Source organism: Sciurus carolinensis, chromosome 14 (genome assembly GCF_902686445.1).
Source record: "Sciurus carolinensis chromosome 14, mSciCar1.2, whole genome shotgun sequence".
In the NCBI taxonomy this organism is placed as follows: domain Eukaryota; kingdom Metazoa; phylum Chordata; class Mammalia; order Rodentia; family Sciuridae; genus Sciurus; species Sciurus carolinensis.
Window position 1 is genome coordinate 82,367,498 of NC_062226.1, and position 72,089 is coordinate 82,439,586.

At 38.3% G+C, this 72,089-nt stretch overlaps 1 protein-coding gene and 2 pseudogenes across 1 annotated transcript; 2 read left to right on the forward strand and 1 right to left on the reverse strand.

Annotated features, from left to right (window-relative positions):
* Positions 1–6,798: 6,798 nt before the first annotated feature.
* Positions 6,799–7,295, forward strand: LOC124964162 (ubiquitin-conjugating enzyme E2 K-like; annotated as a pseudogene).
* A 14,161-nt stretch (positions 7,296–21,456) lies between these two features.
* On the reverse strand, positions 21,457–56,486 carry LOC124964163 (spermatogenesis-associated protein 31D1-like). Its single transcript, XM_047524032.1, is given in 4 exon segments — positions 21,457–25,975; positions 26,241–26,301; positions 28,995–29,138; positions 56,297–56,486. Coding segments are annotated over 4 exon segments (4,914 nt in total).
* A 3,860-nt stretch (positions 56,487–60,346) lies between these two features.
* Positions 60,347–60,844, forward strand: LOC124964164 (ubiquitin-conjugating enzyme E2 K-like; annotated as a pseudogene).
* The last annotated feature ends 11,245 nt before the right edge of the window (positions 60,845–72,089 follow it).

Here is a 72,089-nt window from a genome sequence, read left to right on the forward strand (position 1 = left end):
AAAACTAATACTCTAATAAAATAGTCTTAAGACATTGACACATTTCTAGAGACATGTGATCCACCCAAATTGACTCAGGAGGACATAGAAAATTTAAACATATCAACTTAAATTCTCATTCAATGAAGCTAGTATCGCCCTGATACCAAAATCAGAAATGAGGGAAAGAAATTTCAGACAAATATCCTTGATTAATATAGATGGGAAAATCCTCAATAAAATTCTGGCAAATCACATACAAAAACATTAAAAAGATACTGTAACATGATGAAGTGAGGTTCATCCCAGGGATCCAAGGTTGTTTCAATAAATGGAAATCAACAAACATAATTCATTACTTCAATAGACCACATTATTATCCCAATAGATATAGAAAAAGCATTTAACAAAACAGTTTTGAAAATGGGTGTAGTAGGAACATATCTAACATTGTAAGAGCTATGTACATTAAACTGAAGGCTATTATTTAAATGGAGAAAAATTGAAAGAATTTCTTTTCAAAACTGGAAGAAGACAAGGATGCTCTCTTTCACCACTTTTATTCAACCCAGTCCTTGAAACTCTAGCCAGAGAAATTAGACAAAAGAAAGAAATTAAAAGGACACAAATACAAAAGGAAGAGCTTAAACTATTCTTATTTTTCAATGACATGATTCTCTATTTAGAACACCACCACCCCAAAAAACAAAGAAACAAAAAAAAACACCTCCACCAGAAAACTTGTAGAACTCATAAACAAATTCAACAAGTAGCAGGATATAAAATTAACACCCATAACTCTATTGTGTTCCTGTACATCAATGATGAATCAGCTGAAAGGGAAATTAGAAAAGCTGTCCCATTCACAATAGCCTCATAAAAAATAAAATACTTGGAACTCAATCTAACAAAAGAGGTAAAAGACCTCTACAATGAAAACAATAGAACACTAAAGAAAGAAATTGAGGAAGACCCTAGAAGATGGAACGATCTCCCATGTTCTTGGTTAGGAAGGATTAATATTGTCAAGATGGCCATACTACCAAAAGTGCTACACAGATTTAATGTAATTCCTATTAAAATTCTAATGATGTGCTTCATAGAAATAGAAAAAGTAGCCATGAAATTTATTTGGAAAAATAAGAGGCCCAGAATAGCCAAAGTAATCTTTAGTGGGAAAAGCAAAGAAGGAGTACTAGATCTTAAATTATACTACAGAACTATAGTAACAAAAATGACATGGTACTGGTACCAAAACAGACATGAAGACCAGTGGTACAGAACAGAAGACAGAGACACACCCACATACATACAGTTATCTCATTCTAGACAAATGCACCATAAACATACAATGGAGGAAAGATAGCCTCTCCAACAAATGGTGCTGGAAAACTGGAGGTCCATATGTAGCAAAATGAAATTAAACTCCCCCCCTCTACCCTGCACAAAACTCAACTCAAAGTGGATCAAGGACTTAGGCATTACAGCAGAGACCCTGTGCCTACTAGCAGAAAAAGCAGGCCCAAATCTCTGTCATTTCAGCTTAGGAACTGACTTACTCAACAATACTCCTAAATCACAAGAAGTAAAATCAAGAATCAATAAATGGGATGTTATCAAATGAAAAACTTCAGAGCAAAGGAAACAATGGCCTTAAGAGACAGACTACAGAATAGGAAAAAATCATTCACCTGCACCTCAGGTAAAGCATTAATCTCCAGGATATATAAAGAACACAAAAAACTTAACACCATGAAACCAAATAACCCGATCAATAAATGGACAAAGGAACTGAATAGGCATTTTACAGAAAAAATACAAATGGTCAACAAATGTATGAAAAAAGTGTTCAACATCTCTAGCAGTTAGAGAATTGAATGGCGATTATCAAGAATACAAGTAATCATTAATGTCGGTAAGGATGTGGGGGGAAAGGTGCACTCATACATTGCTGGTGGGATAGCAAATTGGTGCAGCCACTCTGGAAAGTAGTATGGACATTCCTCAGAAAACTTGGAATGGAACCACCATTTAACCCACTTATCCCACTCCTCAGCATATACTCAAAGAACTTAAAATCTGCATACTTATAGTGATACAGCCATATCAATGTTTGTAGCAGCTCGATTCACAAAAGCTGAGCTATGGAACCATCCTAGGTACCCTTCAACAAATGAATGGATAAAGGAAATGGGGTATAGATACATAATGGAATATGACTCAGTCATGAAGAAAAATTATGGCATATGCAGGTAAATAGATGGGACTGGAGACTATCATGCTAAGTGAAATAAACCAATCCCAAAAAACCAAAGGAACCTACACACTGCTTTCCAGAGTGGCTGCAACAATTTGCACTCCCTCCAGGCATGTATGAGTGTACCTTTTTCCCCACATCCTCCCCAACACATATTGTTGATAGTTTTGATTTGCATTTCTCTTATTACTAGAGATGTTGAACATTTTTTCATATATCTATTGATTGCTTGCAGATTTTCTTCTGTGAAGTGTCTGCTCAATTTCTTAGACCACTTTTTGATTGGGTTATTTGTATTCTTGGTGTAGAGTTTTTGAGTTCTTTATAGATTCTGGAGATTAGTGCTCTATCTGAATTGTGTGTGGCAAAGATTTTCTCCCACCTTGTAGGCTGTCTCTTCACATGGTTGATTTTTCCTGGTGGCTGGGCCTGGCCTCAGCATAGTCAACAATATAATTTGGACAATACTATTTTCCATGATTTCCTCTTTTCCTCACTTCTTATTTCCTCCTAATACCTTTCCTCTACTTTACTGATCTCCCTTCAATTTTTGTGAGACAACACACCTCTGCTTTTTTTCCTTTTTCCTCCCTGAATTCCATATAGGAGATCATACAATCATTGATCTTCTGGGTTTGACTTATTTTGTTTAATATAATCATCTCATGTCTCATCTATCTTCCTAAAAATGACATAAATTCATTTTTCTTTGTGGCTGAGATAAACTCCATTGTATATGTATACCACATTTTCTTTATCTATTCATTGGTTGGTGGATGCCTAGACTTGTCCCATATTTTTACTATTGTGAATTGTGCTGCTATAAACATGGGTATGAATGTAATGATGTACTATTATGACTTAAATTCTTTAGGATAAATACCAGGGAGTAATATAGCTGGGTCACATGGTGGTTACATTCCTAGTTTTTGAGGAAACTCCATACTAATTTCCATAGTGGTTGTATTAATTTACAATCCCACCAAGAGTGTAAAACTCTTCCACTTTCTTCATATTTTTTCTAGCATTTATTATTGTTTGTACTCTTAATTGTTGCAGTTCTCATGGAGTAAGATGAAATCTCAGTGTAGTTTTGATTTGTAATTCCCTAATTGCTGATAATGTTGAATATTTTGTTCATAAATTTTTGGCAGTTTGTATTTCTTCTTGTGAGGAATGCACATTGGGTTCATTTCTCATTTATTATTTGGGTTATTTGCTTTTGCGGGGGGGTGAATTTTTTTAGTTCTTTGTGTATTCTGGGTATTAATTCTCTATCTGAGGAGTAGCTAGCAAAAAAATGTCTCTCATTCTCTACATTTTATCTTCACATTTTTAATTGTTTCCTTTGCTGTGAATAAATTTTTAAATTTGATGCCAGTGCATTTAGTAACTTTGGCCTTATTTTCTGAGTTTTAGGGATCCTATTGAGAAAGTCATTGCCTGTAAGTTGCATAGTTGATCCTAAGTTTTCTTCAAGGAGTTGTATAGTTTCTGGTCTAATTCTGAGGTCTTTCATCCATTTTGAGTTACTTTTTGTGCAGGGCAAGAGATAAAGATCTAATGTCATTCTTCTACATGTGGATAACCAGTTTTCCCAGCACCATTTGTTTAAGAGGTTGTCTTTCTTTCCATGAATGTTTTTGGCACCATTGTCAAGGATCAGATGACTACGGATTTGTAGATTTGTCTCTGTGTCTTCTATTCTGTCCCATTTGTTTGTGTATCTATTTGTATGCTAGTACCATGTAGTTTTTGTTAGTACACCTCTGCAGTATAATTTGAAGTCAGGCATTGTAATAGATTTAGCATTGCTTTTCCTGCCTTAGAGTTGCTTTGGCTATTCTGGGTCTTTTATTTTTCCACATGAATTTTAAGAGTATTTTGTTTTAAGTTCATACAAATGAAGAATGTCATTTGTATTTTGATGGGGATTGTATTGAACCTGGATATTTATTTTGGTTATATGACCATACTAATTCTGCCTATCCATTGATATGGAAGATCCTTCCATCTTCTGTGTCTTCTTCATTTTCTTTCTTTAATATTCTATAGTTCACATTAAAGAGATCTTTCACCTTCTTGGTTATATTTATTCCTGAGACTGTGTGTGTGTGTGTGTGTGTGTGTGTGTGTGTGTATTTGGATAGGACAGGTTTCATGATTTCTTTCTCAATAGATGCTTTTTTTTTTCCTTTTTGGTACGGGGATTGAACCTAGGGGCCCTTCCCCACTGAACCACATCCCCAGTTCTCTCTCTCTCTTTTTTTTTTTCCTTTGTATTTTCATTTTAAGGACAGGGTCTCACTGAGTCTCTTAGGGCATTTCTAAGTTGCTGAAGCTGGATTTGAACTCATGATCTTCCTGCCTCAGCCTCCCAAGCTACTGGCATTAGGTGTGTAACACTGCAACTGATTAACAGATGCATTATTGGTATATAGGAAAGTTATTAACTTTTGTATATTGATTTTGTATCCTGCTACTTGTGGAATTTACTTATTAGCTCTAAAGTTTTCTGGCGGAGTTTTATGGATCTTGTAAGTATAGGATTGTGTCTTTAAACAGTGATAATTTCAGTTCTTCCTTCCCTATTTTTAGCCCTTTTATTTCTTTCCGTTGCCTAATTGCTCTGATCAGAATTCCTAGCACTGTAATGAATAGGAGTGGTGAGATATCTTTAAGGAAATACTTTCAGTTTTTCCCCATTCACTATTAAGTTGGCTTCGAGTTTTCACATATGGCTTTATGATGTTGAGGTGAGTTCCTTCTATGCCTTATTTCTTTAGTGTTTTTGTCATAAATGGGTGATGAATTTTCTCAAAAATCCTCTCTGTATTGACATCTTACTTAGCTACTCTCAATAACTAGAGCTATTGAGATGACTTTTGCCTTAATTCTGTTTAGGTGATGAATGACTTTGATTGATTTGCATATGTTAAACCACCCTTGCAACTCTGGAACAAAACCAACTTTGTCATGATGTTCAATCTTTCTAATATGTTCTTGAATACTGTTTAAAATATGTGAATACATAATAGATCACATATAATATATAAAAATATATAATATGCAAAATATTTACTAATATCTTACTAAGGACTTTTGCATCTAGTTTCATCAGGGATATTGGTCTGTAGTTTTCTTTACTTGGTGTGTCCCTCTGTTTTGGTATAAGTGTGATACTGGCTTATTAGAATGAATTTGGAAATGTTTCTTCATTTCCTATTTCATGAAATAATTTGAGAAACATTGGCATTAGTTTTTCTTTAAAGGTCTGGTAGAATACAGTTAAGAATTCATCTGATCCTGGACTTTTCTTTGTTGGAAAGCTTTTTATTAATGCTTCTATCTCATTGGTAGTTGTTGGTTGGTGTAAGTTTTCTATGTCCTGTTGATTCACTTTGTCCAGCCATATATGTCTAGAAATGTATCAATTTCTTACAGGTTTTTCAATTTATGGCAGTAAAAGTTTTCAAAGTCATAATCTCTGAATTTCTGTAATGTGTATGGTGATTTCTCCTTTTTAATCTCTCATTTGATAAATTTGAGTCTTCTGTCTTTTTCTTTTGGTTAGTTTGGCTAAGGGATTATCAATATTGCTTATATTTTCACACAACAAACTGTTCATTTCATTGGACCTTTGTATTTTTTAAATTCTCAATTTCATTGATGTTTGATTACTTCCTTAAAGTGGTTTTAGAATTATAGTCAGCTTTATTGCAACTGTGACCAAAAGACCTGAAAAGAACAATTTTAGAACTTTAGGTAAAGTTTCCTTAGCATCCAAAAGTTCCAAAATCTTGGTCCATAGATGGTCAACTCCACTGTCTGGGCCCATGGTGAGGCAAAACATTATGGTGGAAGTTTGCTGCAGAGGAAAGCAGCTCAATACATGGCACCAGAAATCAGAGAGCGCCTCACTAACCAGGGACAATACATACACCCCAAAGGTATGACCCAGGGACCTATGTCCTCTAATTTTACCACCCAGTCAATCCATTCAAGTGGATTAAAGCACTGATTAGGTTAAGGCTCTCATAAGTCAAAACTTTCACCTCTAAAATTTCTTGCATTGTCTCCCACATAAGTTTTTGGGGAACTCCTTATAACAATTGATTGTTTCTACTTTTTCTAGGGCTGAGTAATGCATCATAAGGTTGAACATTTGGAATCTCTCTTGCTTATGTAGAAACTCAGTTGTGAATTCTCCTTTTATCACAGCCTTCATAGTGTCCCAGAGTTTCTTGTATTTTGTATGGCCATTTTCATTAGAATTTAAGAATTTTTAAATTTCTCCCCTGAATAATTCTTTCACCCACTCATCATTCAAGCCCTGACGCCGACAGGGCGGAGCCACGCGGCCAGAGCTTCTGTTGAGATGCGCGGGCTCGTGAAGGGCTCGTGGCGGTGGTGGCGGTTGGTGCTATAACGGACCCGACCCGGACCCGGGTCAACGTCCTGCTTGTGGAGGTGATTCCACACTCAGGAGAGACGGCGGCAGGGTAGCCTTCGTGTGCTTGATCTGACTCACGGAGGGAAGAGGCGGTGAAGAGGCATGAGAGATGGAGGTGGTCGTAGCTGTAATACAGGAGGTAGGAGGAAGATATCAACCAGAGATAAAAATACCAGAAGTACATCCATTCAATCCCCCTAAGGTCCGGTTTTTCACTAAAATATGACATCCTAATATTAGTTCTGTCACGGGCTTTTTTTTTTTTTTTTTTTTTTTTTTTTTTTTTTGATATCCTGAAGATCAATGGGCAGCAGCAATGACTCTACGCACGGTATTGCTGCATTGCAAGCATTATTTGCAGCTGCAGAACCGGTAGATCCACAAGATGCGGTAGTAGCAAATCAGTACAAAATCTGAAAATGTTCAGTTAAGTAGCTCGACTTTGGGCGCACATGTATGATGGAGCACCAGTTTCTAGTCCGGAATACACCAGAAAAATAGAAAGCATGTTTTTCCATGGACTTCCATAGAAATGCAATAATAGTGACCTTGTCTTCAAAATCACAGGATGTAGAGACTGCCACAGAAATGCTTCTGAGTAACTGAGGGGTAGAGAGCGCAATGCTGATAGTCAAACTTGCCTCCTCTTGAGGAGCACCAACATCTGCTATTTTCAGTGTTCTACATAGATTTCTTTCAAACTGGCAATCTTCCCTAATGTTGTTATCTAGGCCCCATTGGAGTCTGAAAAAGAAAATCCCTGCTCTGTAAATAAAGCTAATTGAACATCTGTGTAAATTTAAAAAGGGGAAATAACTTTACTTTTGTCTCATACTTAATAGTGTAAAGATTCTTTGAGTTAAGTTAAAACCGTGGAAAAAAACTACTTTAGTGTTCAGAAGTGTGACAAGACTAGCAAGAGTTTGCTTCAAGATTTTGTTGAATAATTGATATTTTGAGTGTGTCAGGGCCATTCAAATTGTTGGTGTTGCATCACAGCCACCTTAACTGTTCTCAACACGGATCCTCTTGGCTGCGAATTTGCTTGCATGCTTGTATTTGACTTCTTAGTATGGGTAGCTGAAAAGACCACCATTTGAAGCATCAGAAAATCCTTAAATGTGAGATTTATCCAGAATTGAAGATGGTGACTTATTCAGAGGCTTTATGTCCTGTTGACAGACTGGGCACTATATCTGTTTTCCTCCCTCTTACCACACACAGCTAATATTCTGATGGTAAATTTCTCTGTACTTGGTGGGGAAATGTGCTGAGAGTATGTTTTACTCCACTTTTATGTCATAGATTTGGAATGTTTTGTCACAGTCTTTCAAACTCTCATTTAAGTAAGAATGTAAAAATGGGGTTGTCAGTTTTCTCTTGCAAAACCAGTAAATACTTGATGTTGCAGTATTCCCAGATTTAAGGAAAGAACCTGAATTAGTTTTTCAGTGAATTAGGCACTTATTTTTATATTTTTAAAGAAATGAAAGTTTTCATTTTTTTTTTTTGTTGTTGTTGTTGAGAACTTAGAATGATACAATGAATTATTTCGGTAATTTTTAGCCTCATCTTTTGACTTCAAGGGTTCTTTGGTGTTGACTTCTAATTGAATTCCACTATGATGTAGTTAGGTGCAAGGAATTATAACATTTATTTTGTATTTGCTAAGAGTTGCTTTGCAGCTGAATATATGTTCTCCTTTGGAGGTTTCATGGACCATTGAGAGTATATTCAGCTGATGTGGGATGTAATATTCTAAAGATATATGTTAAGTCCATTTGAGTTATAATATTTTAGGTCCAAAGTGTGTATACTGAGTTAATGTCTGGATGACCTATCTATTGGTGAAAGTGGCATTTTGAAGTCACTCAGTATTATACTGGGATCTGAGTTTTCCATCTGAGTAGTGTCAGTTTTATGTAATTATTGGCACCCACATTTACAGCATAAATATTTGCTATCATTTTATCTTCTTACTGAATACTTCTGTTTATCAGTAAGACATGATCTTGCCTCTATTGATTAATTTTGTTTTGAGTTCTGTTATTTTAGATATGAGAATAGCTACTTCTGTTTGTTTTCGAGCTCCATTGACATGCTATATAAATTTTATTTTTTCACTTTCAGTCTGTGACTGTGTTTGCCTGTAAGGTGAGTCTCTTGTAAACAACATGTAGTTGGGTCTTGTTTTTCAATTCATCATGCCAGCCTGTCTTTTTATCACAGAGTTGAGATAATTTGCATAGATAACTTACATTGTAATAGAGATGTTTATCAAGTTCTATCATTTTGATTTATAATATGTAATTTGTTTCTGTTTCTCATTTACTTAGGTACTCTTCAAGTGAGATTTGTTCATTTTTTACTTCTTGTGTGGGCAGTATTTTTTTAAATAAGTTCTGTAGTTCCAGCTTTGTAGTCATGAATTCATTTAGCTTCTGCTTACCTTGGAAGTTTTTTATTTCTTCTTCAATTTTGAAGGATGATTTGTTGTATTTAACAATATTGGTTGATGTGGAGAGTGGTGAGTGAGATTGGGGGTCCCTGATTGCTTCATGCCTGTTGTGTGCCCACTGCCTGAGAATGTTTCTGTGCATGGGTAGAGGATGCTCAGTTGCTATGGTGATGCCCTGCCTAACCTTGATCTCTGGAACCAAGCTCCCAGGGATAGAGGAATTCTAAGCATGACAAGACAACCATGATGTTTCATCAGTGGTGCTACTTCTGAGCCTGCCCACTTAGTAACTCTAGACAATAAGCTTCCTGAGTGCTGCAGGAAGCTCCAAGCATTGCAACAGTGAAATAGCTACAGGAATGTTTTTAGACCTCTAACTTTCTAGTGCACAAAGAATAATGCCTCTATAGTCCTTAACTTCTCTTTAATTGTAAACAAATCCCTATTAAAGCTAGTGCGCTCCTAAAAGCTCTCAAATCCAGCTTCCACCCCCACAACGTCCTCCCTGCTACTCCTTCACTGTTGTACCAGATCCGCTTTGTCCTTCCCTATATTTAAAAATTCTGCTTCGATTTCACAGAACTATTGTGCTGGACAACAACCTGATTTGCTGTTGTTCGCAGACCCATCCTGATTTAGGGAAAAGTTTCTTTTTAGCATTATATTACCTCTTGTAGCACAATTGAGATTGTATTTAGCAAAGTCTTTTGTTTTGAATGATACGTATGATTACTTCCTTTATAAAAGGCTTTATATGATAATTTTTTCCACCCACTTTCTTCTAACACTCCTGTTGTCTCCTTTATATTTTTTGTTTGGTGATTTGGTTTCATTTGTTTTGGGGATCAAATATGGGACCCAGGACACGCTAGGCAAGTGCTCTATCACTGAGCAACACCCCAGCCCTACTCTAGATTTTTAAAAGAAGATGTCATTTATGCTGGTATTGTTTATGTGTTTGTGTTATCTTCCTGTGTTAGCCAGATGTTTAACATTTATAACCCCTAAAGCTCCATTCTCTAGATTGTAAAGAGCTGAAAATAAGCCATGTGTCATTTCCTTCCATTTCATGGCTGTTTCCCCACTGAGTCTGATGAATCTGCCTTGGTCCCATGACACCATTTCCTTTCTTTGCTGTTTGATGAGGGTTTTCCAGTAATAACTGCCCCTTTCTCTGCTTGTCTGCTGCATTCACAGATGCTCATTATCTCTGCCCAAAACAGAGATATGGTTCAAGCCTGCCTCCTCTCATCTACCTACGTTGACCACAGGAGAGCTTGCTGTTCAGGAGAATTCCTCCACAAGGCTTTCGGTATTGTTGTTTTTTGTTGTTTATAACAAATCTAGTTCTGACAGTCCCTGAGGTCCCAGGACTGACAAATGTAAAATCATCCTGTAATATCTGATTAAGATAACATTCACCAAAAAATTTCCAGATGCGCAGCAGTTATAAAAATGGTGCATAGAATATATTGTCCAGAAAGGCCATATAAAAAGAAAGGCTGAGAAATGTTTCCAAATTAAAGGAGACTAAGACACATGACAATTAAATGCAGTGTATAATTCTACACTGGATTTTTTAATGGAGATTTAAAATAAAAATAAAGCTAGATATTATTGGATATATTGGCCAACAAATGGAATATGAATAAAAGATTAGCTTTAAGTTTTATGTCAATGTTAAATTTACTAAAGGGGATAATTCTTAATATGTGAAGAAATAGTAACAAAAATGTACATGATACATGACCTATTCTCAAATACTCAGGAATTAATGTGTATTTTTTAGCATATGTATGTAATACACAAAAGAAGAGACTGCCAGTAGATCAAAATAATAACAATAGGTAATTCTGCATAAAGGGTACATTATTCAATTCAACGATTTTAATGTATTCACAGAGTTGTGCATCTCTCATGAGTCAATTTTAAAACAATTTTGTGATTTTCAAAATAAACCCTGTATACTTCAGTTATCATCTTCCAGCCCTAAGAGACTACTACTATATTTTCTATCTTTATTTTCCCTTTTCTGAATATTTCATAAGAATGGACTCTTATATGGTATTTGTAATTGATTTCTTTCATTTAACAGTTTGGCAGTTCATTCATTTTATAGGCTGTCTCAATATTTTATTCCTTTTATGGATAAGTTATATTCTACTGTATGTATATACAACCAATTATCCATTCATTGGTCAATATGTGGGTTGTTCTTATATTTTGAATATTATGGGTAACACTACTAGGAATGTTATCGTACAAATTTCTGTGTGGACTTGTTTTCATTTCTCTTATGTATATACCTAATAGTGGAATTTCTTGGTCATAAGGCAACTCTGTGTTTAGCATTTTGATGGGAAACAGCCACACAATTTTATATTTCCATAGGAGTGTATGAGTCTTTCAATTTCTCATATTCTCTTAAATGCTTATTTTCTGACTTTTTTATTCCAGCCATTTTAGTGTGTGAAGCAATATCTCAGTGGTTTTAAATTATAGTTTCCTGAAGATTAATGAGTTCAAATATTTTCACAATATCCTTTATTTTTAATGGCATTTAGGGAAGGATGGGAACAGAACTGTTTGACATAATATAGTTAACTAGAAACATAACTTATTTTAACAATGTGACAGGAAAAAAATTATTTTCTTCTAAATATTTATAAACATTTATATAAACAATCTCAAGTTTTATGTACACTGTTATGGTTTAGATATTAGGTGTCCCGAAAAGTTCCTGTGTTGAAGGAATATCCAGAAATAAAATGATTAGGTTATGATAGTCGTGACCTGATTGCAGCATTTTAGTTTGAATGGACTGACTGAGTGGTGCTGTGGGCAGGAAGGGCTTGACTGAAGGAAGTGGGTACTGGCTGTGTGCCCTTTGCTGCAGCTCCCGCTCTCTTTCTCTCTCTCTCCCTCCCCCCTCTCCCCTCCCTCCGTTCCTCCCTCCCTCCTTCCCTTGCTCTCTCTTTCTCCCTTCCTTGTTCTTCCTGCCTGCCTTGTATGGATAAATGGATCAGTGCTCCTCAGCTCCTCCACCATGCTCTTCTGCCTTGATGTTCTGCTTTGCCCTTCTGCCATGATCCTTAGGCCCAGATCCATGAACTCAGCTGAACATATACTAAACTTCTAGAATCATGGCCAAATAAACTTTTTCTTCCCTAAATTTTTCTTGCTGGGTATTTGCATCACAGATATGCAAATCTGAATAATGTACATATGGACAATTTATGCTTCTATTCTTTTTTCATAGTATATTTACTATGTGAATACAATATTATGCCCTGAGTTTTGTAAGGTTACTTCTTGTATGGAGTTGGGGAAGGAATTGATAGACTTCGCAATGTTGACTAAAAGGCAGAGCAAAACTGATTATCAAATGATGCTCACCGTTCTTAATCACCAGTGCTATACATCTGTGTTGTGTATGTGTTCCTGGTATGATAAATATCAGGGGAATATGCTTGACACAGGCGACATAGCATGTCATCTGAGAGATGGATATCAAGGTATTTAAATGGACTTTTGCCTTTTAATCATTATATAAAAGATGGGGGACCGAAGATGGCGGACTAGAGGGGGACTGCATCCCCAGTCGCTCCAGAACCCAGAAGTTAAGAAGGGGAGGCATTGAGAGACTCGGACCAAAATAGAGCCACGGGTGAGTCTGCACACTGGGTAAAGCTCGACCCGGGTGGCAGGCCCAGATAGAGGTGGCTTATCGGAGCCAGGCAGGGCAGCTAGAGTCTTCCACAGGCAGCCCTGCGCACTCCGGCGCTGGGCCCCTCCCACACAGCCAGCTTCTCCAGGTTCTCGGAGCAGACCCCTACTGAGAGCCTTTCTGATCAGAACAAGCTCCAATTCCCGGAGCCAGCGCAGCATACTTGGGCCCGCAAGCGGCTTCAGGGACGAGGACAGGGCAGCCAGCGACCTCCCCAAGCAGCCTGGACCCCTGCAGTGGGAGGTGCCTTTCAAGACTAGCTTCTCGGAACAGACCGCCCAGTGAGAGCTTCTCTACATAGAGACAGCCACAAGTCCCCGAGCCAATGGAGAGCTTTGATCCGAAAGCAGCCTCTGGGATCAGGGCAGGGCTGCCAGAGACTTCTTCAGGCGACTCTGCCCACTCCGGCTGCAGGCTCTTTCTACAGGGCGATTCAAGATTGCGGACTAGAGGGTGACTGCATCTCCAGTTGCTCCAGAACCCAGGACTCCAGAAGGGGAGGCATTGAGAGACTTAGACAAAAATAGAGTCACAGGGTGAGTCTCCCCCACTGGGCGAAACTTGGCCTGGGTGGCAGGGACAGATAGGGGTGGCTTATCATAGCAGGGTAGGGAAGCTAGAGTCTTCCCCAGGTAGCCTTCCACACTCCGGTGGTGGGCTCCCCCCACACAGCCAGCTGCATGGTGCAGGCCCCCAGTGAGAGCCTTTCCGCACAGAACCAGCTCCAAACCTAGGAACCAGTAGGGGCTAGGGGCAGCTTTCTTCGGAAGCACTGCATTATCAAGTTCCTCCAAGACTTCAGGCTACTGAAGGCTGGGAGTTGATACACTGGAAATCTACCGGGACACTATAAGCCAATAGAGAAAATCTGCAATATCTCAGATTCCCACTGACATCTGACCATTATGAGAAAACAAGGAAAGAAAATGTCCCAAAGAAACCTAGTTACTACATCAATAAAACCCAATGTCAGCACAGCAGAAGAAATGTCTGAAAGGGAGTTCAGAATGTACATAATGAAAACAATCAGAGAAGCAAATGAGGAGATGAAAGAGCAAATGCAGGCATTAAATGATTGCACCAATCAACAGTTAAAAGACCAAATACGGGAAGCAAGAGATCATTTCAATAAAGAGTTAGAGATACTGGAAAAAAAAACCAAACTGAAATACTTGAAATGAAGGAAACAATAAACCAAGTTAAAAACTCCATAGAAAGCATAACCAATAGGGTAGAACACCTGGAAGACAGAACCTCAGACATTGAAGACAAAATATTTAATCTTGAAAACAAAGTTGGCCAAACAGAGAAGATGGTAAGAAATCATGAACAGAATCTACAAGAATTATGGGATATCATGAAAAGGCCAAATTTAAGAATTATTGGGATTGAGGAAGGCTTAGACAAACAAACCAAAGGAATGAACAATCTATTCAATGAAATAATATCAGGAAATTTCCCAAATCTGAAGAATGAAATGGAAAACCAAGTACAAGAGGCCAATAGAACTCCAAATACACAAAATTACAACAGACCCACACCAAGGCACATTATTATGAAGATACCTAACATACAAAATAAAGACAGAATTTTAAAGGCCGCGAGAGAAAAGAATCAAATTACATTCAGAGGGAAACCAATAAGAATATCAGCAGATTTTTCAATCCAGACCCTAAAAGCTAGAAGGGCCTGGAACAACATTTACCAAGCCCTGAAAGACAGTGGATGCCAACCAAGAATCTTATACCCAGCAAAACTTACCTTCAAATTTGATGATGAAATAAGATCCTTCCATGATAAACAAAAGCTAAAGGAATTTACAAAAAGAAAGCCAGCATTACAGAACATTCTCAGCAAAATATTCCATGAGGAAGAGATGAAAAACAAGGATGCAAGTCAGCAACAGGAGGCGCTAGCATAAAGGAATAGCCAAATAAAGGAGAAACCAAATCATGTCAAAAAACAAATATGAGTCAAATGACTGGGAATACAAATCATATCCCAATAATAACCCTGAATATTAATGGCCTTAACTCATCAATTAAAAGACATAGACTGGCAGATTGGATTAAAAACAAAAATCCAACAATATGCTGCCTGCAAGAGACTCATCTCATAGAAAGAGATACCCATAGACTAAAGGTGAAAGGATGGGGAAAAACATACCATGCACACGGACACAGCAAAAAAGCTGGAGTTTCCATCCTCATTTCAGATAATGTGGACTTCAAGCCAAAACTAGTCAGAAGGGATAAAGAAGGACATTACATGCTGCTTAAGGGAAGCATAAATCAGCAAGACATAACAATCATAAATATCTATGCCCCGAACATTGGCTCATCCACGTACGTCAAACAAATCCTTCTCAATTCCAGAAATCAAATAGACCACAACACAATAATACTAGGCGATTTTAACACACCTCTCTCACCACTGGATAGATCGTCCAAACAAAAATTGAATAAAGAAACCATAGATCTCAATAACACAATCAACAATTTAGACTTAACAGACATATATAGAATATACCATCCAACAAAGAACGAATACACTTTCTTCTCAGCAGCACATGGATCCTTCTCTAAAATAGACCGTATTTTATGCCACAAAGCAACTGTTAGCAAATACAAGAAGACAGAGATACTACCTTGTACTCTATGAGATCATAATGGATTGAAATTAGAAATAAATGACAGAATAAAAAATAGAAATTTCTCCAATACCTGGAGATTAAATAATACACTATTATATGATGAATGGATAACAGAAGACATCAGGAGGGAAATAAAAAATTCTTAGAACTAAACGAGAACAAAGACACATCATATCAAAATCTCTGGGACGCTATGAAAGCAGTACTTAGAGGAAGATTTATTTCATGGGGCGCATTCAAAAAAAGAAGTAGAAATCAACAAATAAACAACCTAACACTACAGCTCAAAGCACTAGAAAAAGAAGAGCAGACCAATACCAAAAGAAGTAGAAGATAGGAAATAGTTAAAATCAGAGCCGAAATCAACGAAATTGAAACAAAAGAAACAATTGGAAAAATTAACAAAATAGACAGTTGGTTCTTTGAAAAAATAAATAAAATTGATAAACCCTTAGCTACACTAACAAAGAGAAAGAGGGAGAAAACTCAAATTACTAAAATTCGGGAGGAACAAGGAAATATCACAATGGACACAAGTGAAATACAAAACATAATTAGAAGCTATTTTGAAAATCTATATTCCAACAAAACAGAAAACCTCGAAGACATCAACAAATTTCTAGAGACATATGAATTACCTAAACTGAACGAGGAGGACGTACACAAATTAAATAAATCAATTTCAAGCAATGAAATAGAAGAGGTCATCAAAAGCCTACCAACAAAGAAAAGTTCGGGACCAGATGGGTTCTCAGATGAGTTCTACAAAACCTTTAAAGAAGAGCTCATTCCAATACTCCTCAAACTATTCCATGAAATAGAAGAGGGGGGAACCCTCCCAAACTCATTCTATGAAGCCAATATCACCATGATACCTAAACCAGACAGAGACACATCGAGGAAAGAAAATTTCAGACCAATATCCTTAATGAACATCGACACAAAAATTCTCAACAAAATTTTAGCAAATCGCATACAAATATATATTAAAAAGATAGTGCACCATGATCAAGTGGGTTTTATCCCAGGGATGCAAGGTTGGTTCAACATTCGGAAATCAATAAATGTCATTCACCATATCAACAGACTTAAAGTTAAGAATCACATGATTATTTCAATAGATGCAGAAAAAGCATTCGATAAAATACAGCACCCCTTCATGCTCAAAACACTAGAAAATATTGGGGTAGTGGGAACATTCCTTAACATTATAAAGGCCATCTACGCTAAACCCATGGCCAATATCATTCTAAAGGGTGAAAAACTGAAAGCGTTCCCCCTAAAAACTGGAACAAGGCAGGGATGCCCTCTTTCACCGCTTCTATTCAACATCGTCCTTGAGACTCTAGCCAGAGCAATTAGACAAACCAAAGAAATTAAAGGGATACGAATAGGAAAAGAAGAACTCAAATTATCCCTGTTTGCTGACGACATGATTATATATTTAGAGGAACCTGGAAATTCCACCAGAAAACTTTTAGAACTCATAAGTGAATTCAGTAAAGTAGCAGGTTACAAGATCAATGCTCATAAATCCAATGCATTTTTGTACATAAGTGATGAATCCTCAGAGAAGTTAGGAAAACTACCCCATTCACAATAGCATCAAAAAAAAAATAAAATATTTGGGAATCAATCTCACAAAAGAGGTGAAAGACCTCTACAATGAGAACTACAGAACACTAAAGAAAGAAATTAAAGAAAACCTTAGAAGGTGGAAAGATCTCCCATGTTCCTGGATAGGCAGAATTAATATTGTCAAAATGGCCATACTACCTAAAGTGCTATACAGATTCAATGCAATTCCAATTAAAATCCCAATGATGTACCTTGCAGAAATAGAGCAAGCAATTATGAAATTCATCTGGAAGAATAAAAAACCTAGAATAGCGAAAGCAATCCCAAGTAGCAAGAACGAAGCAGGGGGTATCGCAATACCAGATCTTCAACTCTACTACAAAGCAATAGTAAGAAAAACGGCATGGTATTGGTACCAAAATAGACAGGTAGATCAATGGTACAGAATAGAGGACATGGACACAAACCCAAATAAATACAATTTTCTCATACTAGACAAAGGGGCCAAAAATATGCAATGGAGAAAAGATAGCCTCTTCAACAAATGGTGCTGGGAAAACTGGAAAACCATATGCAACAGAATGAAATTAAACCCCTATCTCTCAACCTACACAAAACTCAACTCAAAATGGATCAAGGACCTCGGAATCAGACCAGAGACCCTGCATCTTATAGAAGAAACAGTAAGTCCAAATCTTCAACTTGTTGGCTTAGAATCAGACTTCCTTAACAGGACTCCCATAGCACAAGAAATAAAAGCAAGAATCAACAACTGGGATAGATTCAAACTAAAAAGCTTTCTCTCAGCAAAGGAAACTATCAGCAATGTGAAGAGAGAACCTACAGAGTCGGAGAGTATCTTTGCCACTCATACTTCAGATAGAGCGCTAATTTCCAGAATCTATAAAGAACTCAAAAAACTCTACACCAAGAATACAAATAATCCAATCAACAAATGGGCTAAGGAAATGAACAGACACTTCACAGAAGAAGATGTACAAGCAATCAACAGATATATGAAAAAATGTTCAACATCCCTAGTAATAAGGGAAATGCAAATCAAAACTACCCTAAGATTTCATCTCACCCCAATTAGAATGGTGATTATCAAGAACACAAGCAACAATAGGTGTTGGCGAGGATGTGGTGAAAAAGGAACACTCATACATTGCTGGTGGGGTTGCAAATTAGTGCAGCCACTCTGGAAAGCAGTATGGAGATTCCTCAGAAAGCTTGGAATGGAAACACCATTTGACCCAGCTATCCCACTCCTTGGCCTATACCCAAAGGACTTAAAATCAGCATACTACAGAGATACAGCCACATCAATGTTCATTGCTGCTCAATTCACCATAGCCAGATTGTGGAACCAACCTAGATGCCCATCAGTTGATGAATGGATAAAGAAACTGTGGCATATATATACAATGGAATATTACTCCGCAATGAAGAATGATAAAATTATGGCATTTGTAGGCAAATGGACGAAATTGGAGAATATCATGCTAAGTGAGATAAGCCAATCTCAAAAAACTAAAGGACAAATGATCTCGCTGGTAAGTGGATGAGGACATATATTGGGGGTTTGGAGGGGTTAGCATTAGGTTTAGGGTTAGGTTTAGGGTTAGGGATAAGGAGTGTGGTAAGAATGAAGGAAAGAAGGACTGTATAGAGGGAAAAGAGGGGTGGGAGGGGTGGGGGGGAAGGAAAAAAAATAATGAATCAAACAGCATTGCCCTATGTAAATGTATGATTACAAAAATGGTATGCCTTGACTCCATGTACAAATAGAGAAACAACATGTATCCCATTTGTATACAATAATTAAAAAAAAAAAAAAAAAAAAGATGGGTTACACCACCCATGCTGATAATCGTAAAATTTGAGGACAGGGTGCATGGGGAGTTTTGTTTCTCTATCTGTCCCTATATGTTTCATTTTTCTAACTATCCTTGTATGTTTAAACATTTTTGTAATAACATTTTTCAAAGAAATATGTTGAGTGCCTCATAAGGAGAAGGAAAGACCAAAAAGAATGGTTGGGAAGTTTGGGTCAATCTGTCAAAACTCAATCTGAGCTCTCAATAAAGACATTTCCAGAAGTGTAATTCCTTTGAGGCTGGGACCTTGGAAAGTAAACTTTGTATGTAAGAGGAAGAAGAAAAAAAGGAAGAATTGATAGTTTTTGAAATGTTTTCCATGCTAGGTTTCCATCTGAATGTCTTCAGTGCCTTTGTGATATATGAGTCCAGCACATCTGCTAAGTGGAGATGGCCTCATTTTGAGGAAAGTGCAGGAGGTTTGAAATAGATGTAAGTAGTATAGAAGAGTTGACTAAGGAATCAGTGGCCTAAGTTCTAAAAGGCTTGTTAACTGAAAGCAAGCATAGAATAATCATTTGGGGGAAAGAATGAGTGAATCATTTCCATTTCATGCTGGTGCATATCATGAATTTATGGTGGTTCCAGTAGATTTATAAGATTTGAATCTAATAGCAATCAGTCACGTATAGGAAGACATTTCTGGAAAAGGCAGAGTGGGGTGTTTACCAGAGAGTAAGGATTAAATGGGCTGTATTAGGCCCATTTGGAGCAGTGCTAAATGTAAGTTTCCTGAGAGATCTTGAGGCCTACCTCGAAGAGGAAGGAAATAAAATAGTTGATAGATGAGTAAGTGTAAATAATGAAGACTGGGAGTGGAAAGTTGACAAATTGAGGGCATATGCTGGCAGGATAAAGGGTGGAGTCAGGGTAGAAATTCAGGTTGTATTACTCCAGTGTCAAACGTGTTCCTGGTTTATGTTCTGATGCAGCTCTAAGTAAACTGGAATGGAAGTGAAGAGCCGTAAGATGGGTTGAAAGGAACTAAGAAGTCTAGTTATTGTCAGGTCTATCCACATGGATGTTGGAGACCTCTACTGATTCCTTAACCTCTGCAAGTCCATTGTGCATGGGACCCCTGACACTTTTGTTCTTCCCAGAGCCTGTGCAGAATCTACTTTCTGTCTGAAGTGCTGAACTTCAGATACTGCAAATCAATGGAGTAAAAGAAGTGTGGTAGAATGAGGGGGCTTTGGTGCATTTATCTTTTCAATTTTCATGTTTGCTTCCAATATATTAAAAAATGTTTCTTAAAAAAAAAACAATTCAAGAGTACTCTGAGACAATGAAACCCAAACCCATTACTCTGTATAATTAAAATGCACTAATAAAAACAAAAAGGGTCTGGGAAACTCAACTCATTTTGGAGTGCCAATCTGTACAAGTGCAGTTACCTTCCCAACAGACCCCTATTTTTACAATGAATGTGTGCAGGTCTGTGATAAGCCCTCAAATATCTGTAACTCTGGTGCATAGCCCAAGACTCAGCTCTAGACTGTGAGCTGCTGGTGATGGAGATCTACTATGTCTCCAAGCAGCCCATGAAAGTCAAAGATGGCATTTCCATTCTGAAAAGTGAACTGTACCTACTAAGGGCAAGATCTTGCATGTTGACATCAAGGTTCTACCCCTGTTGCCCTGGAAAAGAGGTATGCCATGCTTGGCAATCAGCCATGCTTGGCAATCAGCCATGCAGATGCTTAGTACTCAAAGAATACCCCGTGTACACTTCTGCCAGTATGACATTGGTAAAGGGAAGTGCTGACAGGATCACACTGGGAAAGTTAGTTGTTCACAATGTGGGTGTGATGAACCCCTTTTTTTCCACGAGCAAAGTCATTCTTTCCCCTCTTCATGATTTTCATTACTTTCTCTCTCTAAAGTATCTTTGACTTCATCTCAGCTTTATCTTACCCTGTGAGTAAGGTAGTTCCTGTTTCAAATTCCTAACACCAACATCTGGCTTACCTACACCAATATCTGGGCTTACCTTTTGCTTTGCAAAAATACCAAGTCCAGGCAGCATGAAAAAGTAACCAGGGAGGGGAAACTGTTCCCTTAAGATTTCTCAGTAAGGAACACCAATGGCAAGTTCAAAGTATGTTTCTTTTAACCATTAACAAGTCCCTTATAAGAGCTTCTTAGGCAGCACCTACCCTGCTCCTAGACCCTACCACCATCACCCAGAATCCACTGCAGCAATACCCCCAAACATTCTCAAGCAAGTTTCTCCATTCCGTATGATCCTCTGGTCACTGACGTCTGTTTGTAAAAAATGACTAAGCCACTCCATTCTCAAAATTCTTCGTACCCTTGAATCTCTTTAGGTATGGAAGGCCTATCTTTCTCACTGCAGGGGGAAGATGTAGGCTATCATATAATGTCATTAAGGCTAAGTTAAGGGGTAGGAAGCAGTGAGAGCAAAGGTTTTGCGAACACACTGGTCACCTTTTAGAAGTCCAGGGAGGCAATCAGTAAGAGGTTCTCCCCTTCCTAAGCATAAGATATGGTTTACGCAAAACCCAAACCTCCAACACAGTACACAGAAAAGAGAACATCTTAGTAGAAAATTTATTGGGGAAAATCAATATTTTCAACAAGGAATATATTATTTGGGGGGGAAGAAAATTTTCTTTCTAGACATTCCGGAGAAGCATTTTCTGTTTAAACAATAGGGACAAATTTCCCAACACAGTGCCTTTAGCAAAAGTAGGGGTAGCTGGAGGCACCTGACCAACTTGACATCTGTAGGTAGTATTTGGGTGGAGCATGGGCTCCTTGTAAGGCATGGGTGGGTAATGCCTCTGACATGATAGCTTATCCTGTACTGTCACACTTTTCTGGGGTTGTCTGCCCCTGTCCATGACCCATCTGTTCCTTGTAGGATACCTCTGACCAATGAGGCCAACTTCTTGGCTGCAAGACTTGGCACTTGGCACCTTAGAACAAGGAGTCTTGAGGTTGAAGGCATGTTTCTGCACAGGCTCTGCCTGAACCTGTGGTCCTGCCTTGTGCTGAATTTTCCCAGACATCCTCAGGGTGGAAAGAGGCTTTTTCTCTACTCCATGCCTCCCCACTAGTTTCTCCTCTAAGACCTTCCCAATGTCCGTCATGATTTTCTGAGCTTCAGTATTCCCAGTGAAGGCAGCTCTCCTCTTAATCAGGTTTTGGCCTTTCACGGATGATGAAGAGCTGCCCTTTTTCAGGAAACCTTCTTGCCCTTTGGGTTTTGTACTAGGGCAAAACCATTGAAAAAAGTGTTTAATCTGATTTCTGATGTTTTCAGGAGGAGGTTGTCCCTTCAGTGATAGGGCTTGGGAGGACTTGCTCCCAAGTACCTCCTTTAATGTTGTGTCTTGAGTGTGGTGGGGCCTCCTTCTAGGTTGGCGTGTCCCCAACCCTGCATCCCCTCCACCAAACTCACCTGTTTTGGGTGCCAGCGGGCACTCTCTCTTTGATGCTAGTGCTAAATTCTTGTCCTGACACTTGCATAAAACATGTGTAGGGATCCAGGGTTTTTGTCCCTGCTCTATACTGATCCCTCTGTTCTCAAAATGGGCTTGTAGCACCTGGGAAGCTGCCTTGTCACCACTAGAAGCACTCTGGAAATGAGTTAGTAATGTCTTCGAAGTCAAGTTATCAGAAGCAAGAGACAAGTCAGGGGTAAAGCCTGAAGCCAGACCATGCTCCCTGCTCTCCATTTTAAACTTCAACTCATTAAGCAACTGATTTTTAAGATCTGATGATTCAGATTCTTTGGGAGCTGATATTCCTTCTGGGGGCCTTTCAGTGCTCAGGGTTGGTTCAACTTTACTCATATTCACATCTATCACTGAGAAGCTTTCTGCCTCTATGGTCATCAGGCTGTTAGTAGATTGTGATCGAACAACACAGAGTTCTTTTGCCTTGAATATCTCCCTGGACTTGTTAAACGTGGGAAAATATTCTAAATTCTTAATCATTTTTCTCTGGGGCTTTTCTGTGCTATTGTTGGGACTCATTCCCTTATTCCATGACTTGGGTCTAGCCCCAGCCTGCCTTGTGGGCAGCTTTGAGCTGCATTTATTGGCTATTACACTCTGCTTCTGACTCTCTTCATTTATGTCACTGCGTATGCGGGGTAACAAAGTCTGTCTGTCACTCTCAGTTGCCTTGATGTTCTCTGTAAGCTCATGAGAGGTACAAGAGAGAGAATATCTTAGTGTCTTCTTACTTTCCTTGCTCACAGTTGAAGTGGCAGGACGAGGACGATCTACGGTGGGAGCTGAAATTGTTGTTCCCTTCTTGTCTCCATGAAAAGTGTTAAGGCCTCCTTTAAGGGGCTTGGAGACTCCAATATTAGAATCCTTACCAGAAATAAGACTGGCTGAGGGGGGAACTTCAGAATGAAAAGAGGACCAGGATGGGGTCCCTTTCATGTTGAAGATATCTATGGATTCCTGGACCTTGTGGGGAAGCCCACATTTCATCCTCTCATGAAACAGTTTAATATGGTCTTCCAACTTCTTTTGTTTTTTGGAACCAAGGAAGGAAATATCTTGGGAGGTATTGAGGAAGTTGTCTTCACCCACCAGTGGTGCCAAATCACTGTGTTTCATTTGGCTGGGGGATTTCTTGGAGCAACTCAATAATTGCTCCATAGAATGCCATGATCTATGCACAGAGCCAGGCATCTGACTCTCATTGATTTCCTCAAATTTCTTGCTCAAATGTACTTCCAGAGCTTCTGTCAGTTGTTTGTGAATTGAGTTATCCCTTGAAGTTCTTGATTTTTTTCCTAAAAGACTATTCAATTGATTTTTCAGGTCTGTCTTAAAGTCAGAGTACAGACTATTATCTGGAGCCCCCTTTGGGTCACTCAGTGGATAATCTTTTGTGCCAATCTCTGGACTCTTTACTTTCTTCACTCTCTCCTCTAGAGGAAGCAGTTCTGAGTTTCTTTCATGGGAACATCTGGATTGGCTCAATTTAAGATCTTTGCTACTTTGACCCTTAAACAAAGAGATCCATGAAAGTCCATAACTGCTCTTAGACTCAGCTATCTCAGGAACTTCTGCTGTTTGAGGATTCATACTTGACAGAGACTCATGGACTCTGCGGGGCAGACCCCACCGGTGTTGAATAAGTCTCTTTCGAAGGTGGTGCTCTAGTTTCTTCCGAAGCTCTTTTTTGAGTGGAAAATCTCCCAGAAGGATGGATGGTGAAACATAAACCTTGGAGGACTGCCTATCCAATGAAAGATTGGGAGCTGGAGGACAAAACTGTTCCTTGGATTTTTGGACCACAGAGGGTAGACCCCACAAATTTTCCTGTTCTTTCTGTAACACGTTATATTCCAAGTCGTGAATTTCAGATGGCAGGAGAGACTGTGCCTCATCCTGGAATCTATGAAAACACACTCCACAGCTTTGAACCTGGGATGATGGGAGTGGTGACAAGATAGGGGCTGAGGACTGCAGCTGGTCTTGGGACGGGAGAGGAGGAGGAGTATGTTGAGACTGGGATGGGGTTTGGGTCAAGGGTTGAGATTGGATCTCAGGCAAGGACAGAGGTGGGGAATGGGGTAGAACTGGAGATTCATCCACTGTGGTGGAATTGGACATTTTATTGAAGTAGACATAGGTTGAAGAGTCACCTGAAACAAATACCTTAGGATTCAAGGACTCACTGTGCAGAGATGGGAGTCCCCAAAAGAATTGGGTATATTTTTGCTGTAAATGACCCTCAGAGGACTTAGGATATGGGATCTGGTGTTGTCCCTGCAATTCCTCTGATTTGTCTTTGCTGCTCTGTAAAGGGAGAGAGACAGGTGAGTCCTGTTGATCAGCAACTGACTTTAACATTTTCTCTGAAGAATGGAGTTTGTAGTCTGGCTTAAGTTCTTTTGGAAAAGATTTTTTCTTTTTCTTTTCCTTCTGCATCAGGAAATCACCCTTCTTTTTTATTTGTCTCTCCAGGAGTGCCAAGACATCTGGGCTGAGAAAGGAGATGTTTCCAGATTCTACAAGGTTGGTTTTAGTATCACTTTCCAAAGAGGGCTCAGAAGAATGGAAGTCAATGAGGTTTTCATGATCATCAGTGTGCTCCAATTTAGAAGGAGACAAGTTCTCAGCATGGGACTGTTTTTCAAGACTTGCACTGTCAGTGCTTCTGGTCATTGGGACATCAGTGGACAACCCATCTGGTCTATCCGCCAGAGACAGGGTGGTTTCAGGTTGGAGATCAGATTGTATTTCTTGACTGTCATGTAACGGGGGAGGGATTGGAACAGGTGGTTGAGGTGGGAAATGATCTACTAGATGTTCTGAACTCAAGGAAGGAGGGATTGGAACAGGTGGTTGTGGTGGGAAATGATCCACTGGATGTTCTGAACTCAAGGAAGGAGGGATTGGCATAGGTGGTTGAGTTGGGAAATGATCCACTGGAAGGTCTGTACTCAAGGGAGGAGGGATTGGCATAGGTGGTTGAGTTGGGAAATGATCCACTGGAAGGTCTGTACTCAAGGGAGCAGGGATTGGCATAGGTGGTTGAGTTGGGATATGATCCACTGGAAGGTCTGTACTCAAGGGAGGAGGGATTGGCATAGGTGGTTGAGTTGGGATATGATCCACTGGAAGCTCTGTAGTCAAGGGAGGAACAGACTCTGGTGGCAGAGAGTCACCAGAGAGTGATGAGGGCAAAACTTGTTCAGTTAAAGAGGTGGCTTGGTCAGATGAGACTTCAGAGGAAGGAGGTGGAGTGGGCTCAGACAAAGGGGCTGATATTGAAGCTCCTGAAGGAATGGCTGAGACAGCTGCAGACAGAAAAACTGATGACTCTTTTGCAGACGTTATGGAAGGCACATGGGACACAGAATTAGCAAGATCTTCCAAGGATGCCTTACAGATCAGTTGACTGACCTTAGCAGATGTTCTATTACACACTCCACAGAGGGGGTCTGGACATAAGAGTTGCCGGAAGTGGATGATATCACTACTCTGGCCCGAGGGGCTGCAAGAGACAAAGTACAAAGCTGTAACCAGACCAGTACAAAGGAAAGGAGGGTCTGCAGTACTCTCGGTGGTGGTGAAGCCTGCTACCTGCTTTACAATCCCCACATCCATGACCTCACAACACATTCCCCCCTCCCAAGGCCTTCATTCACATACCAATTACTGTGGCTATCCCTCCTGTGATCAGGGCATGTTGCAATGAATCCCTGGGGAATGTATATAACATGTGAGAACAGGACCCAGTAAAGAAGGGAAATGATTACCTTTTCAGAATAGAAAGCAGCTTCCTCCCCTCCTCTGCTTCTCTCCGGCAAGTTCTCCGCCCTGGAAAACCAGGACAGTGGGTTATATGTAGTGAAGGTAGAAACACAGGTATGATTCAAGAGTCCCTTTATGAGAAAGAAGATATTAAGAATCTGCAGACTAGGTCATGTTGTCAGGGATGATACTAAGAAGATTTGCATGTATATCTGGTTTTATTTATAAAGTACTTTCATATACGTCATCCCAGGATACTCAAAATGACCACCTGAAGCAACAGGAGTCAGTAGCTATGTCAGAGATGAATCTGAGCAATGAGGAATTATAGTTTATACCATGGAGGCACACGGAAATTCTGACTCCAGAACAACCAAGTGTCCTTGGATATCTCACATGTCTACCTACTAGGCAGTAACCAGTAATGGCCAAACATTTTAGTAATACGAGAATGGAAATGATACAGGAGGGCAAGGCAGAGACTCTGAGGAATGTCTTAGAACTGACTGATTTCTCTTGAACCTCTTCTCCGAGACTCTGTTTCCTGAGAGACTGTGCGTACAACATGGCACACTCCAAGAACATGGAGCTGAAAGAGATAGGAAGGCTCACCCTTGTAGAGCTCAGGTCAGACAGACAGACCTTACCTTTAAATGCATCACTTTTCCTGAAGCGTGTGCCCTGACGCTGAAAACAAAAAGGAAAGAATGAGGGGCTGGGGCTGCTTTCTTTTGATCCTTTCATTAGCAAGCTTAGACATTCATTATGCCAGAATCTCAGAGCTCTTCATTTTTTTAGTTAGTAGAAATGTATTTCCTCCTTTTATTAATATTGATAGGCAATCAAATATTTTTAATTTTCTTTCTTTGACACTTATAAAGGAGGATTTTGTCGGTGGGATCCACATTTGATGTTCTTAGGAATCCTCTGCTCAAGGAGGCCATAGAATTTGAGTGCCCTCCCAGGGTCCCCTGTGTCCTGAGGACAGAGCTTAGGTTGTAGGCTCTGCTCAGAAGTCCTATAGGTCAGCACTGCTGTCCTGAGCAGTCCAATAGGAACGCTTGCTGAAGGACACCTGACATGGGAATGAGACTGAGGGTCTGATGTTAGAACAGACATCTCTTCCAGAGAAACCAAACTTTCTATCCAAACATATCAAGATCTTCAGAATCACTATGCTTGGAACTTTCTCCTGGAAAGCTCCACCACTCCCAAAAGATAATCTGTGAGCTTCAGATGGCAATTTTCTTCCCCTCTGAACCCCTGTCTGACTCTTTTCTTTAAAAAGTGAAGTTGTATCTTGTCCTTAGAGTTCCCACCCTCCATGTCTTTCCGAGCTTCACAAATATTTAGTAATGGGAGAAAGGAAATGACAAATCACAATATACATTTCATAAAACATTTCACATTGGACAAAAATAAGAATCTCTCCCTGGGGTTGTGGCTCAGTGGCAGAGCGCTTGCCTAGCCTGGGACTGGGTTCGAGTCTCAGCACCACATATATATAGATAAAAGGTAAATTGACAAAAAAATATAAGAATCTCCCTTGGTGGTTCACTCTGCTTCCTTCCCTTTCGAATGGTTGCATTCTGTCGTGTTAGAAATTTCAACAGCCGGAAGCACAAGTAGATGAAGGGCAAGGTAAAAAATGTACATTTGGGGTCAATACCCCAAGAAATTGAACCAAGATCAAGTATGGTTCTCTATGGCTATTCAGAGAAGAGAACATACTAAATGGTCTGAATCGCCCGGCTTCCAAAGGCAAATGAGTTCTCAGGGGGCGTGGGCTTGTCTATAGTTCCAGGCCTGCATCACTAAGAATTGGAGAGTCACAAAATGAAAGGGTTCTGAGGGTGGGGAAAGATGGTGACCAACCCTTCATTTGTTAGTCAGTAGAAATGTATTTCTTCCTTTTATTAATTTTGAAAGGCAATGAAATATTTTTAATTTTCCCTTCTTTTACAATTATTATCATTATTATTATTATTTTTTTTTGCGGTACTGGGGATCAAACTCAGGACCTTGTGCTTGCAAGGCAACCACTCTACCAGCTGAGCTATCTCCCCAGCCCTTCTTTGATAATTAGAAAGGAGGGTGATGGCAGTGGGATCCACATTTGATGTTCTTAGAAATCATCTGCTCAATGAGGATATAGAATTTGAGTGCCCTTCCAGGGTCCCCTGTGTCCTGAGGACAGAGCTTAGGTTGCAGGCTCTGCTCAGAAGTCCTAGAGGTCAGCACTACTGTCCCGATCACGCCAATAGGAAGGCTTGATGAAGGACACCTGTCATGGGAATGAGACTCAGGTTCTGATGTTAGAACAGACATCTCTTTCAGAGAAGCCAAACTCTCTGTCCAAACCCATCAAGATCTTCAGAAACACTATGCTTGGAACTTTCTCCTGGAAAGCACCACCACACCCCAAAAGTTAGTCTGTGAGCTTCAGATGGAAATATTTGTCCCCTCTGAACCCCTGCCTGACTTCTTTCTCTGAAGAATGAAGTTGTACCTTGTCCTTAGACTTCCCAAATTCCATGTCTTTCTTAGCTGCCCAAATATTACTAAAGGAAGTGACAAATCACAATGGTCATTTCACAAAACATTTCATATTGGACAAAAATATGAATCTCTTGCTGAGGTTGCGGCTCAGTGGCAGAGGGCTTGCCTAGCCTGGGAATGGGTTCGATTCTCAGCACCACATATATATAGATAAAAGGTCCAGTGACAAAGAAATATAAGAACATCCCTTGGTGGTTCACTCTGCTTCCTTACCTTTTGGATGGTTTCATTCTTGCGTGTTAGAAATTTCAATAACCGGAAGCACAAGTAGAGGAAGAGCAAGGTTAAAAATGTACATTTGGGGTCAATACCCCAAGAAATTGAACCAAGATCAACCATGGTTTCTATGGTTATTCAGAAAAGAGAACATTCTTCATGGTCTGAGCACAGGTGCCAAAAGCAAATGAGTTCACAGGGGCCTGGACTTGTCTATAGTTCCAGGCCTACATCACTAAGCATTGAAGAGTCACAAAGGGAAAAGATTCTGAGAACAGAGGCGGAGGCTGACCAACCTTTCATTTGTTAGTCAATAGAAATGTATTTCTTCCTTTCATTAATTTTGAAAGGCAATGAAATATTTTTAATTTTTCTTCATTTCACAATAATAAAGGAGGATTTTTTTGGTGGGTTCAACATTTTACTTTCTTAGAAATCCTATGCTCAAGGAGGCCATAGAATTTGAGTGCCTTCCCAGGGTCCCCCCTGTGTCCTGAGGACAGAGCTTATATTGCAGGCTCTGCTCAGAATCCCTAGACGTCAACACTGCTGTCCTGAGCAGTGCAATAGGAAGGCTTGATGAAGGACACCTGACATGGGAATGAGACTCAGCATCTGATGTTAGAACAGACATCTCTTCCAGAGAAACCAAACTCTATCCAATCCCATCAAGATCTTCAGAAACACTATGCTTAGGACTTTCTCCTGGAAAGCTCCACCACTCCCAAAAGATAATCTGTCAGCTTCAAATGGAAATGTTCCTCCCCTCTCAACCCCTGCCTGACTTCTTTTTCTAAAGAGTGACTTTGTATCTTGTCCTTAGACTTCCCACCTTTCTTGTCTTTCTGAGCTGGGCACATATATTTAGTAATGTGAGAAAGGAAATGACAAATCACAATGGACATTTCACAAAACATTTCACATTGGACAAAAATATGAATCTCTGGCTGAGGTTGTGGCTCATTGGCAGAGCGCTGGCCTAGCCTGGGATTGGGTTTGATTCTCAGCACGACATATATATAGAGATAAAAGGTCCATTGACACAAAAATATAAGATCTTCCCTTGGTGGTTCACTCTGCTTCCTTATCTTTCGAATGGTTTCATTCTGGCTTGTTAGAAATTTCAATAACCGGAAGCACAAGTAGAGGCAGAGCAAGGTTAAAAATATACATTTGGGGTCAGTACCCCAAGAAATGGAACCAAGATCAAACATGGTTCTCTGTGGCTATTCAGAGAAGAGAACGTTCTTCATGGTTGAATCACACAGTTTGCAAAAGCAAATGAGTGCTCTGGGGGCCTGGGCTTGACTATACTTCCAGGCCTGCATCACTAAGGATTGGACAGTCACAAAGGGAAAGGGTTGTGAGGGTGGGGAAAGATGGTGACCAACCCTTCATTTGTTAGTCAGTAGAAATGTATTTCTTCCTTTTATTAATTTTGAAATACATTGTAATATTTTAAATTTTCCCCTCTTTGACAGTTACAAAGGAGGATTTTGTCAGTGGGATCCACATTTGATGTTCTTAGAAATCCTTTCTCAAGGAGGACATACAATTTGAGTGCCCTCCAAGGGTCCCCTGTGTCCTTAGGACAGAGCTTAGGTTGCAGGCTCTGCTCAGAAGTCCTAGAGGTCAGCACTACTGTCCCGATCATGCCAATAGGAAGGCTTGATGAAGGACACCTGACATGGGAATGAGACTCAGCATCTGTTGTTAGAACAGACATCTCTTTCAGAGAAACCAAACTCTATCCAATCCCATCAAGATCTTCAGAATCACTATGCTTGGAACTTTCTCCTGGAAAGCTCCACCACACCTCAAAAGATAATCTGTGAGCTTCAGATGGAAACCTTCATCCCATCTGAATCCCTGCCTGACTTCTTTCTCTAAAGAGTGAAATTCTATCTTGTCCTTAGTGTTCCCACTTCCATGTCTTTCTGAGCTGCACAAACATTTAGTAATGTGAGGAAGGAAATGACAAATCACAATGGACATTTCACAGAATATTTCACATTGGACAAAAATAAGAATCTCTGACTGGGGTTGTGGCTCAGTGGTAGAGGGCTTGCCTATTTTGGCACTGGGTTTGATTCTCAGTACCACATATATATATAAATAAAAGTTCCATTGACTTTAAAATATAAGAACCTTCCTTGGGGTTCACTCTGCTTCCTTACCTTTTTGATGGTTTTATTGTGACATATTAGAAATTTCAATAGCCGGAAGCACAAGTAGAGGAAGAGCAAGCTTAAAAATGTATATTTGGGGTCAATATCCCAAGAAATTGAACCAAGATCAACCATGGTTCTCTATGGCTATTCAGAAAAGAGAACATTCTTCATGGTCTGAATCGCACAGCTGCCAAAGGCAAATGAGTTCACAGGGAGCCTGGGCTTGGCTATAGTTCCATGCCTGCATCACTAAGTATTGAAGAGTCACAAAGGGAAAGGGTTCTGAGAGCAGGGGAATAGGGTGTGCACCTCCCCCACTGGCCCAACAGCGAGTTCTTCCCTGTAACCAGATCTGTTGTTCCATTTCCCACTTCACCCTTTCCTCACATCTTGCTTCATTACCTCAGGGAACATTACTGTTTCTTTTATCTATAACTAAGTTATTGTACATGTGTCCCATTGGTACTGTTTGGATCCCTTGACTTGGACCTCACCAATTCGACTGCCTATAAAGTCTGACATGAACTGCTTGGAATTTTTGCTTGTACCAAGAAACTTAAACTTTGCGGTCATCCCTATCCTTAAGTTTACCCCTCTCTCTCTGACTAATTGGTGCAGTATTTTCAAATTCAGTAAACAATGATCTCCTCTTTTTCATGTTTTCATTATTTCAATCCTACAATTTGTAGCTACCTAAAATGCAAATAGTCCTTGCCCTCCATATCAATTTCTTAATGGTTATATGACTTTCCAAAACCAGGAAGAGGTTATGGTGTGCTAAGGAATTCATCCCCTTGGTTCTTGGTGGCAGGGAGCCACCTAGCATGTCAGAACCTTAGGGGAGAATCTAGTCTTGAACAGAATCACGTGATTACCCTTGTGGGACACATAAGTTCTGATATTTTTCTAAGAATTTCTTGCCATGAACAAAGCTGAGAATATCTGTGCTATATAAGCATCCTTTTATTATTAGAAAATCAACTTCCTATCATTCATGATTCCTCTGTAGTTTGTACATATGAGAGAAAACATACTACTCTGAGTTTGACTTATTTTGGTTAACACAATTTTCTCACATTCCATCCATTTTCCCACAAATGACATAATTTCATTGTTAATGGCTGAGTAAAACTCCTTTGTGTATGTACAACACAGATTGCTTATGCATTCATCCATGATGTACACCTAGGCTGGTTCCGTACTTTTGACTATTGTGAATTATGCTGTCACCTTAAATTTCATATACCAAGGAGTGGTATAGTTGGGTTGTATAGTGGTTCCCTGCCTATTCTTTTGAGGAAACTTCATAGTGGTTGTACTAATTTGCATTCTAACCAGCAGAGTAAAATATCCTTTTTAACAATAAACGTTGGCGAGGATTTGTGGAAAAGGGTACACTCATATTGTGCTTGCAGAACCAACCTAGGTACCCTTCAACAAATGAATGAATAAAGAATGTGTGGTATAGGTACACAATGGGATATTACTCAGCCATAAAGTAAAATTATGGCATTGTAGAGGTCTTTCACCTCCTTGGTTATATTTATTCCTAGGGTTATTGGGGAGTTTTTGCCAATTTTTGATGGGATTTCTCAGCAGATTATTGATGTATAGGAAAATTATTGGCTTTTGTATGTTGGGTTTTTAACCTATTGCTTTGCTGAATTTGTTTATTAACTCTAGCACTCCTGTGGTGGAGATTTATGGATCTTGTAAGTATAGGTTCATATCGGCAATTGGTGCTAACTTTACTTCTTCCTCTCTTATTTTTATCTCATTTATTTCCTTCTCTTTCCTAATTGCTCTGGCTATAATTCCTAGCAGTATGTTGAATCAGAGTGGTGAGAGGGGTCAACCTTGTCTTGTCCCAAATTTTAAGGAAATCGTTTGTTTTTCTCCATTTGCAGTGATGTTGGTTTTAGACTTGTCATAAATAGCCTTTATAATGTTGATGTAAAATCTGTCCTAGTTTCTTCAGTGTTTTTATCATCAATGGGTGCTGCATTTTGTCAAAGGCTTTCTCTGCATCTATTAAAAAGATTGTGGTTTCAATCTTTAATTTTATTGATATGGTGACTTACATTTATTGATTGACAAATGTTATACCCTTCTTACAACCTTGGTATAAAACCAACTTAGTCATGATGTATAATCTTTTGAATATGTTGTTGAATATTATTTGCTAATATTTTATTAGGATTTTGCATCTAAGTTCATCAGGGATATTTGGTGTGTAGTTTTCTTTCCTTCTGTCCTTTTAGTTTTTCATATGAGTGTGATATTGGCTTCATAGAATAAATTCCAAAGTGTTTCCTCATTTTCCATTTCCTAGAATAATTTGAGGAGCAGTGGTAATAGTTCTTCCTTAAGGATCTGGTACAATTCCATTGAGTATCCACCTGTCCTGGACTTCACTTTAATGGAAGATTTTTATTACTGCTTCTATCTCTTTGCTAGTTTTTAGTATAGTTGGGTTCTCTGGGTCCTTTTGATTCAATTTGGGCACATCATATATGTATAGCAATGTCTATTTCAAATTTTCCAATTTATTATAAGTTTTTTTTTTATTGTATACAAATGGGATACATGTTGTTTCTCTATTTGTACATAGAGTCAAGGCATACCATTTGTGTAATCATACGTTTACATAGGGCAATGATGTTTATTTTTTTTCCCTTCCCCCCCACCCCTCCCACCCCTCTTTTCCCTCTATACAGTCCTTCTTTCCTTCATTCTTACCATTCTCCTTATCCCTAACCCTAAACCTAACCCTAAACCTAATGCTAACCCCTCCCACCCCCCGTTATATGTCCTCATCCGCTTATCAGCGAGATCATTCGTCCTTTAGTTTTTGGCTTATCTCACTTAGCATGATATTCTCCAATTTCGTCCATTTGCCTACAAATGCCATAATTTTATCATTCTTCATTGCGGAGTAATATTCCATTGTATATATATGCCACAGTTTCTTTATCCATTCATCAACTGAAGGGCATCTAGGTTGGTTCCACAATCTGGCTATGGTGAATTGAGCAGCAATGAACACTGATGTGGCTGTATCTCTGTAGTATGCTGATTTTAAGTCCTTTGGGTATAGGCTAAGGAGTGGGATAGCTGGGTCAAATGGTGTTTCCATTCCAAGCTTTCTGAGGAATCTCCACACTGCTTTCCAGAGTGGCTGCACTAATTTGCAACCCCACCAGCAATGTATGAGTGTTCCTTTTTCACCACATCCTCGCCAACACCTATTGTTGCTTGTGTTCTTGATAATCGCCATTCTAATTGGGGTGAGATGAAATCTTAGGGTAGTTTTGATTTGCATTTCCCTTATTACTAGGGATGTTGAACATTTTTTCATATATCTGTTGATTACTTGTACATCTTCTTCTGTGAAGTGTATTATAAGTTTTCAAAATAGACCCTAATGATCCTAATGTGATGTCTGTGGTGAATTCTTACTTGTCTCTAGTTTTATTAGTCTTCTTTTTTTTCTTTTGCTTAGTTTGACTAAGGGTTTATCAACTGTGTTTATCTTTCCAAAGAACCAATTCTTCATTTTATTGATCCTTTGCATTTTTAAAAATTCTCTATTTCACTGATTTCAGCTCTGAGATCTTATTTACTTCCTTCTACTGGTTTTGGAAATGTTTTTGTTTGCTTGGTTCATTTTTGAACCAAGGGGTGCTCAGCCACAAGCTATATCCCTAGCCCTTTTATTTTTTTTTATTTTGATAAAGGATCTCGCTAAGTTATTTAGGACCTTGCTAAGTTGCTGAGGCTGGCTTTGAACTTGTGATCCTCCTGCCTTAGCCTCCTAAGTCACAGGAATTATAGGCATGCACCACTGCACCCAATTGTTCTTTTTAAAATTTTTTCAAGTAACTTGAGATACATCTTAGGTAGTGTATTTGGGATCTTTCTGATTTTCTTTTGTAGGCACTCATAGCTATTAACTTTCCTCTTAGAACTGCCTTCATAGTGTCCCAGACATTCTTGTATGTTATATCACTATACACATTTGGTTCAAAGAACTTCTTAATTTCTCCTCTGATTTCTATCACTCATTCATCATTTAATAATGTTTTATTCAATCTTCACATGTTTATATAGTTTTTGTAGGGTTTAGAGTTTTGAGTGTTCATTTCTAATTTCATTCCAATATGATTTTATAACATGCAAGGAATCCTACTCATCTCCCTCTCTCCCTCCCTCACAATGCTAAGAGTTGCATTGTGATCTAAAATATGTTCTATTCAGGGAGGGTTCCATTAGCAGTTGTCACTGAATGAACTATCCTATAGATATTTGTTAATTCCATTTGATTGATGAAATTTTTCATGTCAAAAGCATCATTACTAAATAAATGTCTAGATGACGTCTCTACTGTTGTAAGAGATGTGTTAAAATCACCCAGTATTAATGTGCTGGTATCTATGTGAGTCTTTGAGTAATGTCTGTTTTATGCAACTAGGTACACCAATATTTGGGGCATAAGAATTTGTTATCATTATATCATTTTGTTGGATTGTTGTTTTTACAAGTACGAAGTGAATTTCTGTGTATCTTCTGAATAATTTTGGCTTGCAGTCTACTTTTTTAGCTATGACAGTAGTTATACCTGCTTTTGGTTGGGGGGAAATCATTTGTATGGTATATCTTTCATCTTTTGACTTTCAGTCTGTGACTGTCTTTGCCTTTAAGGCAAGTCTCTTGCATACAATTAAACCACATATGCTTGAATCTTGTTTTTTAATTCATTCTGCCAGTCTATGTCTTTTAATTGGATAGGTGAGACCATTTACATTCAATATTATTATACGGATATTTTATTAAATCCTGTCATTTTGATTTATTTCTAATATTTTAGTAGAAATAACAGGTTTTCCATGCATGTATAATATGCCAAATACATTCTACTGTGAAGTATAACTAAAAACTACAAGCTTTAAAAAAATTAATGGTCATATACCTCATTTGCATACTTGCTGTTCAAAAGAGATAAATTTATGTTTTTGTAAGCTCTGGGGCTTACACATTATTTCTTCTGTGTTTAGTATTTATGTATTATTGTAGTGCTGGCTTAGTAGTCATGAATTCGTTTTGTTTTATCTTATCTTGGAAGAGTTTTATTTCTCTTTGATTCTGAAGAATAGCTTTTCTGAATATTGTAATCTTGATTGTGAGTTTTCTGAAGGGGTTGAAACACATTATTTCAACCTTTTCATGTTTTTAGAGTTTGTGTTAACAAGTCAGAAATAATACTGATCAGCTTGCCTCTAAATGTGACCTGACATTTTTTCCCTGAAGGATTTAAAATTTTATCCTTGCTTTGTATCGAAGATATTTTAATTCAATGCATTGTGGACAGGTTTCTTCCTTTTTCTTTTCTTTTTTTCCCCCTTGCTTTTGTCTATTTGGGGTTCTAAATGCCCCTTCTATCTGGATGACCATCTCATTCTGAACTTTAGAAAAATTTATTATCATTTCCCTGAAGAGATTATCCATTCCATTGGCCTTAAGATTGCAATCCTCTTCAATTCCAGTGATTCTTAAATTCAGTTACTTTATGTCCCAATGTTTTGAACATTCTGGTCACGCTTACTGATTTTTTTTTTTTTTAATACTGTCCGAATGTCCAGGGACAGTCATTTTATCTTCCAGCTCTGAAATTCTGTGTTCAGCATAGTCTACTGTATTAGAGAGACTTTCAACTGACCATTTGATTTGATTTATTGTGTATTTCATTGGCAAGATTTCTGTTTTGTTCTTTTTCAGTAAATGTATCTCCTTTATGAATTTCTCATTTATAAGCTCTTAATTTATTTGTCTTTGTGTATTCTCTCAGAATTCATTGATCATTTTATAGTCAAGCTTTTGAATATATTATTTGGTATTTTATATACTTTTTTATTTTTGGAGTAAGGTACTGGAAAATTGTGAACTTTAGGAAGGATCATGTTTCCTTGCTCTTTTCACATTTCTTGAATTGCTCTGTTGGGTTTTAACGATCTATTGTGATGAGTTTCTCTTCCACAATATGGGTGGGCCACACACTTTTCTTGCCAAAGTGTTCTAGAGTGATCAAGATTGAGACACCCTTGTAGGTATGGTATCCACAGTCTTCATGTTAATTCTCTGTTATTGCTATGGGGGTAAATGTCTATGAGTGGGAACTAATAGTGCCCTAGCCATTCCAACGTGGTTCCTGGAAATAAGTGTGGACTTTTTGTCTTCTATTCTTTGTATTAAATATTGCTGGATTGGATTAAATACCAAGTACCAATAATATGCTGTCCACAAGAGACTCACCTCATAGGCAAAGACATCCACAGACTGAAGGTGAAAAAATGTGAAAAAAAAAAAATCATTTCCATGGGTCTCATAAATAAGAAGGTGTTTTCTATCCTCAGATAAAATGAACTTCAAGCCAAAGTAGGGGAAAAGAATATCATTTCATATTGCTTAAGGGAATTATACATCAATAAGACATAGCAATCATACATATTTTTGTCCCAAGTAATGGAGCATCTATGTACATCAAACAAATCCTTCTCAATTTCAAGAATCAAATAGAGCACAATACATTAATTAATACTGGGTCACGAGCTAGAGTCATCCACAGGCAGCCCTGCGCACTCCGGCGGTGGGCCCTGCCCACACAGCCAGCTTCTCCAGGTTCTCAAACTGGCCCGCTAGTGAGAGCCTTTCTGACCAGAACAAGCTCCGAGTCCCGGAGCCACTGCAGCGCAGCGTACTCCGGCAACGAACCAGCGGAGAGCCTCAATCCGCAAGCAGCCTCTGGGATCAGGGCAGGGCAGCCAGAGACCTCTTCAGGCGGCTCTGCCCACTCCAGCTGCAGGCTCTCTTCACGGGGCGATCCAAGATGGCAGCCTAGAGGGAGACTGCACCCCCAGTCGCTCCAGAACCCAGGAGTTAAGAAGGGGAGTCATTGAGAGACTCGGACTGAAATAGAGCCACGGGTGAGTCTGCCCACTGGGTAAAGCTCGGCCTGGGTGGCAGGCCCAGATAGAGGTGGCTTATTGGAGCCGGGCAGGGCAGCTAGAGTCATCCACAGGCAGCCCTGCGCACTCCGGCGGTGGGCCCCACCCACACAGCCAGCTTCTCCAGGTTCTCGGAACGGAACTGGCCCTCTAGTGAGAGCCTTTCTGACCAGAACAAGCTCCGAGTCCCGGAGCCACTGCAGCACAGCGTACTCCGGCAACGAACCAGCGGAGAGCCTCGATCCGCAAGCAGCCTCTGGGATTAGGGCAGGGCAGCCAGAGACCTCTTCAGGCGGCTCTGCCCACTCTGGCTGCAGGCTCTCTTCACGGGGCGATCCAAGATGGCGGCCTAGAGGGAGACTGCACCCCCAGTCGCTCCAGAACCCAGGAGTTAAGAAGGGGAGGCATTGAGAGACTCAGACTGAAATAGAGCCATGGGTGAGTCTGCCCACTGGGTAAAGCTCAGCCCGGGTGGCAGGCCCAGATAGAGGTGGCTTATTGGAGCTGGGCAGGGCAGCTAGAGTCTTCCCAAGGTAGCCTTCCACACTCCGGCAGTGGGCTCCTCCCACACGGCCAGCTGCACTGTGCAGGCCCACAGTGAGAGCATTTCCGCACAGAGCCAGTTCCAAACCATGGAACCAGTAGGGGGCTAGGGGCAGTTTTCTTCGGATGAGCTGCTTTATCAGATTCCTCCAAGACATCAGGCTACTGAAGGCTGGGAGGTGATACACTGGAAATCTACCGGGACACTATAAGCCAACAGCGGAAAACTGCAATATCTCAGGGTCCCACTGACAACTGACCAATATGAGAAAACAAGGGAAGAAAATGTCCCAAAAAAACCTAGATACTACATCAATAAAACCCAATGACAGCACAGCAGAAGAAATGTCAGAAAGGGAGTTCAGAATGTACGTAATTAAAACGATCAGGGAAGCTAATGAGGAGATGAAAGAGCAAATGCAGGCATTGAAGGAGGAGATGAAAGAGCAAATGCAGGCATTAAATGATCGCACCAATCAACAGTTAAAAGACCAAATACGGGAAGCAAGAGATCATTTCAATAAAGAGTTAGAGATACTGAAAAAAAACCAAACTGAAATCCTTGAAATGAAGGAAACAATAAACCAAGTTAAAAACTCCATAGAAAGCATAACTAATTGGATAGAACACCTGGTAGACAGAACCTCAGACATTGAAGACAAATTATTTAATCTTGAGAGCAAAGTTGGCCAAACAGAAAAGATGGTAAGAAATCATGAACAGAATCTACAAGAATTATGGGATATCATGAAAAGGCCAAATTTAAGAATTATTGGGATTGAGGAAGGCTTAGAGAAACAAACCAAAGGAATGAACAATCTATTCAATGAAATAATAACAGAAAATTTCCCAAATCTGAAGAATGAAATGGAAAACCAGGTACAAGAGGCTTATAGAACTCCAAATATACAAAATTACAACAGACCCACACCAAGGCACATTATTATGAAAATACCTAACATACAAAATAAAGACAGAATATTAAAGGCCGCGAGAGAAAAGAATCAAATTACATTCAGAGGGAAACCAATAAGAATATCAGCAGATTTTTCAATCCAGACCCTAAAAGCCAGAAGGGCCTGGAACAACATATACCAAGCCCTGAAAGAAAACGGATGCCAACCAAGAATCTTATACCAGCAAAACTTACCTTCAAATTTGACGATGAAATAAGATCCTTCCATGATAAACAAAAGCTAAAGGAATTTACAAAAAGAAAGCCAGCATTACAGAACATTCTCAGCAAAATATTCCATGAGGAAGAGATGAAAAACAAGGATGCAAATCAGCAACAGGAGGCGCTAGCCTAAAGGAATAGCCAAATAAAGGAGAAACCAAATCATGTCAAAAACAAATATGAGTCAATTGACTGGGAATACAAATCATATCCCAATAATAACCCTGAATGTTAATGGCCTGAATTCATCAATTAAAAGACACAGACTGGCAGATTGGATTAAAAAGAAAAATCCAACAATATGCGGCCTGCAAGAGACTCATCTCATAGAAAGAGACACCCATAGACTAAAGGTGAAAGGATGGGGAAAAACATACCATGCACACAAACACAGCAAAAAAGCTGGAGTTTCCATCCTCATCTCAGATAATGTGGACTTCAAACCAAAACTAGTCAGAAGGGATAAAGAAGGACATTACATGCTGCTTAAGGGAAGCATAAATCAGCAAGACATAACAATCATAAATATCTATGCCCCGAACAATGGCTCATCCACGTACGTCAAACAAATCCTTCTCAATTCCAGAAATCAAATAGACCACAACACAATAATACTAGGCGATTTTAACACACCTCTCTCACCACTGGATAGATCGTACAAACAAAAATTGAATAAAGAAACTATAGATCTCAACAACACAATCAGCAATTTAGACTTAACGGACATATATAGAATATACCATCCAACAAAGAACGAACACACTTTCTTCTCAGCAGCACATGGATCCTTCTCTAAAATATACCATATTTTATGCCACAAAGCAACTGTTAGCAAATACAAGAAGATAGAGATACTACCTTGTACTCTATCAGATCATAATGGATTGAAATTAGAAATAAATGACAGAATAAAAAACAGAAACTTCTCCAATACCTGGAGACTAAATAATACACTATTATATGATGAATGGATAACAGAAGACATCAGGAGGGAAATAAAAAAATTCTTAGAAGTAAACGAGAAGAAAGACACATATCAAAATCTCTGGGACACTATGAAAGCAGTACTTAGAGGAAGATTTATTTCATGGGGTGCATTCAAAAAAAGAAGTAGAAATCAACAAATAAACGACTTAACACTACAGCTCAAAGCCCTAGAAAAAGAAGAGCAGACCAATACCAAAAGTAGTAGAAGACAGGAAATAGTTAAAATCAGAGCCGAAATCAATGAAATTGAAACAAAAGAAACAATTGGAAAAATTAACAAAATAAATAGTTGGTTCTTTGAAAAAATAAATAAAATTGATAAACCCTTAGCCACACTAACAAAGAGAAAGAGGGAGAAAACTCAAATTACTAAAATTCGGAATGAACAAGGAAACATCACAACAGACACGACTGAAATACAAAACATAATTAGAAGCTATTTTGAAAATCTATATTCCAACAAAACAGAAAGCCTCGAAGACATCAACAAATTTCTAGAGACATATGAATTACCTAAACTGAACGAGGAGGACATACACAACTTAAGTAAACCAATTTCAAGCAATGAAATAGAAGAGGTCATCAAAAGCCTACCAACAAAGAAAAGTCCAGGACCAGATGGGTTCTCAGCCGAGTTCTACAAAAACTTTAAAGAAGAGCTCATTCCAATACTCCTCAAAGTATTCCATGAAATAGAAGAGGAGGGAACCCTCCCAAACTCGTTCTATGAAGCCAATATCACCGTGATACCTAAACCAGACAGAGACACATCGAGGAAAGAAAATTTCAGACCAATATCCTTAATGAACATCGATGCAAAAATTCTCAACAAAATTTTAGCAAATCGCATACAAATATATATTAAAAAGATAGTGCACCACGATCAAGTGGGTTTTATCCCAGGGATGCAAGGTTGGTTCAACATTCGGAAATCAATAAATGTCATTCACCATATCAACAGACTTAAAGTTAAGAATCACATGATTATTTCAATAGATGCAGAAAAAGCATTCGATAAAATACAACATCCCTTCATGCTCAAAACACTAGAAAATATTGGGGTAGGGGAACATTCCTAAACATTATAAAGGCAATCTACGCTAAGCCCATGGCTAATATCATTCTAAATGGTGAAAAACTGAAAGCGTTCCCCCTAAAAACTGGAACAAGGCAGGGATGCCCTCTTTCACCGCTTCTATTCAACATCGTCCTTGAGACTCTAGCCAGAGCAATCAGACAAAAGAAAGAAATTAAAGGGATACGAATAGGAAAAGAAGGACTCAAACTATCCCTGTTTGCTGACGACATGATTATATATTTAGAGGAACGTGGAAATTCCACCAGAAAACTTTTAGAACTCATAAGTGAATTCAGTAAAGTAGCAGGTTACAAGGTCAATGCTCATAAATACAATGCATTTTTATACATAAGTGATGAATCTTCAGAAAGAGAAATTAGGAAAACTACCCCATTCACAATAGCATTGAAAAAAATAAAATATTTGGGAATCAATCTCACAAAAGAGGTGAAAGACCTCTACAATGAGAACTACAGAACACTAAAGAAAGAAATTAAAGAAAACCTTAGAAGATGGAAAGATCTCCCATGTTCCTGGATAGGCAGAATTAATATCGTCAAAATGGCTATACTACCTAAAGTGCTATACAGATTCAATGCAATTCCAATTAAAATCCCAATGATGTATCTTGCAGAAATAGAGCAAGCAATTATGAAATTCATCTGGAAGAATAAAAAACCTAGAATAGCTAAAGCAATCCTCAGTAGCAAGAGCGAAACAGGGGGTATTGCAATACCAGATCTTCAACTCTACTACAAAGCAATAGTAACAAAAACGGCATGGTATTGGTACCAAAATAGACAGGTAGATCAATGGTACAGAATAGAGGACATGGATACAAACCCAAATAAATACAATTTTCTCATACTAGACAAAGGTTCCAACAATATGCAATGGAGAAAAGATAGCCTCTTCAACAAATGGTGCTGGGAAAACTGGAAAACCATATGCAATAGAATGAAATTAAACCCCTATCTCTCACCCTACACAAAACTCAACTCAAAATGGATCAAGGACCTCGGAATCAGACCAGAGACCCTGCATCTTATAGAAGAAAAAGTAGGTCCAAATCTTCAACTTGTTGGCTTAGGATCAGACTTCCTTAACAGGACTCCCATAGCACAAGAAATAAAAGCAAGAATCAAGAACTGGGATAGATTCAAACTAAAAAGCTTTCTCTCAGCAAAGGAAACTATCAGAAATGTGAAGAGAGAGCCTACAGAGTGGGAGAATATCTTTGCCAACCATACCTCAGATAGAGCGCTAATTTCCAGAATCTATAAAGAACTCAAAAAACTCTACACGAAGAATACAAATAATCCAATCAACAAATGGGCTAAGGAAATGAACAGACACTTCACAGAAGAAGATGTACAAGCAATCAACAGATATATGAAAAAATGTTCAACATCCCTAGTAATAAGGGAAATGCAAATCAAAACTACCCTAAGATTTCATCTCACCCCAATTAGAATGGCGATTATCAAGAATACAAGCAACAATAGGTGTTGGCGAGGATGTGGTGAAAAAGGAACACTCATACATTGCTGGTGGGGTTGCAAATTAGTGCAGCCACTCTGGAAAGCAGTGTGGAGATTCCTCAGAAAGCTTGGAATGGAAACACCATTTGACCCAGCTATCCCACTCCTTGGCCTATACCCAAAGGACTTAAAATCAGCATACTACAGCGATACAGCCACATCAATGTTCATTGCTGCTCAATTCACCATAGCCAGATTGTGGAACCAACCTAGATGCCCTTCAGTTGATGAATGGATAAAGAAACTGTGGCATATTTATACAATGGAATATTACTCCGCAATGAAGAATGATAAAATTATGGCATTTGTAGGCAAATGGTCGAAATTGGAGAATATCATGCTAAGTGAGATAAGCCAATCTCAGAAAACTAAAGGACGAATGATCTCGCTGATAAGCGGATGAGGACATATAATGGGGGGTGGGAGGGGCTAGCATTAGGTTTAGGGTTAGGTTTAGAGTTAGGCTAAGGAGAGCGGTAAAATGAAGGAAAGAAGGACTGTGTAGAGGGAAAAGAGGGGTGGGAGGGGTGGGGGCGAGGGGAAAAATAAAATAAACATCATTACCCTATGTAAACGTAAAAAAAATAGAAAAAACAAAAAGAAAAAAAAACTAGTCTAAATAAAATACAAAGGTAATACAAAAAAAAAAAAAAAAAAAAAAAACTGGGTCACCTTAACATGCATCTCTTATTGAATAGATCCTCCAAAGAAAAATAAGAAAAGATGCTATAGAACTAAAAAATACTATTAGGAATTTAGGCTTAACAGACATATATAGAATATTTCATATTCATACATAGAATATTCACCCATCAATGAGTGAATGCACTTTCTACTCAGCAGAACATGGATCCTTCTCTAAAACAGACCACAATTAAACCCCAAAGCAACTCTTAACAAATAGAGAAAAACTATAGATAATACCTTGCATTCTATCAGATCATAATGAAATAAAATTAGAAATGAATGATAAAGTGAAAACTAGAATTTACTCTAAACCTGGATACTACATAATATGGTATTGAATAAACCATGGATAACTGAAGAAATGAAGAATGAAATAAAAAAATACTTAGAGGTTCATAAGGATAGCAATTGAACATATCAAAATCTCTGGAACACTATGAAGACTATTCTAAGAGGAAAGTTCATTGTATAGAATTCATTTATTAAAAGAATAGAAAGTCCCCAAATAAATAACCTAATATTCCATTTCAAAGCCCTAATAAAAGAACAAATGAACATCAAAAGCAGTACAAGGCAGGAAATAATTAAAATCAGAGCTGATTCAGCTGAGACTAGTGATGGCATGCCTATAATTCCAGCAGCTCAGGAGGCTGACAGAGAAGGATCATGAGTTCAAAGCAAGCCTCAGCAATGGTGAGGTGCTAAGCAACTCAATGAGACCCTGTCTCTAAATAAAATACAAATAGGGCTGGGGATGTGGCTCAGTGGTTGAGTGCGCCTGGTTAAATCCCCATTACCCACCCTGCCCTCCCCCTCAAAAAAAATTCAGAGCTGAAATCTCTGAAATTTTAAAAACAAAGAATTTTCAAAAAAATCAACAAAACAACAAAATATTGACAAGAAAAGTTGGTTCTTTGAAAAAAGAAAATGATGAACCCTTAGTCACACTCATGAAAAGAGAGAAAACTCAAATTACTGAAATTCAAGATGTAAAAGGAAATACCACAACAAACTACTGAAATAGACTATAATCAAATTATTTTAAAAAGTAATACTCTATAAAATAGAGAGTCTTAAGACTTTGAAAAAATTCTAGAGACATATAGTCCACCCAAATTGACTCAGGAGGACATAGAAAATTTAAACATATCATCTTAAAAACTCATGCAATGAAGCTAGTATCACCCTGATACCAAAATCAGAAAAGAAGGAAAGAAAATTTCAGACAAATATCCTTGATGAACATAGATGGAAAAATTCTCAATAAAATTCTGGCAAATCACATACAAAAACATTAAAAAGATACTGTAACATGATGAATTGGGGTTCATCCCAGGGATCCAAGGTTGGTTCAATATATGGAAATCAATAAACATAATTCATTACTTCAATAGACCACATTATTATCTCAATAGGTATAGGAAAAACATTTGACAAAACACTTTTGAAAATGGGTGTGGTAGAAACCAAGATGGTGGACTAGAGGGTGACTGCATGTCTTATCACTCCAGAACCCAGGATTCAAGAAGGGGAGGCATTGAGAGACTCAGACTAACATAGAGCCATGGGGTGAGTCTCCCCCATAGGGTGAAACTTGGCCCGGGCGACAGGGCCGGACAGGGATGGCTTCTCAGTGCAGGGCAGGGCACCTAGAGTCTTCCCCAGGCAGCCCTGCTCCCTCCGGTGGCGGGCTCCTTCCATGGCAAGCTTCTCGGAGTAGGCCGCCCTGTGAGAGCCTTTCTGCACAGAGCCAGCTTCAAGTCCCAGACCCAGTGGTGAGCTCTGGCCTGCAGGCAGCTTCTGGGACCAGGGCAGGGCAGCCATAGACTTCCCCAAGCAGCCCTGCCCCCTCCGGCAACAGGCTCCTTCCACGGCCAGCTTCTCGGAGCGGACAGCCCAGTGAGAGCCTTTCCGCACAGAGCCAGCTCCAAGCCCTGGAACCAGTAGCGGGCTAGAGGCAGCTTTCTTCAGAAGCACTGTATTATCAAGTTCCTCCAAGACTTCAGGCTACTGAAGGCTGGGAGGTGATATACTGGAAATCTACAGGGACACTATAAGTCAATAGAGGAAATCTGCAATATCTCTGAGTCCCACTGATATCTGACCAATATGACAAAACAAGGGAAGAAAATGTCCCCAAAAAATCTAGATACTATATCAATAAAACCCAATGATAGCACAGCAGAAATGTCAGAAAGGGAGTTCAGAATGTACATAATTAAAACAATCAGGGAAGCAAACGAGGAGATGAAAGAGCAAATGCAGGCATTGAAGGAGGAGATGAAAGAGCAAATGCAGACATTAAATGATCGCACCAATCAACAGTTAAAAGAGAAAATATGGGAAGCAAGAGATAATTTCAATAAAGAGAGATACTGAAAAAAAAAAAAAACAAATTCTTGAAGGAAACAATAAACCAAGTTAAAAACTCCATAGAAAGCATAACCAATAGGATAGAACACCTGAAAGATAGAACCTCAGACACTGAAGACAAAATATTTAATCTTTTTTTTTTTTTTTTTTAATTTGGTGGTGGGGATCGAACCCAGGGCTTTGTGCTTGCAAGGCAAGCACTCTACCAGCTGAGCTATCTCCCCAGCCCAAAATATTTAATCTTGAAAACAAAGTTGACCAAACAGAGAACATGGTAAGAAATCATGAACAGAATCTACAAGAATTATGGGATATCATGAAAAGGCCAAATTTAAGAATTATTGGGATTGAGGAAGGCTTAGACAAACAAACCAAAGGAATGAACAATCTATTCAATGAAATAATATCAGGAAATTTCCCAAATCTGAAGAATGAAATGGAAAACCAAGTACAAGAGGCTTATAGGACTCCAAAATACAAAATTACAACAGAACCACACAAAGGCACATTATTATGAAAATACCAAACATACAAAATAAAGACAGAATTTTAAAGGCCACGAGAGAAAAGAATCAAATTACATTGAGGGGGAAACCAATAGGATTTCAGCAGATTTTTCAATCCAGACCCTAAAAGCTAGAAGGGCCTGGAACAACATTTTCCAAGCCCTGAAAGACAATGGATGCCAACCAAGAATCTTATACCCAGCAAAACTTACTTTCAGATTTGATGACGAAATAAGATCCTTCCATGATAAACAAAAGCTAAAGGAATTTACAAAAAGAAAGCTGGCATTACAGAACATTCTCAGCAAAATATTCCATGAGGAAGAGATGAAAAACAGTGATGCAAATCAGCAACAAGAGGAACTAGCCTAAAGAAGTAGCCAAATAAGGAGAAACCAAATCATGTCAAAAAAAAAAAAATGAGTCACATGCCTTGGAATACAAATCATATCACAATAATAACACTGAATGTTAATGGCCTTAACTCATCAATTAAAAGACATAGACTGGCAGATTGGATTAAAAACAAAAATCCAACAATATGCTGCCTGCAAGAGACTCATCTCATAGAAAGAGATACCCATAGACTAAAGGTGAAAGGATGGGGAAAAACATACCATGCACATTGACAAAGCAAAAAAGCTGGAGTATCCATCCTCATTTCAGATAATGTGGACTTCGAGCCAAAACTAGTCAGAAGGGATAAAGAAGGACATTACATGCTGCTTAAGGGAAGCATAAATCAGCAAGACATAACAATCATAAATATCTATGCCCGGAACATTGGCTCATCCATGTACGTCAAACAAATCCTTCTCAATTCCAGGAATCAAATAGACCACAACACAATAATACTAGGCGATTTTAACACACCTCTCTCACCACTGGATAGATCGTCCAAACAAAAATTGAATAAAGAAACCATAGATCTCAATAACACAATCAACAATTTAGACTTAACAGACATATGTAGAATATAACATCCAACAAAGAATGAATACACCTTCTTCTCAGCAGCACATGGATCCTTCTCTAAAATAGACCATATTTTAGGCCACAAAGCTACTGTTAGCAAATATAAGAAGATAGAGATAATACTACCTTGTATTCTATTAGATCATAATGGATTGAAATTAGAAATAAATGACAGAATAAAAAACAGAAACTTCTTCAATACCTGGAGATTAAATAATACAGTATTGTATGATGAATGGATAACAGAAGACATCAGGAGGGAAATAAAAATATTCTTAGAAGTAAACGAGAAGAAAGATACATCATATCAAAATCTCTGGGACACTATGAAACCAGTACTTAGACGAAGATTTATTTCATGGGGCGTATTCAACAAAAGAAGTAGAAATCAATAAATAAATGACTTAACACTACAACTCAAAGCCCTAGAAAAAGAAGAGCAGACCAATACCAAAAGTAGTAGAAGACAGGAAATAGTTAAAATCAGAGTCAAAGTCAACGAAATTGAAACAAAAGAAACAATCGGAAAAATTAACAAAATAAATAGTTGGTTCTTTGAAAAAATAAAATTGATAAACCCTTAGCCACACTAACAAAGAGAAAGAGGGAGAAAACTCAAATTCCTAAAATTCGGGATGAACAAGGAAACATCACAACAGACACGAGTGAAATACAAAACATAATTAGAAGCTATTTTGAAAATCTATATTCCAACAAAACAGAAAACCTCGAAGACATCAACAAATTTCTAGAGACATATGAATTACTTAAACTGAACGAGGAGGACATACACAACTTAAATAAACCAATTTCAAGCAATGAAATAGAAGAGGTCATCAAAAGCCTACCAACAAAGAAAAGTCCAGGACCAGATGGGTTCTCAGCCGAGTTCTACAAAACCTTTAAAGAAGAGCTCATTCCAATACTCCTCAAAGTATTCCATGAAATAGAAGAGGAGGGAACCCTCCCAAACTCGTTCTATGAAGCCAATATCACCATGATACCTAAACCAGACAGAGACACATCGAGGAAAGAAAATTTCAGACCAATATCCTTAATGAACATCAACACAAAAATTCTCAACAAAATTTTAGCAAATGGCATACAAAAATATATTAAAAAATAGTGCACCATGATCAAGTGGGTTTTAGTCCAGGTATGCAAGGTTGGTTCAACATCCAGAAATCAATAAATTTCATTCACCATATCAACAGAATTAAAGTTAAGAATCACATGATTATTTCATTAGATGCAGAAAAAGCATTCAATAAAATACAGCATCCCTTCATGCTCAAAACACTAGAAAAAATTGGGGTAGTGGGAATATTCCTTAACATTGTAAAGGCCATCTACACTAAGCCCATGGCCAATATCATCCTAAATGGTGAAAAACTGAAAGCATTCCCCCTAAAAACTGGAACAAGGCAGGGATGCCCTCTTTCACCACTTCTAATCAATATTGTCCTTGAAACTCTAGCCAGAGCAGTTAGACAAACAAAAGAAATTAAAGGGATACGAATAGGAAAAGAAGGACTCAAACTATCCCTGTTCACTCCTGACATGATTATATATTTAGAGGAACGTGGAAATTCCACCAGAAAACTTTTAGAACTCATAAGTGAATTCAGTAAAGTAGCAGGTTACAAGATCAATGCTCATAAATCCAATGCATTTTTATACATAAGTGATGAATCTTCAGAAAGAGAAATTAGGAAAACTACCCCATTTACAATAGCATCAAAAAAATTAAAATACTTGGGAATCAATCTCACAAAAGAGGTGAAAGACCTCTACAATGAGAACTACAGAACACAAAAGAAATTAAAGAAAACCTTAGAAGGTGGAAAGATCTCCCGTGTTCTTGGATAGGCAGAATTAATATTGTCAAAATGGCCATACTAACAAAAGTGCTATACAGATTCATTGCAATTCCAATTAAAATCCCAATGATATGCCTTATAGAAATAGAGCAAGCAATTATGAAATTCATCTGGAAGAATAAGAAATCCACAATAGCTAAAGCAATCCTCAGTAGAAAGAGAGAAGCAGGGGGTATCGCAATACCAGATCTTCAACTCTACTACAAAGCAGTAGTAACAAAAATGGCATGGTATTGGTACCAAAAAAGACAGGTAGATCAATGGTACAGAATAGAGGACATGGACACAAACCCAAATAAATACAATTTTCTCATACTAGACAAAGAGGCCAAAAATATGCAATGGAGAAAAGATAGCCTCTTCAACAAATGGTGCTGGGAAAAAAAGAAAACCATATGCAACAGAATGAAATTAAACCCCTATCTCTCACCCTACACAAAACTCAACTCAAAATGGATCAAGGAATCAGACCAGAGACCCTGCATCTTATAGAAGAAAAAGTAGGTCCAAATCTTCAACTTGTTGGCTTAGGATCAGACTTCCTTAACAGGACTCCCATAGCACAAGAAATAAAAGCAAGAATCAACAACTGAGATAGATTCAAACTAAAAAGCTTTCTCTCAGCAAAGGAAACTATCAGTAGTGTGAAGAGAGAGCCACTCATACTTCAGATAGAGTGCTAATTTCCAGATTCTGTAAAGAACTCAAAAAACTCTACACGAAGAATACAAATAATCCAATCAACAAATGGGCTAAGGAAATGAAGACACTTCACAGAAGAAGATGTACAAGTAATCAACAGATACACAAAAAAATGTTCAACATCCCTAGTAATAAGAGAAATGCAAATCAAAACTACCCTAAGATTCTATCTCACCCCAATTAGAATGGCGCTTATCAAGAACACAAGCAACAATAGGTGTTGGCGAGGATGTGATGAAAAAGGTACACTCGTACATTGCTGGTGGGATTGCAAATTAGTGCAGCCACTCTGGAAAGCAGTATGGAGATTCCTCAGAAAGCTTGGAATGGAAGCACCATTTGACCCAGCTATCCCACTCCTTAGCCTATATCTAAAGGACTTAAAATCAGCATACTACAGAGATACAGCCACATCAGTGTTCATTGCTGCTCAATTCACCATAGCCAGATTGTGGAACCAACCTAGATGTCCTTCAATTGATGAATGGATAAAGAAACTGTGGCATATATATAGAATGAAATATTACTCCACCACAAAGAATGATAGAATTATGGCATTTGCAGGCAAATGCATAAAATTGGAGAATATCATGCTAAGTGAGATAAGCCAATCTCAAAAAACTAAGGGATAATTGATCTCGCTGATAAGCAGATGAGCACATATAATGGGGGGTGGGAGGGGTTAGCGTTAGGGAAGGGTAAGGTTTAGGGTTAGGGTTAAGGAGGGTGGAAAGAATGGAGGAAGGAAGGTCTGTATAGAGGGAAAAGAGGTTTGGGAGGGGTGGGGGAGGGAAAAAAATAACAATGAATCAAACAACATTACCGTATTTAAATTTATGTTTACACAAATGGTATGCCTTTACTCCATGTACAATATAGAAACAACATGTATCCCATTTGTTTACAATAAAAAAAAGAAAAGAATAAAAAAGAAAATGGGTGTAGTAGGAACATATCTAACATTGTAAAAGCTATGTACATTAAACTGAAGGCCATTATTTAAATGGAGAAAATTGAAAGAATTTCTTTTTAAAACTGGAACAAGACAAGGATGCTCTCTTTCAACACTTCTGTTCAATACAGTCCTTGAAGCTCTATCCATAGAAATTAGACAAGGAAAGAAATTAAAGGGACACAAATACAAAAAGTATAGCTTAAACTATCCCTTTTTGTCAATGACATGATTCTCTATTTTGAACCCCCCCCGCAAAAAAAAAACAAACGAAAAAAACACCTCCACGAGAAAACTTGTAGAACTCATAGACAAATTTATCAAAGTAGCAGGATATAAAATTAACACCCATAAATCAATTATGTTCCTGTACACCAATGATTAATCAGCTGAAAGGGAAATTAGAAAAACTGTCCCATTCACAATGGCCTCATAAAAAATAAAATACTTGGAACTCAGTCTAACAAAAGAGGTAAAAGACCTCTACAATGAAAACAATAGAACACTAAAGAAAGAAATTGAGGAAGACCCTAGAAGATGGGAAGATCTCCCATGTTCTTGGATAGGAAGGATTAATATTGTCAAAATGGCCATACTACCAAAAGTGCTACACAGATTTAATGTAATTCCTATTAAAATTCTAATGATGTTCTTCATAGAAATAGAAAAAGTAGCCATGAAATTTATTTGGAAAAATAAGAGGCCCAGAATAGCCAAAGTAATCTTTAGTGGGAAAACCAAAGCAGGAGACATCATAATACTAGATCTTAAATTATACTACAGAACTATAGTAACAAAAATGACATTGTACTGGTACCAAAACAGACATGAAGACCAGTGGCACAGAACAGAAGACAGAGACAAACCCACATACATACAGTTATCTCATTCTAGACAAATGCACCATAAAAATACAATGGAGAAAAGATAGCCTCTCCAACAAATGGTGCTGGAAAACTGGAGGTCCATATGTAGCAAAATGAAATTAAACCCCCTCTCTCTACCCTGCACAAAACTCAACTCAAAGTGGATCTAGGACTTAGGCATTAACGCAGCGACCCTGTGCCTACTAGCAGAAAAAACAGTCCCAAATCTCTGTCATTTCAGCTTAGGAACTGACTTACTCAATACTCCTAAATCATAAGAAGTAAAATGAAGAATCAATATATGGGACGTTATCAAATGAAAAACTTCTTCAGAGCAAAGGAAACAATGGCTTTAAGAGACAGAATGCAGAATAGGAAAAAATCATTCACCTACACCTCAGGTTAAGCATTAATCTCCAGGATATATAAAGAACACAAAAAACTTCACACCCTGAAACCAAATAACCCAATCAATAAATGGACAAAGGAACTGAATAGGCACTTTACAGAAGAAATACAAATGGTCAACAAATATATGAAAAAAGTGTTCAACATCTCTGAAGTGTGTGTGGCAAAGATTTTCTCCCACCCTGTAGATTCTCTCTTCACATGGCTGATTGTTTCCTGGGGGCTGGGCCTGGCCTCGGCACAGGTAACAATATAATTTCGACAATACTATTTTCCATGATTTCCTCTTTTCCTCACTTCCTCTTTCTTCCTAGTACCTTTCTATCGCATTCCCTCTGGCCGCAGAGAGAGACTCGACAAACGTCTGAAGCTTTGGAAGTTTATTATGCACAGTCCCTCTCCTACACTTCTCTTACTCCCAGCTTCCGCGCACTCCCAGCTTCTCTTCTCTCAGCTTCTTCTCTCAGCTTCTTCTCTCAGCTTCTGCACACTCCCAGCTTCTTCCGCCCTCAGCTTCTTCCGCCCCCTTACTCTCTCACCCACCAGGCTTATATACACTTTAACCAATCGGGGGGGGGCACACGAGGTAAACCGCGGACAGCTGCAGGCATAGAATAGGTACACGAGGGGGGCATGCTCTAATCACATCGTTAACTAGCCAATCATTGGAATTCGCTGGTTGTTTACTGTATAGCTGGCCGCTTTTGGCTCAGCGTCAGGCGCCATCTTGACCGTGCCCAAGGCTGGGGGTCCTGGAAACCCCGACACCTTTCCTCTACTTTACTAATGTCCCTTCAATTTTTGTGAGACAATAGACCTCTGTTTTTTCCTTTTTCCTTCCCGAATGCCATATATGAGAACATACAACCATTGGTTTTCTGAGTTTGACTTATTTTGTTTAACATAATCATGTCAAGTTTCATCTATCTTCCTAAAAATGACATAAATTCATTTTTCTTTGTGGCTGAGATAAACTCCATTTTGTATGTATACCACATTTTCTTTATCTATTCATTGGTTGGTGGACACCTTGACTTGTTCTGTATTTTTACTACTGTGAATTGTGCTGCTATAACCATGGTTATGAATGTAATGATGTACTATTATGACTTAAATTCTTTAGGATAAATACCAGGGAGTAATATAGCTGGGTCACATGGTTGTTCCATTCCTAGTTTTTGAGGAAACTCCCTACTAATTTCCATAGTGGTTGTATTAATTTACAATCACACCAACACTTTCTTCCACTTTCTTCATATTCTTTCTAGCATTTATTATTGTTTGTACTCTTGATTGTTGCAGTTCTCATGGAGTGAGATGAAATCTCAGTGTAGTTTTGATTTGCAATTCTCTAATTGCTGAATTGTTGAATATTTTGTTCATAAATTTTTGGCAATTTGTATTTCTTCTTGTGAGGAATGCACATTGGGTTCATTTTCCATTAATTATTTGGGTTATTTGCTTTTGGGGGGATAAAATTTTAGTTCTTTGTATATTCTGGGTATTAATTCTTTATCTGAATAGTAGCTAGCAAAAAAAGTCTCTCATTCTCTACATTCTATCATCACATTTTTAATTGTTTCCTTTGCTGTGAATAAACTTTTAAATTTGATGCCAGTCCATTTATTAAGTTTTGGCCTTATTTTCTGAGTTTTAGGGATCTTATTGAGAAAGTCGTTACCTGTAAGTTGCATAGTTGATCCTAAGTTTTCTTTAAGGAGTTCTATAGTTTCTGGTCTAATTCTGAGGTGTTTTATCCATTTTGAGTTAACATTTGTGCAGGGCAAGAGATAAAGATCTAATATCATTCTTCTACATGTGGATAACCAGTTTTCCCAACACCATTTGTTTAAAAGGTTGTCTTTCCTTCCATGAATATTTTTGGCACCATTGTCAAGGATCAGATGACTACGGATTTGTAGATTTGTCTCTGTGTCTTCTATTCTGTCCCATTTGTTTGTGTATCTACTTTTATGCCTGTTTTTGTTAGTACACCTCTGCAGTAAAATTTGAAGTCAGGTATTGTAATAGATTTAGCATTGCTTTTCCTGTCTTAGAGTTGGCTATTCTGGGTCCTTTATTGTTCTACATGAATTTAAGAGTATTTTAAGTTCATACAAATGAAGAATGTCATTTGTATTTTGATGGGGATTGTATTGAACTTGGATATTTATTTTGGTTACATGACCATACTAATTCTGCCTATCCATTGATATGGAAGATCTTTCCATCTTCTGTGTCTCCTTCATTTTCTTTCTTCAATATTCTGTAGTTCACATTAAAGAGATCTTTCACCTCCTTGGTTATATTTCTTCCTGAGACTGTGTGTGTATGTGTGTGTGTGTGTGTGTGTGTGTGTGTGTTTTGGATGAACTGGTTTCATGATTTCTTTCTCAATAAATACTTTTTTGTTTGTTTGTTTCCTTTTTTATACTGAGGATTGAACCCAGTGGCACTTCCCCACTGAACCACATCCCCAGATCTTTTTTTTTTTTTCTTTGTATTTTCATTTTAAGGACAGGGTCTCACTGAGTCTCTTAGGGCATTTCTAAGTTGCTGAAGCTGGATTTGAACTCATGATCTTCCTGCCTCAGCCCCCCAAGCCACTGGGATTATAGGTGTGTAACACTGCAACTGGTTAACAGATGCATTATTGGTGTATAGGAAAGTTATTAAATTTTGTATATTGATTTTGTAGCCTGCTACTTGTGGAATTTACTTACTTAGCTCTAAAAGTTTTCTGGCGGAGTTTTATGGATCTTGTAAGTATAGGATTGTGTCTTTAAACAGTGATAATTTCAGTTCTTCCTTCCCTGTTTTTAGCCCTTTTTTTTTTACTGTTGTATTTGTTTTTAATTTAGAAAGATATCAATCTCATAGTGCCTGTTTTTTCACATAAGCATGCACATAGATATGAGTTTTAACAGGATATCATACAAATAAAATTTGTATAAACACATATCCATATTGAGCCATACCACAGATAACAAAGTAAAAATGAAGAAAACTGGCCACAATATACAGAAGGACACTGCTGTGTCTTATATACTAGAAAGTGTTTTATAAAATAATCATCTTATATAATCAGAAGACCAATCTTCAATGTCATCCTGCAAGGTGGGTTTCTTTACTATTTCCACAAATGTCAATTTCCAATAGGTTCATTATATCACAAGAAAACAGACAGTTTTCTGCAAATGATCTTAAACTTATATCCCAGATTTACAAATTCTTGTTTTGGTTCATAGATTTCACTATTATGGAAAGGTTTTCTTCTTCCTTGGCTTTATGATGTTTCTTCTTGAAAATACTGCTCACTTGAAAGAGAGATAGAGCTTGCAGCCACAGTTCTGCATGCTGTTATTTCAACACGGCTGGTGTGCAGTAGGGTCATTGATGTTTCCTGAACATTACAACGTCTTCCAAGCTCATTACTCACTTCCGCTAGCCGTTCCTTCATCCTGTAAAGACTGCACCGTTTCCTCCAATGTTTTCTCCCTCTCAGTCTTTTCACTTCCTGCTTCATACTGTCCTCTTGGATCAATTTCCACCGAATCATTTTCCCTCGATTGAAGGGTTAATAGTTTTTCTTCTAATTCCTTCTTTTCGTCCTCTAGTTTTCCACACATAATTTTTAATTCTTCCAGAGACAGAACCTCCTGCCTCAGGAATTCATTTTCCATATTTAGATATGCATGTTTTGAACAGGAAAATTTGATTGTGCAGAATCTCTTTGACAATGTCCCTCTCATTGTCCATATTGATTTTTGCCTGCTCATGATGTTCCTTCTCAAGAGCCAACTGCTGTTTATTGGGTTTTGGAAGTTCATCATGACTAGAGGCAGAAGCAGCGCCACCACCTTTACACATCGCTGGGGTTTCGATTTTCTCTATTTCAGGTCCCCTGCAGTGTTGTTTATCCTTTAGTTCGTTAACTTCACACACATCAAGTCTTGCCTGTTCTTCCTCTGATGTCTTTCCTGCAAGTACTTCTGGGTATTTATTTTGAAACATTTCACGTTGCTTTTCTTCATATGCAACAGCTATTTCTTTAAGGTTATCGCTGCAATAGACTGCATAGGACAATGCGGTCCTACCAGAGTGATCTTTCAAACACACATCAACTCCTTTTTGCAGCAGCAGCCTGACTGTTCCTTTGCTTTTGTGTCCTGCTGTGAGTATCAATGACGTTCTTCCGTGATGATCCATCGCATGGATGCTCGCTCCCATGTCCACTAGGAATTCTGCCATTTACTGATTGTTTTCTTTCAGCGCAAGTAATAGTGGAGTGAGGCTGTCCTTGTTTTTTGCTTCAATCATTGCCTTGTGCCTAAGCAGGTTTGCTGCTGTGCACCTGTTCTTACTGTAGACGGCATAGTGCAGGGCAGTGTTGCCACTGGCGTCCATCACATTTGGATCTGCATCAGACTGCAGCAAAATCATGGCACACTCCTCCGCCTGGAATTGTACAGCCTTAATGAGTGCTGTGCTCTTGTCATCGTCACAGATGTTGACATCAGAATTCATCTTTATCAGGAGTGTCACCACTTTGGGCTGGTCATAGACACAGGCATAATGCAGAGCAGTCCTTAAAACCAAACTGTCAGCTAAGTGTGGTGGTGTACACCTGTAATCCCAGCGGCTTGGGAGGCTGTTCAGTGGAGCTGCTGCGAAGCTCATCTCCAGATTCAGAATCTTGATGGATTCTTTCCCAGCCTTCTCCTGCTGAATCACAAGACTGTTCCTGGGAAAAGCTAGTTTTCTCAATGTCCAAGAACTCCAGACGAGGAAAGTGACCAAAGAAGCGTGTCCTGTTCTGGCTACAAACTTTTAGGAGAATGTTTCTGTTATTATAGGTCAGGTACAGGCTTAGATTGAGAGTCTGACCTGGATTAAACTTCGGTCCAAAATTCTCATTGGCATCACAAATAAGATCTGTTCCTTGAACAGACGATGATGGCTTTCCAAACCTTGAAAGCTCAAGCAATTTGTTCACATTTTATGTCGATCCCTGAATTTTCACAGAATTACTTGGCAGTCCAACTATCTGCTTTAACAGGTGGCATTAGAGCTTTGCGGGTGACCTCCGTGACATACTGGGCTGGCACATAAAAGGCTTTGGAATTCTCATCCAGTTTAACTTGCCACCAGCCATCATTGGTCTTTTTCACCAAGATGTACTGCTCCCCTTATTTTATCACAATCTTTCGGTCCTTGGCTTCATATTCATAATCATATTCCACTTCAATATACACTTGTCCTGGAATCATCTTCCCACTTCCGTCAGTCATTTTTATTCAATATTAGTCACCTCTCAAAAGGGATAGGATGCCACATTAGGGCTTTAGGACTTGCTGCATTAATATAGCTTAAAAGGAGATATAAAAAGCCAGCATTACATTTAAACCGAGGTCCCGGCGGCCTTGCGGTGGGAGGCCCCCTCCTCAGCCAGCACGGTGGACACGGAACACCTAGACGAGCCTGGAGAGCGTTCACCAGCCCTTTTATTTCTTTCCCTTGCCTAATTGCTCTGACCAGAATTCCTAGCACTGTAATGAATAGGAGTGGTGAGATATCTTTAAGGAAATACTTTCAGTTTTTCCCCATTCACTATGACATTGCCTTTGAGTTTTCACCCATGCTTTATGATGTTGAGGTGAGTTCCTTCTATGCCTCATTTCTTTAGTGCTTTTGTCATAATGTGTGATAAATTTTCTCAAAAATCCTCTCTGTATTGACATCTTACTTAGCTACTCTCAATAACTAGAGCTATTGAGATGACTTTTGCCTTAATTCTGTTTAGGTGATGAATGACTTTGATTGATTTGCATATGTTAAACCACCCTTGCAACTCTGGAACAAAACCAACTTTGTCATGATGTTCAATCTTTCTAATATGTTCTTGAATACTGTTTAAAATATGTGAATACATAATAGATAACACACATATAATATATAAAAATATATAGTATGCAAAATATTTACTAATATCTTATTAAGGACTTTTGCATCTAGTTTCATCAGGGATATTGGTCTGTAGTTTTCTTTCCTTGATGTGTCCCTCTCTTGTTTTGGTATAAGTGTGATACTGGCTTATTAGAATGAATTTGGAAGTGTTTCATCATTTCCTATTTCATGAAATAATTTGAGAAACATCGACTTTAGTTTTTCTTTAAAGGTCTGGTAGAATGCAGTTAAGAATTCATCTGGTCCTGGACTTTTCTTTGTTGGAAAGCTTTTTATTAATTGGTAGTTGTTGGTTGGTGTAAGTTTTCTATGTCCTCTTGATTCAATTTTGTCCGGCCATATAAGTCTAGAAATGTATCAATTTTTTACAGGTTTTTCAATTTATGGGAGTGAAAGTTTTCAAAGTCATAATTCTCTGAAATTCTGTAATGTGTATGGTGATTTCTCCTTTTTAATCTCTCATTTGATAAATTTGGGTCTTCTGTCTTTTTTTTTGGTTAGTTTGGCTAAGGGATTATCAATATTGCTTATCTTTTCACACAACAAACTCTTCATTTCATTGGATCTTTGTATTTTTTAAATTCTCAGTTTCATTGATTTTTGATTATTTACTTCCTTAAACTGGTTTTCGAATTTTAGTCAGCTTTATTGCAACTGTGACCAAAACACCTGAAAAGAACAATTTTAGAACTTTAGGTAAAGTTTACTTAGCATCCATGATTTCCAAAATCTCAGTCCATAGATGGTCAACTCCATTGCCTGGGCCCATGGTGAGGCAAAACATTATGGTGGAAGTTTGCTGCAGAGGAAAGCAGCTCAATACATGGCACCAGAAAACAGAGAGCACCTCACTAACCAGGGACAAAACATACACCCCAAGGCATGACCCAGGGACCTATCTCCTCTAAATACACCCTACCTGCCTAATTTTACCACCCAGTCAATCCATTCAAGTGGATTAAAGCACTGATTAGGTTAAGGTTCTCATAAGTCAAAACTTTCACCTCTAAAATTTCTTGCATTGTCTCCCACATAAGCTTTTTGGGGAACTCCTTATAACAACTGATTGTTTCTACTTTTTCTAGGGCTGAGTAATGCATCATAAGGTTGAACATTTGGAATCTCTCTTGCTTATGTAGAAACAGTTGTGAATTCTCCTTTTATCACAGCCTTCATAGTGTCCCGGAGTTTCTTGTATTTTGTATGGCTATTTTCATTAGAATTTAAGAACTTTTAAATTTCTTCCCTGAATAATTCTTTCACCCACTCATCATTCAAGCCCTGACGCCGACAGGGCGGAGCCACGCGGCCAGAGCTTCTGTTGAGATGCGCGGGCTCGCGGCGGGCTCGTGGCGGCGGTGGCGGTTGGTGCTATAACGGACCCGACCCGGACCGGGTCAACGTCCTGCTTGTGCACAGACCCAGTGGAGGTGATTCCACACTCAGGAGAGACGGCGGCAGGGCAGCCTTTGTGTGCTTGGTCTGAATCACGGAGGGAAGAGGCGGTGAAGAGGTGTGAGAGATGGAGGTGGTCGTAGCTGTAACACAGGAGGTAGGAGGACGATATCAACCAGAGATAAAAATACCAGAAATACATCCATTCAATCCCCCTAAGGTCCGGTCTTTCACTAAAATATGACATCCTAATATTAGTTCTGTCACGGGCTTTTTTTTTTTTTTTTTTTTTTTTTTTTTTTTTTTTTGATATCCTGAAGATCAATGGGCAGCAGCAATGACTACGCACGGTATTGCTGCATTGCAAGCATTATTGGCAGCTGCAGAACCGGTAGATCCACAAGATGCGGTAGTAGCAAATCAGTACAAAATCTGAAAATGTTCAGTTAAGCAGCTCGACTTTGGGCGCACATGTATGATGGAGCACCAGTTTCTAGTCCGGAATACGCCAAAAAAATAGAAAGGATGTTTTTCCATGGACTTCCATAGAAATGCAATAATAGTGACCTTGTCTTCAAAATCACGGGATGTAGAGACTGCCACAGAAATGCTTCTGAGTAGCTAGGGGTAGAGAGCGCACTGCTGATAGTCAAACTTGCCTCCTCTTGAGGAGCACCAACATCTGCTATTTTCAGTGTTCTACATAGATTTCTTTCAAACTGGCAATCTTGCCTAATGATGTTATCTAGGCCCCATTGGAGTCTGAAAAAGAAAATTCCTACTCTGTAAATAAAGCGAATTGAACGTCTCAGTGGTTTTAAATTATATTTCCCTGAAGATTAATGAGTTTAAGTATTTTCACAAAATCCTTTATTTTTAATGGCATTTAGGGAAGGATGGGAACAGAACTGTTTGACATAATATAGCTAACTAGAAACACAACTCATTTTAACCATGTGACAGGAAAAAATGATTTTCTTCTAAATATTTGTAAACACTTATATAAACAATCTCAAATTTTTATCTACACTGTTATGGTTTAGATATTAGGTGTCCCGAAAAGTTCCTGTGTTAAAGAAGAAATATCCAGAAATAAAATGATTAGGTTATGATAGTTGTGACCTGATTGCAGCATTTTAGTTTGAATGGACTGACTGAGTGGTGCTGTGGGCAGGAAGGGCTTGACTGAAGGAAGTGGGTACTGGCTGTGTGCCCTTTGCTGCAGCTCCTGCTCTCTTTCACTCTCTCTCTCTCCCCCGCCTCCCTCCTTTCCTCCCTCCCTCCTTCCCTCGCTCTCTCTTTCTCCCTTCCTTGTTCCTTCCTGCCTGCCTTGTATGGATAAATGGATCAGTGCTCCTCAGCTCCTCCACCATGCCCTTCTGCCATGATGTTCTGCTTTGCCCTTCTGCCATGATCCTTAGGCCCAGAGCCATGAACTCAGCTGAACATATACTAAACTTCTAGAATCATGGCCAAATAAACTTTTTCTTCCCTAAATTTTTCTTGCTGGGTATTTGCATCACAGATATGCAAATCTGACTAATGTACATATGTACAGTTTACTGCTTCTATTCTTTTTTCATATTATATTTACTATGTGAATACAATATTATGCCCTGAGTTTTGTAAGGTTACTTCTTGTATGGAGTTGGGGAAGTAATTGATAGACTTTGCAGTGTTGACTAAAAGGCAGAGCAAAATTGATTATCAAATGATGCTCACCGTTCTTAATCACCAGTGCTATACATCTGTGTTGTGCATGTGTTCCTGGTATGATAAATATCATGGGAATATGCTTGACACAGGCCACATAGCATGTCATCTGAGAGATGAATATCAAGGTATTTAAATGGATTTTTGCCTGTTAATCATTATATAAAAGATGGGTTACACCACCCATGCTGATAATCATAAAATTTGAGGACAGTTTGCATGGGGAGTTTCGTTTGTCTATGTGTCCCTATATGTTCAAACATCGTTGTAATAACATTTTTCAAAGAAATATGTTGAGTGCCTCATAAGGAGAAGGAAAGACCAAAAAGAATGGTTGGCAAATTTGGGTCAATCTGTCAAACTCAATCTGAGCTCTCAATAAAGACACTTCCAGAAGTGTAATTCCTTTGAGGCTTGGACCTTGGAAAGAAAACTTTGTATGTAACAGGAAGAAGAAAAAAAGGAGGAATTGATAGTTTTTGAAATGTTTTCCATGCTAGGTTTCCATTTGAATGTCTTCAGTGCCTTTGTGATATATGAGTCCAGCACATCTGCTAAGTGGAGATGGCCTCATTTTGAGGAAAGTGCAGGAGGTTTGAAATAGATGTAAGTAGTATAGAAGAGTAGACTAAGGAATCAGTGGCCTAAGTTCCAAAAGGCTTGTTAACTGAAAGCAAGCATAGAATAATTATTTGGGGGAATGAATGAGTGGGGTGTTTGGCAGAGAGTAAAGATTAAATGGACTGTATTAGGCCCATTTGGAGCAGTGCTAAATGTAAGTTTCCTGAGAGATCTTGAGGCCTACCTCAAAGAGGGAGGAAATAAATTAGTGGATAGATGAGTAAGGGCAAAAACTAAAGACTGGGAGTTGAAAGTTGACAAATTGAGGCCATATGCTGGCAGGATAAAGGGTGGGGTCAGGGTAGAAATTCAGGCTGTATTACTCCAGTGTCAAACGTGTTCCCTGTTTATGTTTTAGGATGTGGCTCTAAGTAAACTGGAATGGAAATAAAGAGCCCTAATATGGGTTGAAAGGAACTAAGAAGTTGACTTTGGAGTTTGGAAAGGAAACCCTACGTTATTTGTCTAATTTATGTTAAAATTTTGTAAACATCCAGTTTCCCAGCTTCCTGAGATATGTATGCACGTGCATACAGACACAAAAGGATTAAGAAGAAAAGAAATAACCTGTCTTGACCTCAATTTCTCAATTGAGGAATGAGGAAACCAGACTAGATTTCTCAGACTGGAAGGTTTTCCAAGACTACTTGCAGTTCTGAGTGTAGCAGAATTCTCATCTACACCCTGCACTAGCCCTTCATGGGGAATAAGATTAGAAACACAGGTTGCTCCCCAGCAAAACTTTAATTGCAAAGCTTTAATTACAAAAAGAATCAAAATACACTTTCACATTGTTTTTTTAAATTGTATTTTTAATTGTGTTTTGTCTCCATTTTGTTTTAAGAGAGAAATGAAAACCTCAATTTGCCAAATTGCTCTACATGTTTCTTTGCTGAATAGCTGCCCTAGCAAGTTAACCTAAAATAATTTTCTAAAATGTATTTTTAATGAGAAAATTTGATCCCTGAAATTTGTCTTAAACATTTTTTTTCTTCAAACCCCTTATTGGACTCTGGAGTTTCCATACCTTAGTGCCAAGAGCATAGCAAAGGAATACAGCTCAGTTTAGTAATTACTTGTGTTACTCCAGCTCAAAGTTGTTTTGCTCTTAATGGCTTAGGAGAGTCATTTGAATACTTTGATTCTCGTAATAAAAGTACTAATGGGGAAAGTAGGTGAATGCCCTTGTGATGTTTAGCCTATTAAAAGAGTCATATTCAAAGCTTTTGCAGAGCAAATTCTTACCAGGGACTCTGAATAAGGACAGGTCAATTGTGAGGAAAGCAAGAAAAAATAAGAAAGTCAACATCAACTGGGAGAGTCTTTTCCTTCTTCAAAATAGGCCTCACAATATAAGGAATTTGTTTTTCTCCCTTCTTATTGGAAGAGGGAAAGTTCTCCCTAGTAATCTGCTAATTCATCCCAAGCATGTTAGTTAGACTTCCTCAAAGAAACAGAATCAGTAGGACACACACACACACAGACACACAAGCACACACATTATATATGAAGAGATTCATGAAGAAGAATTGGCTCACACAATTAATGAAGGTACGGAAGTCCCAGGAACTACAACCTGGAGACCCAGGAAACTGGTGGTGTCATTCAGTCTTTGTCAAAGGACTGGGAACCAGAGAAGCCACTGGTGTAAGTCTCAGTCCGATGTCCCAGCTCATGCAGGAAGGTAGAAAAAAGGGACAAATTCTCCTTTCCTCATTCTTGTATCCCAGTCAGGAATTCGATGATGTTCATTAGTATTGGGGAAGGTCATCTGCTCTACTGAGCCAAATAATTCAAATGCTTATCTCATTTGGAAACACATGCACACACACATCTAAGAGTAATGTTTGAAAAATATCTGGATGGTCCAGTCAAGTTTGCACATAAAATTAACCCTCATACCAAGGTTTCTCAGTAGAGCATGTACATTTAAGTATAGTTTCTCAAACTATCTGTGGTGTTCAATGAGGTTGCCTCCAACCCAACCACTGTGTAGTGATACTTATGTGAAATACAACCAAAATGAACCACTGGAAAAATAACACACAAATGTGGTATATCCACACAATGAAATATTATTTGACCATAAGAATGGATGAAGTATTTATAAATGCTACAACATGGGTGAACCTTGAAAACATTATATGAAGTAAAAGGAGCCAGACACAAAAGGGCATATATTGTATAATTCCATATATGTGAAATGTATGGAGGTGGCTCTGAGTTGGTCCCGAGTCTCTCAATACCTCCTCTTCTTGACTCCTGGGTCTTGTCGAAGGTCCTCCAGTCTCCTGTAGGTGTCTCAGGAAGGGAGCTGCCCTTCCGCTGATGATGGCCATGCCCTCAGGAATAATTCAAAATGCCTGTACCAGCCTATAAAGAAGCTGGGGAGCCCAGCAAGGGTGTGCTGAGTCAGCACAGAGGCAAGTGCAGTGTCCCTGCGCAGTAGAGGGGCAGGCAGGCAGGCTCAGCGATGGTGTCCTACCTCCATGTGGGGGTCAGGCAGGGTTGCTCAGTGATGGTGTCTGACCTCGGTGTGGGGGTGGGGTGGGTTGGCTTGCCCGCGGCTAGCTAGCAATCACCACTGACCTCTGAGGGATACTTTTTGAAGTGATGAAAATGTTTTAAAATTGTGGAAATGGATAAATTATTGAATTGTATAATTTTAATATGTAAATTGTACAGTTATTATTTAATACCAAGAAGAAATGAGCTATCAAATCACAAAAATATATGTAGGAAACTTAAATGATCATTAATGAGTGAAAGATTGCAATCTGAAAAAACTACAGACCACATAATTCCAACTATGTAACGTTCTTGAAAAGGCAAAACTATGGAGAAAGTAAAAACATCAGTGACTTTCAGGTCTAGTGAGAAGGAAGGGAGGGATGAATAGGTGGAACACAGAGATTTTAGGGCAGTGAAACTATGTTTTAAGAAAATAGGTAGTGGATAAATATCACTATACATTTGTCAAAACCTACAACATAAAAACTGAAACCTAATGAATACTAGACTTTGGGTGATAATAAAGTGTCAGTGTAGATGCATAAATTTGTAACAAAGTACACTCTGATTTGGGGAGTTGACAGTAGGGAAGGCTGTAACTGCATGGGAATAGGGGGCTATGGGAATCATCTGTATTTTCCACTTAATTTTTTTAGGAACCTAAAACTGCTCTAAAAATAGTGTCTATTAAGAAAAGAAGGAAATGAGCATGGTGGCACAGTCAGCTATTCAGGAGACTGAAGCAGGAGGATCACACCTTCAAAGCCAACCTGGAAAACTTACTGAGATTCTATCTCAAGGATAAACTTCCTAGCATGTACAAGGCCCTGAATTCAATCCCTATGATAGGAGGAGGAGGAGGAAGAGGAGTAGGAGGAGTTGAGGGAGCATGAATATCTCATAAGGCCCAGATTCAGGGAGTACTCTCTGGATCCCTGACCCTTCTCTCCCTCCTCCATCCTGGCAGAAAAGCTACTTGTTCCTTTATGTAAATCCCCATTGTGTAGCATTTCTACTTATTTCATAGTCTGCATCACATTGTTTTATAGTTGTTTGGGGATCTCACTTCTTGAACTACAACCTACTTGAGGGCAGAGGCAATGCCATACTTTGTTGACATTTCTACAGTACTAGAAATACTTAGAGAAGAGATAAACAGATCGATAGTGTGTGAATGTGTAAAGAACCTCCTATAGTGACTGCTTTTTCAATGCCATTTTAAAACAAAATTGCAACAAAATGATTCTCTTTATACTTTGGGAAATCCTGAAAACAGATGCCTTTAAGAGGCTTATCCCAGGGACATTGGTAAGGAAAACAATGAGAGATAACTGAAGAAAGTTCCCAGGAAATGAGAATATATGAAAGTCCTAAACTACGAACTTATCTATACTAAGAATCCTCACATAGTAGTATATTACTCTAGTGGAGCTTTGGGAAAATACTCCTCCTTGGAGACAATTTAAGCAATTGAGGTGAGAAATCTGGGATGAGACTTTTGTAAGTGATGTAGTAAATGGGGAGAAGTTAGGTGATTGCAAGGGTAAGACTTCATTGTAGAGGAAGCTACCTCTGCCACCACCCAATGGCTGTGTGAAGTGCCCCGATGAGAGCTTATAGAAGTCTTACAATTTTACAATTTAGATAAATGTAAATGAGTGAAGTTTTTTCTTGAGAATATATCCCTAGGAGGGATGATATTTTAAACCTGACTATTTATTTATAGCTCAGTGGGAATCATGTGTGTAGTTAATATTTCTTAAAAACAGACCTTAGAGAAAAAATGAAATTTTGTAATTTTCAGGAAAAAGGATGAAACTAGACTATTATGTTAAGTGAAATAAGTCAAACTCAGAATGTCAAGGGTTGGAACCAACCTAGATGCCCTTCAATTGATGAATGGATAAAGAAACTGTGGTATATATGCATAATGAAATATTACTCAGCCATAAAGAAGAATAAAATTATGGAATTTGCAGGTAAATGAAGGCAGTTGGAGAATATCATGTTAAGTGAGATAAGCCAATCCCAAAAAACCGAAGGCCGAATTTCTCTGATAAGTGGATGATGATACATAATGGGGGGTGGGAGGGAGGCAAAAATTGAGGAAGGATGGATTGTATAGGGAAAAAGAGGGGTGGCAGGTGTGGGGGGAAGGAAATAACAGAATGAGACAAAAATCATTACCCTATGTACGTGTATGATTACAGAAATGGTGTGACTCTACTTCGTGTACAACCAGAGAAACAAGTTGTACCCCATTTGTATAAAATAAATCAAAGTAAAAAATTTCCATGAGAAAAAAAAGAAAAAGAATGTCAAGGGTCATATGTTCTCTCTTATATGCAGAAGTTAGAGAAGAAAAAGGGAAAGAAAGGTGGGATCGGACATCAAGAAAATAAAAGGGAGATCAGTAGAGGTAAGAGACCAAAGAATGGGAGGTGGGGAGGAAGGGAAAAAGTGCTGGGGAGTGATATTGGTCAGATTATATTGTTACACCGTGTGCATGTATGAATATGTAAACACAAATCCCATCACTGTGTACAACTATAATACACCAATAAGCAAATATGGGAAAAAAAGAATATATGGATTTTTATATATTAAATGTCTTAATTAAAAAAAAACCCTAGACTTTAAGAAGACAATTGAGAAAAAACTACAGACACTGCTAAGAGCAGAAAGAGAGTTGCCTGAGAGGTGATAGGGCACTCAAAATAGCTTTCTTAACTTCAAAAATGGACACATTCTTTTTTTTATATTTACTAAAAATTTTATTTTTACAGACATTTTGATTCATTGTATACAAATGGGGTACAACTTTTCTATGTTTGTACACAATGTATATTCACACCATTCATGTAATCATACATACATTTATGGTAATACTATCTGTTTCAATTTACTGTTTTTTTTATTCTCACCCCTCCCACTTAGCATGATATTTTTCAACTTCATCCATTTACCAGCAAATGCCATAATTTTATTATTACTTATGACTGAGTAATCTAGCTATTGTGAATTGAGCTGCTGTGAACATTGATGTGGCTACATCACTGTAGTATGCTGATTTTAAGTCCTTTGGATATAAACCGAGGAGTGATACAACTGGATCAAATGGTGGGTCCATTCCAAGCTTTCTCAGGAATCTCCATACTGCTTTCCAGAGTGGCTGTACCAATTTGCAACTTCACCAGCAATGTATGTATCCATGCCAACATTTATTAATGCTTGTGTTCTTGATAATAACCATTCTAATTGGAGTTAGATGAAATCTTAAGGTGGTTTTAATTTGCATTTCTTAATTACTAGGGATGATGAGCATTTTTTCATATATTTGTTGATCACCTGTATATCTTCTTCTGTGAAGTGTCTGCCCATTTCTTAACTCACTTATTGATTGGGTTCTTTGTATTTTGGGTGTAAAAATTTTTAAGTTCTTTATAAACTTTGGAGATGAGTGCTTGGTCTAAAGTGTGTGTGGAAAAGATTTTCTCCCACTCTGTAGGCTCTCTTTTTACATTAATGATTGTTTCCTTTGCTGAGAAAAAGCTTTTTAGTTTGAATCTATCCCATTTATTGATTCTTGCTTTTATTTCTTGTACTCTCAGGGTCTTGTTAAGGAAGTCTGGGCCTAAGATTTGGGCCTACTTTTTCTTCTATTTAATAAAGGGTCTCGGGCCTAATTCGTAGATCCTTGATCCATTTTGAGTTGAGTTTTGTACAGGGCGAGAGAGAAGGGCTTAATTTCATTTTACTGCATATGGATTTCTTTCCAGTTTTGCTAGCACCATTTGTTGAAGAGTCTATCTTTTCTCCATTGTAAGTTTTTGGCATCCTTGTCTAGTATGAGATAACTGTACTTATGTGGGTATGTCTCTGTGTCTTCTATCCTGTACCATTGACCTGTCTATTTTGGTGCTAGTACCATGCTGTTTTTGTTACTATTACCCTATAGTAGAGTTTAAGGTCTGGTATAGTGATACCTCCTGCATCACTCTTCCTGCCCAGGATTGCTTTGGCTATTTCTGGGTCTTTTGTTCTTCCAGATGAATTTAATGATTGCTTTTTCTGTTTCTATGAGAAATGTCACAAGGATTTTAATTGGAATTGCATTCAATCTGTATAGCGCCTTTGGAAGTATGGCCATTTTGATAATATTAATTCTACCTATCCAAGAACATGGGAGATCTTTCCATCTTCTAAGGTCTTCCTCAGTTTCTTTCTTCAATGTTTTGTAGTTTTCACTGTTGAGATCTTTTACCTCTTTGGTTAGATTGATTCCCAAGTATTTTATTTTTCTGTGGCTATTGCGAATGGAGTTGTTTTACTCATTTCCCTTTCAGATGTTTCATCACTTATGTATAAAAATGCTTTAAATTTATGCATGTTGATTTTATAACCTGCTATTTTGCTGAATTCATTTATGAGGTCTTGAAGTTTTTCTGGAGGAGTTTTTTGGATCCTCTAAATAGAGAATCATGCCATCAGAAAATACAGCTTAAGTTCCTCTTTTCCTATTTGTATCCCTTTAATTTCTTTAGTCTGTCTAATTGCTCTGGCTAGTATTTCAAATACGATGTTGAATAGAAATGGTGAAAGAGGGCGTCCCTGTCTTATTCCCATTTTTAAAGGGAATGCTTTTTCAGTTTTTCTCCATTAAGAATGATGTTGGTCATGGGTATAAATAGCCTTTACAATATTGAGGTATGTTCCTACTATTCCTATTTTTTCTAGTGTTTTGAGCATGCAACAGTGTTGTATTTTGTTGAACACCTTTTCTGCATCAATTGAAATAACCATATGATTCTTATCCTTAAGTCTATTGACATGATGGTTTACATTTATTGATTTATGGATATTGAACCATCCTTGCATTCCTAGGATGAACCCCATTTGATCATGGTGCACAATTTTCTTAATATGTTTTTGGATACAGTTTGCCAATATTTTGTTAAGGATCTTTGCATCTATATTCATCAAGGATACTGGTCTAAAATTTTCTTTCCTTGATGTGTCTTTTCCTGGTTTGGGTATGAGGTTGATATTAGCTTCATAGAATGAGTTTGGTAGGGTACCCTCCTTTTCTATTTCCTGGAAAGCTTTGAGAAATATTGGAATGAGTTCTTCTTTGAAGGTCTTGTAGAACTTGGCTGAGAATCCATCTGGTCCTGGACTTTTCTTGGATGGTAGGTTTTTAATGGCTTCTTCTATTTCATTTCTTGATATTGATCTGTTTAAATTGTGTATGTCCTCCTGGTTCAGTTTGGGAGGAGCATGTGTCTCTAGAAATTTGTTGAAGTCTTCAGTATTTTCTATTTTGTTGCAATATAGATTTTCAAAGTAGCTTCTCATTATGTTATGTATTTCAGTGGTGTCTGCTGTGATATTTCCTTTTTCATCATGAATTCTAGTAATTTGAGATTTTTTCTCCTTCTCTTTGTTAGTGTGGCTAAGGGTTTGTCTATTTTGTTTACTTTTTCAAAGAACCAACTTTTTGTTTTGTCAATTTTTTGAATTGTTTCTTTTGTTTCAATTTCATTGATTTCAGCTCTGATTTTAATTATTTCCTGTCTTCTACTACTTTTGGTGTTGTTCTCTTCTTCTTTTTCTAGGTCTTTAAGCTGTAATGTTAGGTCATTTAGTTGTTGACTTTTTATTCTTTTCTTGAATGTGCTCCATGCTATGAATTTTCCTCTTGTACTGATTTTATAATGTCCCAGAGATTTTGATGTGTTGTATTGTTGTTCTCATTTACCTCTAAGAATTTTTTTTTATCTCTTCCCTGATGTTTTCTGTTATCCATGTTTCATTCAATAGCACATTATTTAGTCTCCAGGTATTGGAGTAATTTCTGTTTTTAATTTTGACATTGATTTCTAATTTCATTCCATTATGATTTGATAGAACACAAGGCAATATCTCTACTTTTTGCATTTACTAAGGGCTGCTTTGTGGCATAACATATGATCTGTTTTCATGAAGGTTCCATGTGCTGCTGAGAAGAAAGTGAATTCACTCATTGATGGATGGAATATTCTATATATGTCTGTTAAGTCTAGGTTATTGATTGTGTTATTGAGTTCTATGGTTTCTTTGTTTAGTTTTTGTTTGGAAGATCTATCCAGTGGTGACAGCGGTGTGTTAAAGTCACCCAGAATTATTGTGTTGTGGTCTATTTGATTCCTGGAATTGAGAAGAATTTGTTTGATGTACATGGATGCACTGTTGTTTGGGGAATAAATATTTACAATCATTATGTCTTCCTGATTTATGATTCCCTTAAGCAGTATGAAATGGCCTTCTTTATCCCTTTTGACTAACTTTGGCATGAAGTCCACTTTTATCTGAAATAAAGATGGAAACCCCCACTTTTTTACTGAATCCATGTGCATGGTAGGTTTTTTCCCCATCCTTTCACCTTTAGTCTGTGGATGTCTTTTTCTATGAGATGATTCTCTTGAAGGCAGCATTTTGTTGGGTCTTTCTTTTAATCCATTCTGCCAGTCTATGTCTTTTGATTGATGAGTTTAGGCCATTAATGTTCAGGGTTATTTTTGAGATATGATTTGTATTCCCAGTCATGTGGGCTTATTTTTGGTTTTTAACTTGGCTTGGTTTCTCCTTTAAATGAATTTTCCTTTAAGGTAGGTCCTCCCTTTGCTGACCTACATTGTTGTTTTTCATTTCATCCACATGGAATATTTGTTGAGAATATTCTGTAGCACAGGCATTCTATTTGTAAATTCTTTTAACTTTTGTTTATCATGGAAGGATTTTATTTTGTCTTCAAATATGAAGGTTAGTTTTTCTGGGTATAGGATTCTTGGTTGGCACCCACTTTCTTTCAGAGCTTGAAATATATATTCCAGGCCCTTTTAGCTGTCTGGACTGAGAAATCTGCTGATATCTGTAGTGGTTTCCCCTTATATGTAATCTGATGCTTTTCTCTCACAGCTTTCAAAATCCTATCTTTATTTTGTATGTTAGGCATTTTCGTTATAATGTGCCTTAGTGTGGATATG